The sequence below is a fragment of the Magnolia sinica genome, chromosome 4, assembly GCF_029962835.1.
Source record: "Magnolia sinica isolate HGM2019 chromosome 4, MsV1, whole genome shotgun sequence".
Taxonomy (NCBI): domain Eukaryota; kingdom Viridiplantae; phylum Streptophyta; class Magnoliopsida; order Magnoliales; family Magnoliaceae; genus Magnolia; species Magnolia sinica.
The window spans coordinates 1,718,382-1,788,575 of record NC_080576.1 but is presented as its reverse complement, the minus strand read 5'-3'; the positions used below and the strand labels follow the sequence as shown (position 1 = coordinate 1,788,575).

Genomic DNA, 70,194 nt, shown 5'->3' with positions numbered 1-70,194 from the left:
AGTAGGTTCCGATTCTGGGATCCTACAAGTGGGTTATCTATATCACAATTTCAATCTAACACGAGCATACCCAAGATCACAGCAAGTAAATCTCAGAAATAACAAAGGGGCACATTACAAAATCCACTATAAATTTGAACTTTATATATAGGGCTGAAAGGAAATACATAAGATAACAAAAGAAAGAAGGAAAGATCCACAACATTGGGGTTCTCGGCTTAACTCCTATCCAAGCTCTATTGCTAAGACCCCGACCTAGGATTTCCTACATGCATCAATTGTGCATAAGCTTATAAACAGCTTAGAGGGTGGTGAAAGTGTATAACAATGGTGCACAGAAGAGTAATAGAGGATGCAGAAGGGAAACATGAGCAATGTCAATATCACCAGCCTTACCAAGGCTGAGTTATGAATGTAGGAAGTCATACCAAGGCTATGCAATACAATAAGGCTTATACAGCCGACACCAATGCAATGCGAAGTAATGTCAATGCTCATAACCGGTCTACATATCCAATACAGTTCCATCATAAGGAATACCACCGGGGTCTAATGCACTCAGGATGATTGCTTCTCTCAAGACTGCACAGTCAAACGATGGTAAGAGACCACACTACCCGCCTGTGTACAGTCAATCACTAGCAAGGCTCGACGATAGCGGACCCACTCACGAGTTGGTTGGACTCAGCTTAATAATGCCCACTCACTCAGCCGGATAAGGCCACATCCCATTTCAATCGACTTCACGACAGTGGGAGATGCGGCCTAACGATGTAAGGCACTCGGGCGCTCATAATTTCCACTCGGTCACGGCATTGAGGCGTCCTCTAGGTACCTTGAAGGTTTAGGGGCTTTCACCCAGGGATATCTTGTGCGCCTCAAATGCTCAAATAATATTTCGGTTTTCCACATACAGCCATCTACGAATATACCTGTGGAGGCAAGACCCTGTCGAAATAAGGGCGATCATGTCTATGAGATGCGATGTTAAATGCATGAGTCATACATACTAATCATGCACTGGCTCCAAAGTACTTAATGTGCATGAGAGGGGAACTCCATCCCTCTATCATATCAACCCAATGATCATGCACAAATGAAATCCAAACACGCCATGATGCATATGGGTCATGAGGATGCATCATACGGCGATGATGACTCAGAACATACTCCTCCTTCTCAAGGATAAAATCAAATCTAGGTACTTAGACAATTAATCTAAGGAATAATCCTCTAGTGGGGGGCCTAATACTTTGGGATAGCCCACAAAACTAAGAAGAGCAATATATAAGCTTAAAGGAATAAACAGTCCTAACGAGGGCCTATGGTGGGCCTTAAACCACCCATAGCAACCCATGGGCCTACCTTAGGGCCACTAATAAGGACATCCAACCTCAACTGGGTCCCAAAAGGTAGTATGTCACTACTTGAATATGAAACAAGGCCCAAGGCCTAAGAAATCCATGGCCTAGTGAGGTATACACCAAGCCCAACACATAGGCAATACGGTGGGCCCTCAAGTAAGGTTTGGGCTCAACCATAAAGATATAAACCCACATATTGTGGTGGGCCTAAAGGGCAGCCCGTTAATCCAACAAGCGCAATCCTCATACTTATTTCAAGTGAGTCGGGCCTTACATCTTGGCCCAAGTACAAGGTTATTTTTGGTGGGGCAACCAAGGGCCTAACTACTTGCATATTATGGCCCATAAACCCATCACAATAAGTAGTAAATATAGGTCCAAAGGTCAAGGGACCTATCTAAAAAGTTTCAGGACAAATGGGCTTAGAAGATCCAACAATTAACTATGAACATTTATCCAACAGAAACCCAACTAGGGTGGGCCTCAAGTGTGCACTAATTAAGCCCAAAGCATGATAGAAAATAAAGCAAGATGTGTGTGCAAACATTCCCAAATCTGATGGGCCATGCTACCCTAAAACAAACACTTATGGGCAGCAAGTTTGGGCCCATTGCTGAAATTCTAGCCCACCCACTTTCTAGGCCTGCTGGGGTCCAGCAATAATTTATTTTATATAGTATTTGTGAGATCCGACCCAAGTTCTCATGAGTGCATATGTGTGTGTGTGAGTATGCATCTTGTTCATCATGGTCTCGTGGTCCTACCGGTCGAATCTCGACGACCCGCGACCCTCGGATAGTGTATGCGGTCATCCTTGAGTCCGGTCATGTAGACCCGACTTGGATCAACCCGAGACCTATGCCACCTTGTTCGCATCGTCGTTGCAGTTCCAACGACGTATCTTGTGCGTCCATCCGACTTATGGATCAAAAGTTATGAGCATTTCATAGTATGACCCTTGATTGTGTGGCCCACTTTTGTGCAAATGCATGAGGACCACCTCCATGGCACAAGTCCCCACACACACTACACAATTCTATGGAATGACACTACCCACTCAATTCACTACCCAGCCTACTCTAAAACCTACAACATAGTAATTTTCACCCATAGCCATCATTACTTTCTTACAAACTCATAATGGTTTTTCTCTCTCCTTATCTTTCCTTCCCTCTCATTTTCTTCTCATAGCTAGCAACTCCTCCCTCTCCAACGTCCATTTTTTTCTCTCTTCTCCAGCCCCCTTACCCCCATCGTACTCCCAATCCCTCCATTTGAACTAGATCTCCACCATTAAAATTCATTCCTTGCTCCAAGAGCTTCATGGAGTAGAAGGTTGGGAGTGAGGTTATAAGTGGGTAACTATGATCTTGCCGATCTAATTTTCTACCTTTAAATCTTCTTTATTTCTTTTATGTGGATCATATGGAGCCCACCAGTCTATGGTGGAGACCCCATTTGACCTCATGGATGTGGCCTTTTGGCCCATCCTACATGCATATTATGAAACATGATGGGGCCATTCTCCATAGACCCCATCATGATGTATTGATCATCCACCTTATTTTAAGGGCATCTAGACCCTAGAAGTTATGTTGGGATGGCATCTCAACCACCCATTCTAGTCATATATCATGCATGTATTAGTTTAATGTTGCATGTTCAAGTAACATTGTTGTATGGCTAAAATTGACTTTTAGGAGAGCCCATTAGTAGCGGGGCCTTACCCCCATGGTTGGATTACTTTTTTTTCTTCTCTTTTCTCTGATGTGTGGATGATGATGTGTATGTGACCCATTTATTGGGCCTAGGTTGTCCCAAAAAAGGAAAAAAAATCCAGCAAGGTGGGACACCCTTACCACCCAACTCCTTGATCCTTGGACACCTTAATCAATGCATGCAAGTGTCCTAGTCTTAGTCTGTGATTTGGACATATGTGGGGCCCACTAAGGAAGGCCACACACCCCTTTTAGGATTGAGATTATTGAGATATAGGCTGATGTGTCCAGCCATGTATTGCTGTCCAAAAATCTGGACTGTTGCATGGACTGTCATGTTCAATATTTAGCATGGATTTTTGGATCATGATTTTCATTATTTTCTTTATAATTATGGAGTGTAATGAGAAATTATGGACCCCACCTTGAGGTGTGGTGGGTCATACCTCAAATGGCCTATGAAATGGTACCCAAAAAGGGAGGCCCATAGGGGTGGGCAGTCCACCTTGTTGGGCTGTCCAGCCCACATGTATGGAGGGAAAACATACACCTCAGCTTGGTTTCTCTAAGGGTTGGGCTACTTTTGTGGACCCCACCTTACTGTATTTTATGAAAAAAAATACCAAATCTCCATTTTCCCCCTCCTGGATGAAGTTTGGGCCCACCTTATGGGGTAAACAATGCATGGACAGCAACATCTCTTCCTGGACAGATTGTAATTCTTAATTTAATTAAAATACTTATGAGTATCCAAAAATTATGAAATTTTATAGAGAGGTGGTCCACTCATGGTATGATCTACCTACAAAATTTTGGGGCCAATGGACACCTGTACACACCATGGTGGTGGCTGGACCGGCCCACTATAATATGGTGTCCAGATCAGTCCGATTTTCAAGACAGATTGATTTCTTTAAATGAATTAAAATACTTATAGATGTCTAAAAATTCTAAAATTTTGTAAAACTGTGGTCCACCCATGTTAAGACTCATTTACCAAATTTCAGGGCCAATGGACCCCTGTGCACACCGTAGCAAGGGCCGGACTGGCCCACTAAATTGGGATGTCCAGGTCAATCCGATTTTCTGGACAAATTGTTTTATTTAAATTAATTAAAATACTTAAGAATATCCAAATTTTCTGAAATTTTGTGAGGATGTGTCTCACCCATGGAAGTATCACCTTACAAAATTTCAGACCCAACGGACATTCGAACTGACTGTGGTGCAGCCTGGAGTAGCCCACCAGGCAGGGACACCCAGGTTGGGGCATCCAGCTTTGGCGGGCCATCTAGCCTGCTTTGTGGGCCCACCTAGACGTGTTGTATTCACTCCGTTCATCTGGTGGGGCCCACTGTAATATATGTGGGTCACCATGGGTCAGTAACCCGTTTAGATTAAATAAATTTCTGGACTCCAGCAGGCCCAGGAAATGGGTGGGCTGGAATTCCAGCAAGGGGCCCAAATTTTGCTGCATGGTTAAACTTTTTGGAGCTGATGTGGCCCACCAGATTTAAGGGAGTGTTGCATACACTCTTTGCCTTCTTTCTTTAAAAAATTTTGGGCTTAATTGGTGCCCCTTAAGGCTCACCTTTATGGTGATATTGTGGGCTAGACTTAACCAGATTTTTTTTTAGTAGTTTGTAGGCCCAATGGGCTGGAACCCTTTTAATAGGCCCAGTGGATCCTTGGGCTGTATTCTCTATGGTATTCTGTTGGGCTAGTGGGCTGGAATGTATAGGGGTTGGGCCCTTGGCTGCCCACCAAAATAACTAAATTCTTGGGCTAGGCTGTAAGGCCCAACTTGCTTATCTTGAATACGATTCTCACCCATGTGTTGGAGTATTGGGCTGCCCACTATACCCACCACAATGTATGAACTTGGTGACCCTTATGTTTGGGCTCTAACCTTCCTTATGGGCCCATATTATTGCATGTGGATTTGGCTGTATATTGCCCTTATTAGACCTATGAATTATATGTAGCTTTGAGCCACTTTATCGAGGCCCAACGTGTGATGTATCTATATATATATAGTTGCCCATCTCTTTCTTATGGTGATGCTCAGGCCACGGGCCTTAATCCTTGGCAGATTATTATTAGGCCGTCTTCAGGGGACAATAGTGGTTGAATGCCCACATTGATATGCCCCTCTAGGCCCTTATTAGGCCCATCCTTGCTTCTATGGGTGGTTAAAGGTCCATCATAGATCATTGTTAGGCCTATTCTTATTATTTAGGCCCATGCAATTATCTATCTAGTCTCGTGAGCTACCCCAGGCTATTCGGCCCCCACTAGAAGTTTTGTTCCTTTTGGAAAACTGTCTAAGTACCTAGACCCTACTGGTTAGGAGGGGAGAACATCTTCATCGCATTGGTATTTTGTTCACCTTCATGGCCCACTCTCATACTCATCATATGCATGCTTGGCTGAGATGTGAATTGGTCATGGTTATACCATTTGGCAAGATATTATGAGGGATTGAGTTTTCCCCTCTGAGCACATTAGATGTTTGGGTATGATGCATGGTTGTTTGTGTGATTCATGCATCTGACATTGCATAATATGATCGACATTCGTCCTCACTTCATCAGGGCCTTGCCTCCATAGGGATATTCGTGGGTGGCTAGACGTGTGGACACCGGAAATGATGTTTAAGCAAACCGGGTGTATAGGATGTCTATGGGTGAAATTTTCAAAATTTCTATGGTACTAAGGATCAGCTCCAACGCCGTGACCGAGTGGAAACATGAGCGCACGAAGGTCTTACACCTGTAAACCGCGACTCCCATTGTCGTGTAGTCAGTTGGATAGGGATGTGGCCTTATCCGCCTGTGAGGGAGGGCATTATTAGGCTGAGTCTAACCAGCTCGTGAAATGGGTCCGCTACCGTCAGGCCTTATTGGTGATTGGCTGTCCACAGGCAGGTAGTGAGGTCTCTTATGCTCGTTTGACTATGTGGGTCTGTAGAGCGACAGTCATTCAGCAGTGTGATGGACCCCGATGATTTCCTTATGATTGAAAATGTACTTGATATATGGTTTGGATATGAGCATTGCCATTACTTGCATCGCATTAGCATTGGCCGTATAAGCCATTCATGCATTGCCTTGGTATGGCGTTCGGTACTCATTGCATCGTATTCATGATAAGCCTTGATAAGGCTAGTGATATTTTCATTAAGTATGTTTTTTTTCCTTGTACCTCCTGCTATTCTTCTATACACCATTGACACACACTTTCACCACCCTCTAAGCTTCTATAAGCTTATGCATGATTGATGCGTGCAGGTGATCCTAAATAGGCGTCGTAGAGGCAGAGCATGAAGTAGAGTTGAGCTTGAGGACTCCAGTATTGCTGATTTCTCTCTCTTTTCCTATTATCTGATGTATGTCCTTTTGTGCCTGATGTAAACTTGTAAAAGTTCAAATTCTTAGTGGATTTTGTGATGTGTGCCCTTTGTTATTCTCAGATATACTTGCTGTGATCTTGGGTATGCTCATATTGGAATGATTATACTGTTATAAAAATCCTCCTTATAGGATCCTAGGATCGGAACCTGCCTCAGGAGCAGAAAATGGGGTACTACGAAGGCTGTCGCGGCTAGAACTGGCCATCAGGTTCCTTGTGAGTCCAGTTACCGAGTCTGGGGCGTGACAATATTCTTATTCCCTGATGACCCACACATGTCACAAAGGGTCCCACAAAGGAAGAGAGTGGATACAACACATATCAAGTGGGCCATGCTGCTAGACTGGACGTCTGGCGGCAGCCCAATAGGCTTGGGTGTCCTTGGGTGGACGGTCATGGGGGCTTGGATGGCAGCCCCCAAAACACATCAAAGTGGGTCCCATATGTGGACATCCCCTAGGGAAGTGGGCCACGTCCCATGTGGACCATAATCAAGATGAACGTCGTGGATACAAAACACATCAAGGTGGGCCTAACAGAGGGTGGATGGCCAACCTATGTTGGACGTCCTAGCCTTGGGCATCTAGCCTGGTGGGCCGGTCCAGCCCTTGCTGACAATTGCTCAGGTGTCGGTTGGCCCCGAAATTTGGCAGGTAGGTCCTATCATGGGTGGGCCACCCCCTAGTAAAATTTTAGATTTTTTTGAAATAGAGAAGTATTTATTTAAAATTAAAGAAAACTGTCTGCCTAAAAATCTGGTTAGTGCAGATTTTTAGCTGGCCCTGATCTGAGCTCCTAATGGGGTAGATTAAAGGCCTCCAAAAATTGGAGAAAAATAGTTTTTATGTCCCCTCATATGTATACCATAGGGTAGGGTCCACACAAGTGGCCCACCAATGCAAAAATTATTTTATAATTAAGGATTTTCAAACTATCATGTTGTTGAAATAGTGAAGAAAATCCAGACTATCCACCTCACTTAGGCCACACCTTTGGGACCTCAATTAAGGTTAGATGAGACTGAAATTTGGGAGACATCAAGATGGGATCCCCACCTTTTAGAAAAGTATATTTGATGGGTAAGAAAAGTCCCCCAAACAGTCCCAAAATCTGGTCCAAAATCAACCAGAAACCATCTAGAAAATTCTGGACAGCAACAAGTACTTGGATACAATTAATTATACAAGTTAAATAAAAAGGTAAATACTTCAAGAACTAGATGCTATGGCTCACCCTAGTAGGCCCCACAAATGTCCAAAATAAATCTCAAGGTTACCACACTTGCATGCATCAATAAAGGTTAGCAAATAGGACACCTAACCATAGTGTAGGTGAGTATGGGCGTCCCACCCTAGCTGGACTTTTCTGGACTATCCAGGCCCACCAAGTAGACCACACACATCATCAGCAATTATAAGAAAGGTGGAAGAAGAGGAAGAACATTCCGGCCATCGGGAGAAGGCTCCGTCACTATTGAGCCTTCCCCAACACAATCACACTCATACATTGCATTTACATCTATATTACATCATGGATCATCATCATGCATGATCTACATTTAAGATGAATGGCTGGGATGCCATCCCAACCATGATGCAAGGGTCTAGATGACCCATCATGTTATGGAATGAGAAGAACCCTCCATGATGGGGTCCATCAAGGAGAAATCCCATGCATGGACATGCATGCATGCATGCATAAGATGGGCCATTTGACCATATCCAAGGGATGGTGTAGAATCTCCACTATTGATTGGTGGGTCCGACACTTTCCAAAAGAAGAAGAGAGAAGATCTAAACTATGGAACAAAAAATATATACATTAGAAGAACACCCACCTAAAAGATCTTTACCAAACTTGGATCACCAAGCTCCAAATGCTCCAAGGAACCAAGATAGATGGATGAGATGGAATTTGGACGTATGGATCATGAGAGAGAGGAGAGGGAAGCGGCTGAAGTGTGTGAAAATGGTGGGACGTCCTAACCTCTTGCAATGGGAAAAAGAGGAAATGAAAAGGAGAGAAGGGAGAAATGAGAGAGAGAGAGAGAGAGAGAGAGAGAGAGAGAGAGAGGTTGTAGGAGTGTAATCATCACTCTCTCTCCTAGATAAGAGAAATATCATCATAGCCTATGGTGATATAAACTATATTGCTAGGTTAGGAGTAGGGGTGGGTGGTGTTTGGGTGGTGGGTAGTGTATGTTATGAAATTTTGGGTGGTGTTGGGTAGTGTGTGTTGGAAATTGCACAAGAGGGAGTAAGTCACCTTGAAAAATGTACTCTTCACACTAGGTAGGTCACATGATCAAGATCAAAGGCTAGAAATGAAATGTACACAACTTATGATCCTCACACCGAATGGACGCACAAGACGCAGCGTCAGAACCGCAACGATGATGCGAACAAGATGGCATAGGTTTCGGGTCGATTCGAGTCGGGTCTACATGATCGGACTTAAGGATGACCGCAAACACTATTCAGGGGTCGTGGGTCGCCGGGATTTGGCCGGTAAGACTGTGGAATCAAGAGAAATGAAATGCATACACATACACACATGCACTCGGGTTGGGTCCTACATGAACTGAGTTAGCTCGGTTAGCTCGCTTGACTTGACTCAAAAAAGCTCGATTCAACTCGATTCAAAATTGAGTTCGAGCCACGTCGAGCTGATTTTTTGAGCTTGAAAAAATTTTGAGCCGAGTTCGAGCTTGCCCGAGCTCGACTCAACTCGAATCGAACCCTAACTTGAATCGAACTAGTTCAGTGACTCGATTATTTTGATACTGATGTTGTTTTAGCAAGTGTTTGATGAAATGACTCAACGAAGTATTGACTGGTGGAGAGAAATGTATGGATATGAAACAAATACCTTTTATATTTCGATTTTTATGTTGTCTATTGAGTGTTTGATGAAATACCTGTAAAACGATGTCGATGCTTTACATTTCATGAGAAATTGAAGGTGTACTCAACGTGTTTAAGAAAATACCGCAGAGGCTCGAACTCAGCTCGAACTAGCCTGAGCTATTGATCGAACCAAGCCGAGCTGGCCAGTCAGGCTTAGGGATTGAGCTGAGTTGAGTTCAAGTAGGGGTCAGCTAGTGGCCAAGCCGAGTCAAGTTGTGCCAAGCTCAACTCGGTTCAACTCGTGTACACCCCTAACCACACATAGAGATTTTAGGAGCATATCCACATGTTCTCGGTGGTCTATCTTTGTCATCCCAGATCATCCACAAAGCAGGTAGCCGGACTTACAAATGTAGTTTAACAAGTGGTGACTCGTAACGGCTCATAGGTTCAGCTTATGTATGACTCCGTTCGCGCTTCCCCAACTATAATCTTTTTATAGGAGGCATCTGAGACGTTAGCCGTGCTCAGCTACCGCTGCTGCGCCAGACAGAGGGCCACTTGTCAAGTCACGGTCCACGATTCAAACAGCTGCCTATTTCAATCTGATTTCCTAGGCCTTGGCCCATTGACAGCCCTATACAGATGGACAGAAAATCAAGGTTTTGAATTGGTGTAGAGGACATCGAGCCGTTCATCGCCCCTATCACCTTGTATATCCCATGTATTGGGATGATCGGTGTATTGGGTATCAATCTTTTCATCACTGATACGATCCTGTATGTGGGGTCGGTTGTGAAATGGACGGTTAGAAACAAAACAACGAAGTGCCTTATATTTTACTTATGTTTGGAGCACGTATTTGAGTCGATAAGCCTGGATTCAAGGACTGGAAGTTTTACCATAGTTCTCCACCTGGTGCTTGCCCAGGATCTCTCACACGTATTCCACGGTTCCACGCGTGTCGCAACCCCTCTGCGCGAATCGCATTTTTCTTGTCACGTTAGAGGGGTATTTTGGACAATTGGCCCAATGAAATCTGTGTCTTCCTCGCGTTATGGTCGAACTTGAAGAAGCTCAGTTGTGTGTGTGGATAGAAAATCATTTCGTGCAGAGAAAGCTTTCCCAGCAGAAAAAAACCCTAACCTCTAGCTTCTCTCTCTCTCTCTCTCTCTCTCTCTCTCTCTCTCTCTCTCTCCGTGTGTGTGTGTGAGAAATCTCATTCTTCTTCCATCGGCATTTCATCCAATACAAATGCAAGTTCTTGCTTGCAATTCGCCTCTGCATTCCCACGGGTTCGCAGCTCCGAGGCGTTTCGGTCGGAGAGAGATCTTCTTCGATGGAGTTTCTTCCATCTATTCTCACAGAAAAGAAGAAATGGATTCGATTGGTGCCACCTCTTCTTCTCCTCCACAATCCATTCCCGTCCGAAGGTTCGTTTACTTTCTGAAGTCTAAATAATCGAATTTACTCAAAAGCACGAGAATTTGATCTGTTTCAGAGCGAAAATGCGGGAAATTTATCATATTCCTTGAAAATTTCCATGGATATCTTTTCTGATTATGGTTATTTTATCATGCATCTGATGCTTCTAGAGTGGTTGAAGACTGTTCCAAGGATATGCGTGAAATAATATGCAAAACCATTCCTTCCACCACACGTCGGGCGTTTGCAACTTCAATCATCTATTTATGTTCTCATCCTTCAAGGTACTTTTCAGGTTCGCACTGTTCAGCACCATTATTCCTTCAATCGTTAGCATTTCCCTCGAACTTAACTCATCGTGTCATGCCACTGTCAACCCTTTTTTCTTTTGTTACTCTTCTTGCTGTCTGTATCAGAACTTAATGAATGTAAGATATTCACTACTAAAAAAATGTTTAAATGGCTATTTATATTACCATTAATAAATAATTCTAGGAAGAAAGGTTGATTTTTGTCTGTGCTTTTGTACTTACGGAACATCTTTGCTTTGGTCTTTAGATTCACTGTTTTTTTTCCCCCTTCTAATTTGCCTTTGTTTGCTTCTTAGTGAACACACCGGATATATCACATAGAAGACGAAGAAATGATTTGATGGATTCCCTCTATTTTGGACAAAAGCACCAAATGGGAGTTGTGTTTTTTCTTTCTGAATTGTGATGATAAATATGTTCAAAAAAGAAAGGAGCCAAAGGGCCCACATAGCATAGTAGCTGAAAAAGATGATGAGGAATCATCTAGTAGAAAGAGGCGAAGCCATCCGGCAAGATACGTTGAGAGACTCCCTACCACAACTAATAAAAACCTTTAGACATGCTGCCCAATAGACAATTCATGTTTGCTGAAAAAGGATCTGGTATTTCTTTCATTCCATATTGACCAGAGGCCTACTAAGAAGCACATACTTCAAAGATTTTCTCTCTTTCTGCCCTTTCCACCTCCCTGCTAAGCTTGGAAGAAGGGATCAAATGCCATTTGGCATCACTCAGTCAACGTCAAAGAGGCTGAAGAAACTTCATCAAGTCTAGAAGGTGAAGCTACAGTGCATGAAATTGGGTTCAACTTTTTTCTTTTTGTTTTGTATCCCAACTTCAATCTTTTGGTTGTTGTAAAAGCTTGGATTCCATTCACCTTTTTGCAATGACTTGCACTTTCATTGCTGGCAGAAAATTGTTTGCATGTATTTGTAAAGCATTGGTGGATGCGCACACACACTCACACTCACACTCACTCACACACACACACATATTTGTCCCTACAATATACATGTATCATTATCATCATCACCTAAGCCTTCTCTGAACTAACCGGGTCGGCTACAGAAACCCTTTCCCACCATTCTAGTCTATCAAGGGCCATATCCTCAATTAAACCATAGGTCATCGAATCTTTTCTTACTACCCGCCGATGTAGGACATGAAAATTAAATATGATATGCAATATCTCAGGCTTTAGAACATACTAATTCAGAAACAATCACATCCAAAATTCTGCTGCAAAGAGAAAAACTGTTGCAATAAAGGACAGATTTGAAGCACGGATGGTGATAGGAGATGAAATTAGAGATGGTAGAGGATGGGGGACGAATTGGGATAGATGTGGCTTCGCACCACGGTAGTTAGCCCTTCGATGAAAGGAGGGCTTCGCACCCAGTTAGATTTCTACTACTCAAGAACTCAGAGCAGTAGGAAAACGCAGAATTTTTATTAAACTTCAATAGTCCAAAAAAGCTACAAGGGGTGTCTATTTGTAAGAAAACCTTATACTCCAAAACTCGCGCCATGTGCGCAACCTATTACTTGGCGATGAAGTAAACTAAATTAAAACTAATTAAAGAAATCTAAAATGTCTATGATATTCTGAATAACATTAATAAGCAAAGCCTAAAATATGACATTAATCAGACTAGTGGGCTACGATCATGAGATCTCATGATGGGCTTTACTTGACTATCGGGCCCACTCCAATAAACCAAACTCCGTCTTTTAGTTAGGACGCTCTCCTTGGATGTCGTCATCAATCCAGATCGACGGTGGGGTCCTCCTTCTCCTTGCGGACATGCGTAGGGGCGGCGGCGTGCATGTGCGCGTGCACGGGATGTCCCCATCACCCGCACCCACATTGTTCAGGCCTTCCCCGTACCCTTTCACAGCCTCCAAGTTGAACCAACTCACTCCTAACTAGTGCAATTCTTGGTCTCCGATATGCATGGCAAACATCCAAGTATACTTTCCCTGCAATATACACACATCTCTTCCTATTATTTTATATGTTTTTTTTTTATAAAATAATTTACAGCTCTTGCTTTGGGGGATCCGTCTGTGACAATTGAAGAGGTGACTCCTCCCATTTACCCCTCTGGGGTCCTCTTCCCTTCAGAGGTTTGTTTTGAATTACATCAGTTAATTTATCCACATTTTCTTGGTAAATGTTCTTTAGTGGGATCACCCCACTGTGTGCACTTGCATGTTTATTGTGTGACAGGTGTTTGATTCCTATCTACTTTGCAGGAAAGGATAGTCGATCTTTTTGAGAAGAACACTTATTCTGTTGTCAACATCTTTGATGTAACATTACGCCCTCAGCTTAATATAACCGGCGTTGTTGAGGTTTGTTTTCTATTTGTACTTCGCAATTTTCTCTATTAGCTTGTCTCATCTTGATCAAATGTATCTGCGAGCAACATTTCACATTAAACAGCTTTAAGCTGATTTTATACACATCGTCCTTTCTCCTCTCCCAGAATATGATGTTAGACATATTTGAAAAATGCAAAGGGTTCAGAATATTATATGAACTAGTTGGAGTTCTATCTTGCATGGTCAAGCCATCTCAAGTTTTCAATTCACCAGCCTCCATGTTTATACGGTGATAACACAGATTTCTTAACATGCATGAGCCAGGTTCCTGAAGGAAATGGTTCTGGAGTGGTGTGGGATGGACAAGGGCACATAGTGACGAATTATCATGGTAAGGATTACTGAATAGACCACTTTGCTATGTGTAAATCAAACGGAACTCATTATAAGCTCCAGTTTCTATTAATAGTGATTAAAAACAACACGACCAAGTTCCCCATTGGTATCTTTTATAGCCTTCTGTGAGAATTTATTCTTTATTTTTATTTTTGGGCTTACCGATGGGCAGTAGGTTGTGTTGTGTAATTTTATTTTGAGCCGAATATATTTCTGGGTTGGTTGTCAAAATAGGCAGTTCCTTAGAAGTTCACCTTTTCTTGAAGAAGCCTGGTTGCTATTGATGTTCTGTAATCTAACTATTCTTGATCCCCTTCGCGTCCAGTGGTTGGTAATGCTCTTTCTAGGAATCCAGGTACTGGCCAAGTTGTCGCACGGGTGAACATTCTTGCTTCTGAAGGGTGAGTTTTTCCGTCCTGGACTGATTGCTGAAAGTTCAGCTGTGATATTCAAATGGGTGATATATATTTTTTTCCTTTTCTTTTTCAGTTAGTCTGTAACTGTTGTTCTTATGCATGGTTATTGCTGTATCCTAATTCCTATATTTCTTATTATGTTTCTTTCTTGAAGGGTACTAAAAAATTTCGAGGGTAAATTGATAGGAGCAGACCGCGCTAAGGATCTGGCTGTCCTGAAGGTAGACATTTTCTCTTCAGTTTTTTGGCCCTTGAAATCTTTCTAACTTTTCTATGCTAATCTCTGAAGTTGGTTCTAAAAAGTAGCCTTTATGCTTCATTAGTATTTTGTTACCAAAACCTGCTTGAATTTTCTATAAGGAGTTAAGGACCTGAATACCTATATGTCAGCTTTTCCAAACAATTCAATGGAGCAAAGTCATTATGGGACCAAAATCATAATTTCTTTTGTTGGCCACTTCCCCACTTGCCTTCTCCATTTGCTTCTTACATAGGCAGTCCCAATTCTCAAATTTGTGTTCAGTTCAGGTGAATCACTTTTGCAAGAAATAGATCTGACAAGGCAAGGATAGTTCATTGTGGGTCCTCATCCTTGCTATGCTCCTGATACATGAATCTCTTGTTGATATCCCATGTTCAAACTTCAAACTCAACTGTTCTTTATTTGTTTAATCTACTAATTAGCTTTACCATTAATTGCATCATTTGCTTGCTCTATGTGCTGTTGGACAATTTCTGAAATGCTCTGTCCTCTAGCAAACCATTGTAGAAAGAATGAAGACATGTACCATCCTGGTATAAAAAAGATAGTTGTTTGATCAGTTTGGCAGGGTTCTTGCTATTCTTTAACACGCCCAGTCAATGGAACAACCAAGCTTAAGTAATTGCATGTGAATAATCAATAATGTGGCAACCAGGAGGGAAAAAATTATCTAATAATTGGTTTGCATAATGCAGTCATGTAACAAGGAACACCAATATAAAGGAGCATTTTGACATTTTTTCTTAAATATCCGACAGTTTGATAAATGGTGACTGGTTTGTTAAGATCTCTTGAGAATGAATTACTTGTTTCATATGGTTCTGAATGTACTATGCATGAGTTGTCTCTTCTGTAATGTGCTAGGTGGAAGCCTCTGATGACCTTTTGAGACCAATCAAGCTGGGGCAATCATCTGCTCTAAGAGTTGGCCAGCAGTGTCTAGCGATTGGAAACCCATTCGGTTTTGACCACACTTTAACTGTTGGAGTTATTAGTGGACTAAACAGAGAAATTTTTAGTCAAACTGGAGTTACAATTGCTGGCGGTATTCAGACAGATGCAGCCATCAATCCCGGAAACAGGTTTGTCTAGAAACTTCACTCTGATCTGTCATAATTTTGCTTCAAGGACATTGAGAATGAATGAAATGCAACACTGTATGTAAAACTAGAAAGGACTACTTTAATGGAAAATCACTACCAGTTCCCTTGACAAGGCCTTTTCTGCATACATGATTATAAGGAATTTATGGTAGCTATTACCTTTGCCAGTCCATGATACATTACTTGCTAGGAAGCTAGTTGGATGAAGTGAAGATTGGAATGTGCAGAACTTTTGACATAGACAACTCGTTACTTCTATGGGTCCTAGTTTAAGGTTGTTCCACGTTGTTCGGTTTGGATATTAGTTTAAGTCCCCTCGATGAGATCATGATGTGACTAATTTTGTGGCTGAATACTGTATTTTGTTAGTTTGATCTTTAAGTCTACAATAACATTATGGCAAAGTTTTGATTTCCGAATCTCTCTATAGATCACCTGTGGTCTCATCATAATAATAACGTGTTCTCTTTTCTATTGGGCTAAGAGAAGGTGCAGAACAAACAGCTTACAACTTCACCAGTTGACACTTCGAGAAAGAATCTTGAGATTCAGCAGTCATGACTGATATCGAGGAGAGTGCAATGCACATTGAAGCCACAATAATCGCACTTGCCAACTATAACAAAACAACAGCCCATGAAGATGAGCGGAGCCATGCTTAAACCATGAAGATGCGGTAGCAGGTTGATGAAGGATTAGATGCTCTTTAAGACCGAGCTTTCTTTGTCAAAAAATAAAAACATGAACGATTTAATCAGTATCTTATCATGACGACTTGAACTAGGAATCGATGAGGTCTCCCAAGTTCTTAGTCCTTGTCAACAGCTCGCCAAAAGGCTTTTTCCCTTCTTTGCATGGCTTGAGGCAAGGTGATCCTCTTTCCCCTCTCCTTTTTGTAGTGGTAGTTGAGGCTTTGAGCAAAATGTTAGAACGTGGGTAATGAAATGGCCTTTTCAGAGGTTTCTTTGTTAGCAAATCAAGCGCTCCGGTATCACACCTTCAATTTGTGGATGACACGCTTCTGTTTTGCGATGCTATTGTGGACATGGTAGAGAACTTGAGAATGATTATTATGTGAAGCGGTTTCGGGGCTGAAGGTGAATGTCTCCAAGAGTGTTATGCTTGGGGTCCGGGTGGCTGAGGAGGAGCTTGCATCTCTTGTAGATGTGTTTGGGTGTAAAATGAGGGAATTCCCAACTGCATATCTTGGCTTGCCTGTTTGTATTGGTAAACCGGTTAAACATTTGTGAGATGTGGTTATCGAAAGGGTAGAAAGAATGCTCGGCAAGTGGAGAGGAAAATACTTATCTTTGGGGGGTCATGTAACGATGATTAAAGCGGTACTCTCTAACCTCCTAGTGTACTTTATGTCATTATACTGATGCCTGCAATCAATGTTGGATAAGATTGATAGGTTGAGGAGAGATTTTTTGTGGCAAGGGACAAAGGGAGAAGAAAATTTCATTTATTTCAGTGGGATGGGCATTAAAAATTTAGGCACAATGAATTTTGGGTAAGTGGCTACGGAGATTTGCCACGGAGGAAGAGGCGTTTTGGAAGGACATAATTGTTAGTAAGTACGGGTCCGTTGATGGAGGATGGTTCATGAAAGCATCTTCCATGTATAGGGCGTCTCACTTGTGAAAAGGAGTTTTGGTAATGGAGTGCGCTTGCTCGGGAACGGTGAGAATATTTGCTATGAAGTGGAGGTGCATTTCCCGCGGCTTGCAAGATTATCTACGAACCGGGAGGTGTTTGTGGGTCGTTGCTATTTGTGCTTTGGGCACTGCATAATGTGGACCCCACCTTGCTGGCCCTCCCTATCGGATGAAGAAGTGGGGGAATTGATGTTGTTGTTGGATCTTATCAAATTTTGCTATCCATCCCTTGGCGAAAAGGACAAGATGTGCTGCCATTTGGACAAATCCAGTGTTTTCTCAATCCGATCTTTTCATAGCATGCTTCAGGATCATGGTCCTAGAGAGACATATACCTATGTGACTGCTACCAAGTTTATTTGGTGTTATGGTGCCCCTCCTAGAGTAGCAGGATTTGCGTGGCTGGTTGGTTCGGGTAGAGTTTTGATAGTTGATAACCTCCAGAAGCGGGGAATGGCTATCCCAAATGTTTGTTTGATGTGTATGGCAAATGCAGAATCCGTTGATCACCTTTTTTGGCATTGTTAGGCAGCGTCTTTTGTGTGGAATGGCATCCTTTCCACACTGTAAGTTTCTTGGGTCACTCCAGCTTCTGTTGACATTTTTTTTTTTTTTTTTGGGTCTTGGCATAGGGTGAATCTCAAAAAGGAGCTGCAAGCCTTATTGCGGCTGGTCTGTTGGCGGGTCTCTGGAATATTTGGGAAGAAAGAATGTAACGCCCCACCCAAGGACACAATATTGTCCGCTTTGCCCACAGGGCTCACGACTTTGTTCTCAGGGATGCCCCCAAAACGCGTTGTATCCTTAAGGTGAGAACCTTACATATAGCCAAGTCGATCGAGCACTCCCTTTCCGATGTGGACGAGCACGCTACCCCCGACCAACTGGAGTGTTATTTTCGAAGCTCGATCGATCCCACATATGGACCCGGATGACAACCCACGCTCGAACCACAGCCCGGCTGGGCAGGCACCCAACCCCCCCTCGGGAGACAGAGCGCCCTCGCTCTGATACCATTTGTAACGCCCCACTCAAGGACACAATATTGTCTACTTTGCCCATAGGGCTCACGACTTTGTTCTCGGGGTTGTGCCTGCCCAGCCGGGGTGTGGTCCAAGCGTGGGTTGTCATCTGGGTCCATGTGTGTGATCGATCGGGCTTCGAAAATAATGCTCCAGTTGGTCGGGGGCAGCGTGCTCATCCCACGTCGGAAAGGGAGTGCTCGATCGACCTGGCTATATGTGGGGTTCTCACCTTAAGGATACAACGCGTTTTAGTGGCAACCTCGAGAACAAAGCCCTGAGCCCTGTGGGCAAAACGGACAATATTGTGTCCTTGGGTGGGGTTTACAAAGAAATAGGAGGTGCTTAAGGAATTCTAGCCACCAGTTAGGATGGGTTGTTTTGAAGATTAGAAGTCAAGCTATTGAATGGGCTTTGGGTCTTGGGGAGGGAGTGGGGAATTGATTATTCTTTTATTGCAAATAGTTTGAGTGGTTCTTGCCATCTCTCCATGTAGTTTTGGCCTTTTGGAGCTTGTTTATAGTATATTTTTGTTACCTTTAAAAAAAAAAAAACATTTATTCAGCTCTTCCAAAAAAAGGAAAAAAAAAAAGGAACATTTCTAAGTGCTTTCCTTTTAACTTTTTAAAATTTTGTTAACCTAAAAGCAATTGTCAGATTATTTTCCTTTTTACTTATTTTTCTTTCCTACCCCCTCCGTACAGCTTTATCCTTTTCTTGCTCTTCACAAATGCCCCTCATGTCCCTCATGTTAACTTTGTTGTGGCGTTTAAGTCATTTTACTTGAATGACAATGCCATTTTATCATATTATTGATCTTGTTGTGTAGGGAGATTCATTTATTAGTTAGGCTAACTACTTTTGTCCTTATCTTGATATACTTCATCTTTTTCATGAACTAGTGAATTGTGCATCTGTATGCTTTTCATTCTATATTATGGATCTTCTCTTGCCAGCTTCAATCTGCGGATACTCTCACAATGGGACCGCCTTCTAGCTTAAGTTTTTTGGGTGATATTCATATGCTCATCTATTCAGGGTGTCCCATATTGGTTACGTATCGGCCGTTGGGTGATATTCATATGCTCATCTATTCAGGGTGTCCCATATCGGTTACGTATCGGCCGTAATGGCTGATACGTAACGGTAACGGTGGGCAAAGGAAATAGGAAAAAAAAAAAAGAAAAAAAAAACACATCTTTTTTTTTTTTCTTTTCTTTTCTTTCCTTCTTCTTCTTCTTCTCCTTCTCCTTCTTCTTCTTCTCGGGCTGCGGCTGCGGCCCCCCCTCTTGTTTTCTCCTTCTTCTTCTTCTCGGGCTGCGGCCCCCCCTCTTATTTTCTCCTTCTTCTTCTCGGGCCGCGGCTGCAGCTCTTATTTTCCCCTTCTCTCTCGTTTTCTCTTTCTTTTCCTCTCGTTTTCTTCTTCTCTTTGCATTTCCCTTTCTTTCCCTCTCATTTTTTCTTTTCCCCCCTCATTTCTCTCTCCCTCTCTCTCGGTCTCGGACGGGAAAAGAATGGAAGCGGATTGGCTGGTGTACCACACACTAGCTATATCGCTGCTGTAGGTACGTGTCGTGCGAAGACGAGCACTGACGCTCCTCGAGCTCCGAGTTGTACGAACGGTTTAAAGGAAATAAAAGTTACATGGGCCCCACAGTGATGTATTTATAATATCTACACCGTTCATCTATTTTTAGAGTTCATTTTAGAACATTAACCAAAAAATGAATCATATCCAAAGATCATCTGGACCACACCATAAATAGCAGCGGATTTAATGATTTTCACCGTTAAAAAAATTGTAGGGCCCACCATAACGTTTATTTTCCATCCACTCTGTTCATAAGGTGACAAAGACCTGAATGAAGATGAAATTTTTTTTATATATTGATCCAAAACTTCTATGACCCCAAAAAGGGTTTCAATGGGAGACGTGCAATCCCCCAGTGCTTCTTGCAGTGTGGTCCACTTGATAGTTATATCTGTCTTATTTTTCATATCAAGCCTTAAGAGGAGCTCGTCAAATGAATGGACGGTTTAGATATAACACATACCTAGAGCTGTACACGAGTCGAGTCGAGTATTGCCCTACTCGTACTCGGCTCTACTCGGCCAACGAGCATGGACTCCCTGCTCGTACTCTACTCGCACGAGTACGAGCCGAGTACGAGTAGTAAACGAAACGAGTCGAGTCGAATCTGAGTTTTCGAGGCGAGTTCGAGTACGAGCAGAAATCGAGTCGAGTCGAGTGCGAGTTTTCGAGGCGAGTTCGAGTCCGAGTCTGAATTTGAGCCCAATTCGAGCAGGGTTTTCAAGTAACGAGTTCGAGCTTTGAGTCGAGTTCGAGTTATAAATTGCGATTAATTTAAATTTTAATTCGGTTGTCAATTGGAATTCAAAGTTAAACGAAACAATAAAATATATAAAATGCACATAATTTATGATTAAAAAATTCGATAATTACATTAACATATTTACATGATTACATTACATTGTTCAAAATGACAATTTATAACTAAGAACCTCCATAAGAGGAGTGCCTTCCTGTATTGTCATCTGATCCATCGGAACTGCTATCTATTTTTTCATATACAAATTGGTTTACTTCCTCTGAGTCAGAAGGCGAAGAGATATTTCCTTCGTGCTCTTTTACACTTTGAACCAGATTTTTTAAACTTGTTTTATGTGAAGAATTGTATGTAATACCCAATGCCTTATAAAATTCACCGAGACGAGTCAGGAATTTGAATTTGTTACTCTTTTTCCTTTTCTTGTTTGTCGTACTCGAGTAACTCGACCCTGCTTCAATATTGTGTTGTCTTTGACTCGAATATCGCTGAAGTCTAGAAACATCTTATATACAGCGTTTTAAGGCGAGCTGGAATTGTTCTTCCTCCAAAGCTTTTAATCTGGCTTCCTCCTCTGCATCTTTTGTGGATGTCATTCGTGTACCAGATCCAGAAGTAGTAGAAGTTTTGGATGGAGTGGAAGGTTTTCTATTCGAATCTAACAAGGCTTGAAAAAGAATTCGGACATTCTTAGGGGCATTAGGGCCTGGTTTTGCATCACCACCTCGACATGACAAGTGTAAGCGAAAGCGATTAGTCTTGTTCACAAACTTTGCGTCACACAAACCACACTTAATCTTTGTTTTTCCAGACCTTGGTGGTGATTCAACTAGGGAAGCACAGTCCCAAATATTTGTCGATAGGTCCGATGACGACATATCTACACTCAATTTTTAATAAAAAAATCAGAATATTGATAAATAATTTGAACTTGATATAGGAACAAAAGAAAGCAATATAAATGTATCAAAATTCAAAAATAAAAGCAAATGAACAAGCATATGTAAATAAATATCAAAGATTCAAAGTCTTCCAAACCACGACTCCAAAAGGACCAACACTTTCATGTTTGCAGTTGCAGTGAAATAATATTACAGATCATTCAACATTTAACCAAAAAAGAATCGAAAAACTGAAAATAATTACTGATTTGTAGGTAGAGACTCGTCACGAATCTCATTCTCCTCTTCTTCATTATCATCATTCATATCTCCTCCCCATATCGAGCGCAACCAATCTTGCGTACAAATCAACGCTTCAACTGTGTTTGGCGAAAGTGAGCTTCGATACTTACTCGCAACGCTGCTCCCTGTGCTGAATGCGGATTCTGATGCCATTGTTGAAATTGGTATTGATAATATGTCCCGTGCCATCACAGATAATGTATGGTATCTTGATTCACTAACCCTCATCTTCCACTATTCCAACACATCAAAATTAGCTCGCACTACGATTGGCTCCTTGAGGTACATTTCTAACTCTGATTCCTTAGTATCAACTCCCATTTGTGCTTGTGCCAAGTATGATATGTATTCATTTAGCACATCCGGATTACCAGGTATAGAAATATCCGCATCTCTACTTTCTTCAACAACCGCTGCAGGTAATGTATTAATATATAATTTGTACAAATCTTCAAGGGCTTGACGAACCTTAGACGTCTCTGCTGCCTCTCTTTCAGTAGGATAAAGCTTCATGAAAATAAAGCTAACCAATCCCATATTACAACGGGGAACAAGAACAACTGCCAAGGACATCAACAGATGACATTCGTCCCAATATTTATCGAACTTTGTCTTCATACCAACTGTTATCTAGCGTATGAAATCTGGACCCGCACTGACATTTTTCTGTAGAGCATCCTTAATCTTCCAAAGAGACGGAAGAAACAGATTCGCGGTTGGATATTGATTCCCAGAAAAAATCTTCGTGCGATCGTAGAATACTGGAAAAATGTGTGAAGTTGTTGTGCTTTGGCCCAATCATCTGTGCTCGGCAACCAAGAATATGTTCTGTCATGCGCCGTGTATTCAGGAAATGCAAGCTGTAATTCCATTGCCGCATCTAACATTTCATAGGTCGAGTTTCAACGTATACTGACATCCAACTTCAACGTTTTTTTAGACGGCACATTCAAACGTTGGATGATGTCATTCCATACACTCAGTCTCAATGGCGACCCCCTTATATATTTCACACTTTCTCTTATGTTCTCTATAGTGTCGTCGATTGCTTTCAGCCCTTCTTGTACAATCAAATTTACAATATGGGCACAACATCTGACTTGGAATATTTTTCCTTCAAAAAATAAATTTCCTGTAGCCCTGAACTGATTACGTAAGCATGAAATGACACTGTCATTTGCTGAAGCATTGTCTAAAGTTATTGCTGAAATTTTCTTCTCAATACCCCAGCCTTCTAGACAACTATAGATGCAATTTGAAATAAGTAAACCAATATGTGGAGGAGGAAGGTTGCGGAAGTTCAAAATTCTCTTGCATAGTTTCCAATCCTTATCGACATAGTGAGCGGTTAATGAAATGTATTCTTTTCTTTGATTGGACGCAGTCCATAAATCAGAAGTCAAAGCTATTCTAGTCATTAAAGCCAAAACTTCTTTCAGTTTCATCTTCTCCTTAGCGTACATCTTCATGCACTCTCTCTGCACTGTGACGTGGGAGACATTCTCGGCCTGAGGGTTAAGGAATTGACAGAAAGCCCTAAACCCTTTACTTTCTATTATTCTGAAAGGTTTTTCTTCAAGAATCACTAATCTAGCATACCACTCATTCAACTTCTCTTTGTCAAACTTATGAGTGGATATTACGCCTTGGGAGTTGTCCCCTTCTGACTTCGTAAATGACAGCATTTGTTGGCCGGGAGGAGAGAGTCTTTCTTTCTTAGGACACGTCTTCAAATGTCTAATTAGATGTGTTGTAGATCATCCTGGAATCTTGCTGAATAACCCTTTGCAGTGATTACACTTTATCTTCTGTACATCGTTAACTGTCACATCTTCGAAATCATCCCACACTGCTGATCTCTTCTTCTTCCCTTTGCATGCAGTTGACGTGTATGTATGTGTATCTCCCTTTACGGTTAGAGGAGATGTGGTCGATGCACCCATTCCAGGCTTTCGTCTTGACTAGCCATCTATAAAATAAAGTTCTCGATATGTTATACGGCTATACTTAGGGTCCTAGACGGCTAGACCGCTAGACAGACATAATTACTTAACTATCTAAATCAGTCACCCATTCAAAGTTAGATGGATTGTAATGCTTCATTTTCCAATTTAAATGCTACGCCGAAATTCCGGCAGCATCTCCCCTTATCTCTCCAGAATATATTAATCTTGTATTTGATTCCCATGTCAATCATCAACACAAAGTGTAGACATTTGACGACGGAAATAAATACATGAAATATATCTAGAGAGAAAAAGGAGAGACGAAACCAGAACAAGCATATGCATTTAAATTGGAATAAATGAAGACATTACAATCTATCTAATCCTGAACTGTCCAAAAAGGGACAATTTGAGAATTTTTATGCATCCAAGAACACACTAAATCTATGTCTGGTAACATAGAAATCCTCAAATGGGTAACTGATTATCCTATACTACAAGTCTACAACTAGAACAATACAAATAATTCATATCTATGCAAACAAAGGAGCATGCTGAAATTGATATTCATCATCTAGCTAACTAATAATAAAATGTCAAATGAAAAATCAAAGGCATCTTAAAGTGGTAGCATTCAACACTAATAAAGTAACAAGTAAACTGTCATTTATAAAGTAAATTAAGAAAAATGGAAAACATAACTATTAGGGCATGAGACTTGAATAGTAGAGGATAATAATTAATATATTAATAATTTCTATATTAACATATTTCTATAGTAACATTAACATATTTCTATATTAACATATATTAACAATTTTAACATATTAACATATATTAACATATATAAACATATTAACATATGTCCAGGGTCGCCAGGCAATCCCCTTCGGGTAAACCATAGTGGATGTTTTCATGGTGGGTCCTTAATTATGCCTGGTGAATAGTGAATTGGTGATAGACCTATTTTGTTTTTCTACTCAAATCTTAACCATCCATTTCCCACGTTGTTTTGTCTATGATTAGATTATTATTTTTTTCACCATGGCTCGTTACCAGTTGTATGAATGAATGAACAGCTCATGACAATGATATAACATGCCATGTGTCACATTAAAGCATTGGGGACATTGCTAACGTCCTCGTGAAGGTGAGGATGTTGACAAAACCATATACATACATACATACATACATATAAATAGAAAATCTGATGGGAAAATCAATGGTTATTATCATACTTCTCATATTGATTTTTGGGCATGCTCCATCAACAATTGGGTGACTCGTTTGAACAGTCTAAATAGAAGTACATATGGGCCATGTGTATAGTTGAAGAGTCGCTGGTCGCCACCAATTTAAAAAGGTGATGAGACTATCACTAATGAAATGACAGCATACAATACCTTGCCTTCCCAAACTTGGAAGGAATAGAACTATGCAGTCCCTAGCCCCACCAAATGTAAAAGCTTGCTATTTTATTATTATTACTTAGAAGGAATAGAACTATGCAGTCCATATACGTGGGATTTGGGATTATTATTATTATTATTATTATGATTTTATTTTATTTTTTCTAGTTAGCCCATTAGACTAGTACACCCACACCCACTGTCAGCTCACACTTCACTGTTAGCCACCCCCTCTAGGGAATCCATAGCAAGACAAATATTTAGGGAAAACACAAATATCAGGTTAATCCCAAAACTATATTAAACAATTTCTATATTAACATATATTAAATAATTTCTAAACATAAAAAATAAAAAATCAAACCCACACATTACCGGGCGAGCTGGGCAGGAACGACCGGCAGCTGCGTGCAGGGCAGGGCGATGACGGACGAGTGGCAGCCTGGCAGGGACAAGCTGCGGCACCGGACGAGTGGCAGGGATGAGCTACGTCACCAGACAGGCCGTAGGGATGAGCGGCAGGGTCTAGCACCACCAGACGAGTGAGAGAGAGAGAGAGAGAGAGAGAGGGAAGAAGAGGGACGACCGGAGTCCGGACGGGCGCTGGGAGAGAGAGAGAGAGAGAGAGAGAGAGAGAGATGGGTTTTTTTTTTTTTTTTTTTTAAAACGGGCTAGGGAGGGAAGAAGGGTTTGGGTGCTCACTAGTTGAAAATGACGGGTGGGTGGGGTAGGGTTTTTTTTGGGTGCTCGGCTGCTCGCTGGTTGAAAATGAGGGGTGGGTGGGGTAGGGTTTTTTTTGGGCGGGCTTATATATACGGGTACGAGTCGAGTACGAGTTGAGCACCGAGTCGAGTACCTCTAGACTCGTACTCTAAACCCGCTCGTACTCGGCTTTAACTCAGACGAGTCGAGTATTCCGAGTCGAGTTGATCGAGTACCCGAGCTTAGCCTGCTCGTATACAGCTCTACACATTCCTCATGATCAGACCCACAAGACTTGCTGACATCAAGTGAATGGACTGCGTACGCGGCACGCTTTTATCGGACGGGTTAATAAAAGTACACGTGCCACATGGGCCCCACCATGATGTATGTATTTTATCCATGCCGTCCATCCATTTTGCCACATCATTTTAGGTCATGATCCAAAAAATTAGTAAGATCCAAATCTCAGGTGGACCACAGCATAGGAAACAGTGGTTATAGAATGCTCACCATTAAAAATTTCTTAGGGTCCACTGTAATGTTTATTTTCCATCTAACCTGTTAATTGGGTCACACCGATGTGGATGAAGGGAAAACACACATGTCAGCTTGATCAAAAACTTTTGTAGCCCCCAAATTTTTTTTAATGGTGGACATTTAATTATTGTTGTTTCTTATGGTGCGGTTCACCTGAGCTTTCGATCTGCCTCATTTTTGGGCTCATGCCCTAAAATTATTTGGCAAAATGGATGGACGGTGTGGATATAACACATTCATCATGGGTGGGACCCAAAAAACTTTGACACTCGTGTGCTACACTTCACAATCCAAGTCCCGCCTAATTCGAGGCCTTAAAAAATTGTACACGAGACATGTATTAACTTAAAATTTACCAATTAAATTATGGACTATAATTGCTAACTCACAATGCCAAAATCAAAGTGTTTGAATAGTTTTAATTGTTAATTTGTGGATGCTTATTTTTTAAAATAGGGCCTTTTGATTTTTTTCATGATTCACTATCCAATAAATGTCCACCAATTCATAAGTGGGATAATGCCAATAAATTGCATGAATTTGAGGTTGATTTGGGGCATGTATTGGTCCTCCAAGTCAGCCCCAAATTGGCAACGACATCTACCTAAATTTAATTTCATTTTTTTTAAAAACTATTGGGAGAAATGATATTAAATTGTTGAGTATATAAATTAGATATTTAGAAAATTAAATATATAAATTTTGTAGTCAAATTCAAGTTATCTGGTTCATAAATTCATCAGATAGTTCGATACAACTTCTCACCTAAGAGTGGACCGTTACACCACCATAAACATGTTCCAATTTATAAATGAATGCATATTTGGAATGCTTAGAATATTTCGGATTTAATCCATATTTTTTCATATTTTTTTGGCAAAAAAAAATATATATATATTTACCGTTACGGGCTGTTACGCCCCCGTATCGCCGTTACACTCCCGTATCCGTATCGGTATCGGAGGGCACCGTTACGCCAACCGATACCGATACGGGATACCTTGCATCTATTTAGTGGGCCTGTTTGTAGCCAGATGAGGACATCTGAGATGGCCTGTTCTGTTTGCAGACTCTGGGCATCTCAAAGGGTGTAATCTGGTGAATGTTCCATTGGCATGCTTTGTTTTGATTAAGTATAAATAATCAATTCCATATTTTAACCTTTTTATTGGTAGTATGTGCATCTTTCCAAGTTTGCAAGTTTTAATGTTTGAGGGATGTGCTGTTCAATTTTACTAAGTGTCAAGATTATGCAAATTATCGAAGTTTAGGACAACTCTTCCTTTGGCGCATGGGTTCATTGTTGCGTTAGGATTCACCTAAGGTCATCAAATTGGATAATTTTGAAGATGGAAGAATATTCTTATAAACACCGTGCCATGTTAAGCTATCTCACGTTCTTGATGTTTTTGCCATGTCTGCAAGGTTTTCTTACCTGATCAATTCTTATTTTGGTGTTTTTGGGCAGTGGTGGTCCTTTACTGGACTCCAAGGGGAATTTGATTGGTATCAACACGGCAATATTTACTCAGACAGGTAGAGTTTCAGATGATAATTTAATTCTGATATATATGTGTGCGTGCGTGCGTGCGTGTTTTTAAATTTGAAAGCTGAAACTCAACTAATTTAAAGTGATCTTTTAAATAATAATCCAAAGCTACATGTCACCGTTAATTATTACGGAGAATTGCATGGCTCAATGATCTTTTATGTATTTCTCCAGTAGTCATTCTAGGTATTATTGGTGAACCAGCCAATCCATTTGCAACTCCTTTGGAAATATTATTACCCGGATGGTACTTCTTTCCTGTATTTCAAATCCTTTGCACAGTACCCAATAAGTTATCAGGTGTTATTTTTATGGTTTCAGTACCAACAGGGTTATTAACTGTACCCTTCTTGGAGAACATTAATAAATTCCAAAATCCATTTCGTTGTTGAGTAGCTTCTAATCTTTTTGATTGGTACTGCAGCAGCTCTATGGTTAGACCTCTCAAAAAAAAATAAATAAAAATAAATAAATAAATCTCTTGTAATAAATTTTCAGTGTTCAGACAATTATAATAATAGTAATGCAAAGCTACATGCCGTTTTTTTTTTTGTTTGCAAATGCTCTTCAGTTAGTTTCAATTGTCTTTGCGGTTCGCATGTTTGGCCCTTCTTTTACATGTCTATCTTGTGTTTAAAAGTTGAATTCAACTGGCTGAGGGCTCGCAAAAAAGCATAGAAGTAAATGCATCTTTGTTGATATTCTTGCATTTGCTCTTTATTTGACACTGAATGGTCTATTATGTTTTATATGTAAAAGAAAAAAAAAGAGTCTAAGATTTACATATCTTATAATCTCCATGATCTAAAGTCAACGTGATCCTTTCTACTCAGAGGATTACCCCATCAATTTGCTAAGGATTGTTGCTGGTATGACAGGGACATCGGCAGGCGTGGGCTTTGCAATTCCATCGTCAACAGTAGTGAAGATAGTCCCTCAGCTGATCCAATTTGGCAAAGTGAGTTCTTCTAAAAAAATATTATGACTTGTTGTGAGAAAACAAAAAAGATATTAAGCATCTTATTGCATATGATTTCTGATTTGCCATGTCATCCATGAAACTAGTCACATGTCAGTTAGCAGCCACTGTAACATGTCAGTTGTCATAGCTCTAGTGCTCGTCAACCTAGACCTCAAGGAAAATTCAGAGCCTTCTCACTTTGTGCAGCCAGTGGTTCATAACAAACTGTAAAATTTTGATCTGGAAACCCTTGTCTTTTTGGATTTGGAACTGGTCAACCATTGTGTTTCCATAGTTCTTGGCCATTAAAAACCCTTGCACATCATTTGTGCGTGTGGGTGACAGCGCGCCATGGCTTAAAAAAAGCCCCTTATGTATATAAGGCCTAACAAGAGTCTGTCAGTTTGCTTCAAAACGCTTATGACTATAAATTCAGGCTTTAGCGTGCAATGGCTTTGACCCCACCAATCGACACTGCACCTCCTTCTAACAAGTGGCTGAGAGTAAGCAAGCTACCTTGGCCTCTTGGCAGGAGGTTTGCTGTCCCCTTCCTTTCCGGTCTGGCCGCAGTATGGTACCTGAACCCCTTCCCCGGATTCAGACAATTCAGGAGATAGTTTGGTTGCTCACAGGCTGCACTACGGCACCTGAACCCGAAGCTACAATTAGATCTGATTGGATCTGATCCGTTCAGATTCCACAGATTCAGCCGATTCCGTCTGGTCCTATCCGACCCAAACCCGGAACTTAGAATGGCTAAGTCAATAGCATTTGTATGATCTAAAGTCAAATTATTTGATATATGTATTGCATGTATCATAAGATTTTACAGAAATGAAGATCAGTGGTTCGGGCCACCGCCTTCAGTTGTGGATGGGAAGGATTCTTCTGAAGGTCTCGATACAGTTGGGTGAATCAAGCATCTCTCCTTCATGGTGCCTTAGCTACATTTTTGCTGAGGTTTTGATATCCTTTTTTACTTTCTTGAATATTGTATATGTCACATTCATGGGCAGTCGCAACTTGGAAGCCGACTTTCTCAATGTGCAGACGGTGAACTTGTCACCAGGGATGCCTTTGCTTGGTAGTTTCTCATTGGACCCCTCAGCTCATGTGTGCTTTCTTAAAGAAGAAAAGAAAAGAAAAGAAAAAGAAAAAAAGAAAAAAGAAAATTCACTCTGGTTTTCGAACATATCACACCATTCAGTTAAAATGTAAGAGTTGCAAAAGACCCCTTGTAAAATATGAGATGTTGGAACTTTGAACATTGAATCGCTAAGGCACATGAAAGACCATGCGAATATGTAAGCCATGGGAAACTAGCAATATCATGCCCTTTCCCTATTCAATGTGGACCTATTCTCAAATGCTCAGCAACAGGATTCCAGCAAATACCATCATCATGATCAAAGCCTTGTCCCAGCTTTTTGAGGTCTGCTTTATGAACTTTATTTCCTTTTGCTGCTTTATTATCAAAGCCTTGTCTAGCTTTTTGAGGTCTACTTTGTGAGCTTTAATTTCCTGTTGCTGCCTCATGATCAAAGCCTTGTCATAGCTTTCTGAGGTCTGTTTACGAGTCCTATTTTTCCAGTCAATCCTGTCTAAGGCTCTATCCTTGGTAAGTGAGCAATCTTTCATATCCTTTCTCACCATCTCAAATCAAGTCTTTTTAGGTACTCTCATCTTTCTTTCGGGCCCTACAACTGTTCAACCGCAATCAAGCCATTTCTGGTCTTTGTTTCACTTGACTAAACTATCTCAATCTCTCCAGAGTTCTCTCCTATTGGGGTTACTCCTAAGCCATTCCCGATTGTCTGATTCTTGATTTCATCCTTACTACTCTCCTCATACAGCCATCTCAACATCCTCATCTCTGAACACTCAATCTCTGCTCATTCTATAGCACAGCCGGTCGAATGGCCATTTTGTGAAAATTACCCTCAAGTTTTATAGGCATGCGACAATCACAGAACACCCTGAAGGCACATTTCCACTTCATCCACCCCACTCCAATTCTATTGGAAACATCTTCATTAATCTCCCAAACCTTTTGAATAATTGGCTGAAGTGGCAAAAGACAACACTGAGGAATCTCTCGATCATCAATTTTAACTAAAGCCTCGTCTCTATGACTGTTCTGACTAAATTGCATTCCAAATACTCTATCTTGGTTTTGCTAATTTTAAAGCCTCTAGGCTCTAGACCCTTCCTCCAGCCCTCCAATTTGGTATTTTCTCTGTCTATAGTCTCATCGGCCAACACCACGTCATCCACAAAAACTGACCTCTCATCATGGGCACTAGTGGTTAAGAGCTAAATGCTGACCCCTGATGAAAATCCACTGCTACTGGGAACTCATCAGTCTCACCACAAGATGTTCTCACTCTTGTAATGGACCCTTGTATGTCTTTAATGATGTCGATATATGTTTTGTGGAACCCCTTTCCTCCAGCAACATCATGCGCCCCCCCCCCCCCACCCAATTATTCTGATTGATGTGAAGCACAAGCAAAGCAAGAAAGTTTGCATCTAGACTCCATTTTTCTGAAACCATGTAGATGCAGGCCTAGGTACAACAGTACCCAAAGAATACATGCTTCACCACAAACATGATGCCTGGAGGGGCCATGAAATGCTGAAATCACAGGCAAAGCTATTATGATGAACGGCAGAACTGAAATGATATTTTAGTCCAAGATTTTGAGCTGATCTCTTGCAATGCAAACGTTAAGAGTCAATCAATGATTAGGGAAGTACTCACTTTTTTATCTGCTCGCTAACTCGCATAATTGCTGGCTGTTTTTTATATGATGGTTCTGTCCTTGCCTGTTGTAACTTTTGGCTTCATTTAGCATCTTAACTTCAGAGAGCTTAATTCAATTTCATCAAGATGTGTGGTTAAAGCAATAAGTATCTCCATGAGTCATTGCTATTCTTAATAAAGCTTGTGGTTATCTCTTCTTCTTTAAAAAAAGGGGGTGTTTTCATTGCCAGTTTCATGATTCATCCATGATAGGTTGTTCGTGCCGGTTTGAATCTGGAGATAGCTCCAGACCTGGTTGCAAATCAGTTGAATGTTCGAAATGGGGCTCTTGTTCTCCAGGTATACACAAATGTCGTCAAGTTCTCTGGGTCCTACTGAATCTAATAATTCTCTTGAAAATGTCAGTTTCCTGATATAATTCTGTATCATTAGCCCATGAGATAACTCTTCTACTCAGGAAACAAGCATCTGATTATGTCACCACTTTTTGTTTTCCCCTATATTGTTTGGCAGGTTCCTCGAAATAGTCTGGCAGCCAAGGCAGGATTAGTTCCAACCACGAGAGGTTTCGCAGGTAATATAGTCCTCGGGGACATCATCGTTGCGATTGATAACAAGCCAGTAAGTTCTTTTATCCACCTCAGTCGATATCCGTCTCTGCATTTGTCTGATGAGTTCTGCTATTTGTAAGGGAGGCATTATAGGGTCTTGAATCTGACCAAATGTACTCTGCTGAGGCCCTCAATTCCACACCTGTGCCCCTTGTTTTGTGATACAGACTGTTGATCTGATGGGCCCCACTGCAGTTGTCATCATCATCTAAGCCTTATCCCAACTAATTGGGGTTGGCTACATGAATCCTTTTCTGCCATTCCACTCTATCAAGGAACATAACTGACCCTGGACCCCACTGCAGATGTGGCTCGCCCCAATTCCAGTGGAGCCCATGGTCATTTACAAAGGCTGTAGATCTTGTAGCCCCAGTATGGATGGGAGATGACCCAAAAATACCCTCACCCACCTCACACGCACACGCTAGCATGCCCACAAACAATTTGAAAATCTTTTAAATATCCGATGGAAGGGGTAATTTCCTTAATAAAAATCTCATATTTATTTGGTTGGTCAGGTTAGAAGCAAAGCAGAGTTATCCAAGGTTTTGGATGACTACAATATTGGGGATAAAGTACTCCTAAAGATCCAGAGGGGCACTGAGAATCTGGAGCTGCCTATAGCTTTAGAGGAGACGATTTCATGAGACGGAATGTCCGGTGTCTCTTCTGCTTCTTTTGGCCCTATGTGTTTTTATTATTCTTTAACATTTTGTATAGATAACTTGCAAGTAAATAGCGCAAGAAAAATGGCAAATGTAAAATTTGTTGTTTCATTCTTGGTTTTGGTTGCTGAATATCATGTTGATCGAACAACTGATGAGGAACTGTTACAAAATTTAACACAGGTCGACTAGGGATTATCCATTTATCTTGCAAGATCTTGTAATATCTCGATGACTTTCATATAATTTCTGGATGTTATCTTCACAAGAATTTGATGAGATGTTGAAATTCAGATAATTTTTCACTCATGTGCTATAGTTCTTATTTGATGAGAAATGAGGGATATGTTGGCGGGCTGATGAGACTCGCTGATATGATTATGGTACCTGGTTGGGCTGCATGGTTTCGTTTTTTCTCCATCAGGATTTTTTTTTTGTAGCTTAGGTTTTTTTGGCTCAAGAAAAGATTTCAATTATTTTATTTTTTTTTTTGGCTCAAGAAAAAATTCCCAAGGGTAATTTGTATCAATATTTTATGATTGGTGCAGTTCAGCTGATTGCTTGACTACAAACTGGACGACGCATGGGCCCACAAACCTTTAAGAGGAAGCAATCTCAACCACCAATTGGAAGGATACTATTTCCTTTGTTGGATGTGGATTGTCCAACTGTGACTGAATGTTTTGATCATCCAATTGATGCCTTTCTTGTGCTGTAGCTGGTTGATGGTTGAAATTGTGGGTCCCAATAGAGATGTATCATGACCCAAAGATTAGGCTTATTTAGTTATCTCACTGTGGGATTGGTGGACACTTAGGGCCTGTTTGGCCGGACCGATCCCAAGGTATTAGGAGGGATGGGATCACGATATCCGGGGATATGCATGACGAGCCAAACGGACCGGGTGAACTTGTCCTGGTATAAATGTAATCCCATGGATCTTAAAACAATCCACTGACATCACCATCATTACCTTAAAATTGATCCCATCCCTTGGTTTGATGGATTGGAAGGTAAAATCCCGGGATATGCTGGGCGTGCCAAACAGATCAAGTGAACTTGTCTCGGGATATAGCAATCCCATGGATCTTAAACCAATCCACTGACACCACCATCATTACCTTAAAATTCATACTGCTAAAAAATGAAAAATACTCAATGGTCCTATTTCAGCAAATGAGTCTCCGAACCAGAGGTTATGATTTTTCAGCCACGTGTAGGATTTCTGAGTGCGTGTCAAACGTTATACTCTGTCAGAGTGTGAAATAACTCTCCCTTCTTTAATATGTTCTTGTGAGTGTCACTAATGATCAGGCGTCTCATACATTGGCCCAAGTGCTTCACAGATGAGGACCCGCCAACTACCAGGAGGGTGTGGGGTCTACCATATATGCATGTAACTCCATAGTTTGCTGCTGGCCCAGCAGCAGGATTCAGATCAGATGGTGGTGAGTGTTCATTCCTCCACACACCAGGATCTAGCGGAACCATTTTTCCAGGTGGACTAGGTTAGCTCCGGTCTCGCCCGGGCGAACCTGGTTTGTACTGGCCGAACCGGGGCCAGGACCAACCTCCCGTCGAGTTCCACCACCAGTTTTGGCGGGTAATTTGAAGACCTTTGGTTGGCGGTTTCCATCTCTTTTAAATTTGAACGAGAGAGAGAGAGAACTTTCAATGCTTCTGTCCCATGAATTCGGCCATTGAAACCCACAAAAGATTCCTCCGTCATCTCTTACACCACTGCCAGACCACTCTCCTGTCCCCCAATCATCTCTTCCAAATCCATACGCAACTCATCACTGCTGGCCACAACACCCACCAATCCCTTCTCTTCCCACTCCTCGACCTGTTCGCATCGAACCCTTCAACCGTTCGACACGCTGCTCTAATCTTCGACCGCATCCATCGCCCAGATGTTGCCACATGGCACGTCATGATTCGCCGGCATGCGTCCCTCAGCGACCCATGTCAGTCCCTTTCCTTCTTCAGAAGAATGCAGAAGGAAAGTGGAGATAACGACTGCCATCATCTTGATTACCCTTTTATATGTGCTTCTGTGGTCAAAGCTTGCGGTAGATTAATGGCAATCAGAGAAGGAAAATCAGTCCATTGCCATGCTCTTAGGCTTGGATTAGATTACAATCTCAATGTACAGAATACCCTCATTCACTTCTATCTTAATTCAGTGAATTCGATTTGCAGCGCTTGCAGTATGTTTGATAAAGTTACTCACAGAAACATTGTTACTGTTAACTGCATGATTTCTGGGATCATAAAGAACAAGCTTTTCAACATGGGTTTGAGTCTATTTAAGCAGGTTTTGGATGGGTCCATCGGTGCTGAGGGATTGAGAGGGAATGATGTTACTCTTCTGATTTTGGTTGCCGGGTGTGCAGAGTTTGGGGATTTGGGTGTTGGAAAATCTCTTCATGCCCATTGCTTCAAAGTGGCGACAATGGGGTTTTTGAGAAGTTCAGTCAGTAATGCACTTACCTATTTGTATGTGAAGTTTGAATGTATGGATGATGCAGCAAAGGTTTTTGAGGAGATGCCCCTTAGAGATTTGGTCTCTTGGAACACTATGATTGCAGGATATGGTAAGAACAGCGATTCTGATCGAGCAATAGCAATGTTCAAAGAAATGAGATGTCAAGGTTTAGAAGGTGACGAGCTGACTCTGGTTACCTTGATCTCAGCTTGTGCTCAGATTAGAGATCTTGATATGGGGAAGTGGGTTCATGCTCATTTGAAGAGAAGACAAATGGTTATAACCATTTCCATTGCAACCGCTCTGATTAGCATGTACTCTAAATGTGGGCTGATAAAGATTGCTAGAGAAGTCTTTGAGGAGATGTCGGATAGAAATATCATGACTTTTAATTCCATGATCTTGGGGTATGTTGACTGCGGATTCTATACCGAGGCATTGAGTCTCTTCAACACAATTCAATCTGAAAACCTGAAACCTGATGAGGTAACGATGCTGGGATTGATCTCAGCTTGCCGTAATTTTGGAGTAATGGATCATGGCCGGCAAATCCATTCATCCATAGAGCGCAATGGGCTGGATGACAGAATTGTTCTTTGCAATGCTCTCATAGACATGTATGCAAAATGTGGGAGCATGAGCAGAGCTAAGAGAGTATTTGATAAGATGACTGATAAAGATGTAATCTCATGGACCTCGATGATTGTAGGCTATGCCATCAATGGAGAAGGTGTGAAGGGCCTGGTTTCCTTTCAGCAAATGTGTTCTGCGAACATTGAGCCTAACAGCGTCACCTTCATAGGAGTTCTGTCTGCATGTGATCATGCTGGTTTGGTTGAAGATGGCTGGCACTTGTATGGAATCATGTGCAAGGAATATAGCATCGAGCCAAAGATTGAGCATTACGGATGCATGGTTGATATGCTTGCCCGTGCAGGATTGCTGGAGGAGGCGCATGAGTTTGTTAAGGGGATGAGAGTCGAGCCAAATGCAGTCATCTGGAGGATGTTGATAGGTGCTTGTAAAATTCATGGGGATGTTGATCTTGGGGCGAGTTTGGTAGACAGGCTCCTGGAGCTAAAGAAATTCAATGATCCAGAAGATTATGTTATTTCTTCCAACATGTTTGCGACAGCAGGAAAGTGGGATGATGCTTTGCGTGCAAGAAGGTTGATGTTGGCTCAGAAAATCCTCAAAACACCTGGTAGAAGCTTGATTGCCGGTGTAACAGAATAATTTTGGCTGTTGACAGTAGCCACTTCTCATTTTAGTTAATACTAAATTACACAACTGCAAGCATATCCATCAAATCCAACAGAAAAATAAATCATAATCCATACTTTCATTGAACAGTCTGGATCTTCACTTCTTTAAGCCTTACAATAGATCAATGAGTTAAGATACCTTGGCTCACGTTCTCACTCTTATCACTCTCCCTCATCTCATCAGCTCTGGCACATGCCATCTGCTAGGAGTACCGGATGGTCTGGGGTTGGTTCAGGCTTAGATTTTGAATATGTCCAACCGGTCTAACAGCTCAGGCTTATTCAAACTATTGATTTTTCCTGGCCATGCCCTGTCAATGGCACCTGGACCTGCAGGTTCCAGATGGACTGGGTCCAAATTAATGGGTCCAGGACCATCTTTTGGATCATTCACGAAATTGGGTCGGGTTCAGGTATAGCCTTTTGGACCCAGTTAAAAAATCCAGTGCAGTCAGGTTTTGGCCGGTTAAAGTTGGGTCAAGCTAGGTTTAATAGGGCCATGTCCACAATGTGACTTCCTGATAAACCTAAGATCAGTGAGCCCCTATTCTCCGTGTGGCATCTACTCCATCCATCCATTTTGCCAGCTCATTTTTTGAACGATCCCAAAAATAAGGCGGATCCACAACTCAAGTGGGCCACACCAAATGAAATGGTGAAAATTGAATGCCTATCGTTGAAACCTTCTTAGGGCTAGAGGATTTGTGTGTTTTCCTTTCATCCACGTTGGGGATCGCCTTATATGACCGGATTGCATGGACATATAATTATATAAACATAATTATGGCAGGCCCCAAGAAGTTCCAACGGTGGGCGTTTCTATCCAATTATTTCCGGTGTGATGGCCCATCGCTATTTCTCTTCGATCTCTCACGGTGTGATTGGGTAGTTTCCCCTCCCTAGACCTAGGAACGGACAGGGGTTCTGAGGGGCAACCGTGATGTATGGGTTTTATCCACACTGTCCATCCATTTTTCTGTATCATTTTAGGATACAAGCCTAAAACTCATGCAGTTCGAAGGCTCAAATGAACCACGCAGTGGGGATTAAACACTTACCGTTGAAAAGGTTTTTGGGGCCACAGAAGTTTTGGATCAAGCTGATATTTGTATTTTCCCTTGACCATGTCTATGTGACCTTATGAACATGTTGGATGGCAATTAACTGTTCACGGTGGGCCCTTGTAAGGTTTCAACAGTGGATGTCATTATAACTACAGCTTCCTGTGGTGTGGTCTACTTGAGTTCTGGATCTGCTTCATTTTTAGGTTTTGACTATAAAATAATATTTAAAAAATGAACGGACGGTGTGGATAAAACCCATGCATCACAGTGGCCCCTCAGAGCCTGTCTGTTCCTAGCTATTAGTAATCATCTGCGTCGGGTAGTCTCTCCCAAATGTACCTGGCGAGAGACGGACCCCACATTAATGTATATGTTTTATCCATGCCATCCGTCCATTTTGATAGATCATGTTGTGGCATCAACCCGTAAAAGGAGTCAGATCAAAGGCTTGAGTGGACCACACCATAGGAAGCAGTGATGACAGTGACGCCCACCGTTGAAACCTTCTTAGGGCCTATCCACCCTGTTTATAAGGTCACTAGACCTGTATGAAGGGAAAACATAAATATCAGCTTGATCGAAAACTTCTGTCGCCCCCGAGAAATTTTTAACAATAGGTGTTGGTGTGGTCCACTTGAGCCTCTGGTCTGCCTCCGCCTCCTTTTTTGGGACGCGGCTTTCGCAGGAAGTTCCAGCGCAAGGATGCTGGTGGGGCCCGTAGACATGTTTTTGATAAATCCCATCCGTCCATCCGTTTTTCGAGATCATTTAAGGAGTTGAGATCAAAAATTAGGTGTATATAGAACTAAAGTGGGACACACGAGTGGAAACAGTGATCATTCAGTGAGCACCGTTGAAGCATTTTTATGCCCAAAAATTATTGTATCAGTCTATATTTTTGGTTTTTTCACTTCATCCCATTGACAATGACCTTATAAACGGTTTAGATAACATATAAACATCAAGGTGGAGCCTGGGAAGACTTCAACGGTAGAAATTTCTTTCCCTAATTTTCCCTCTCGTGTGACCCACTTGAGTTTTTTATTCGCCTCATTTTTTGTGGCACGCCCTCGCAGGAACCTCCTGCGAAAGGCTTTCGCAGGAAATCCGCGTCCCCTTTTTTGGATCTTGTCCTAAAATGATATGCTTCGGATGAAACACATACATCAAGGTGGCCCACAGAACCCCTGCCAGGACCGTCCACCTCTAGCTAGGTACTGGTGGGGCAGTACCGAATCGGCGTCCCTCTAGTTCAAGTTTGAAGGATATCACCTGATGAATGGACTGGATATCGCACCCGTGCATCATACGTGTGCCGTTCGAAGCATCTCCATTTCAGAAGGGCGGGGCAATCCCTTCTGTTCCAACCAGGGATGGCGGAGACACCATGAAATCTCGGTGAGATCCGAAATCTACAAAAGAGAAGAAATCTCTCTCTCGATGGAGCTTTATTCGGGTTTCTCTGGTTACTGTAGCTACAGTATTTGAAATGGGTTTTATAGAACCTTTTTTCCCGTCATTATCACGACTCGATTAGTTCCTCAAGCCTCATTTTTTCTTAGATTGATTTATTGGGAAATGATGTTTTGCATTTATTCTCTATAGAAAATGTCTTCTTCTTTCATGGCTATGAGAATACGTGCGCTGGAATTGCAGGTTTCATCTGAAAGAAGCTTGGTAAGGGTTTGAGTGCATAGAGAAGTGGGGAAAAAAAGAAAGAAAATAAAAGAAAAGCTGTTTTTAATTCAAAAGATTTCCTGGGTTCTTTTGGATTCTAGTTATTCACCTTGTAATTCAATAAAATGGGCTTTTGTTTGTTTGTGTGAGTGATTTTGGAGAAGTTTTAAAGAAAATATGATGTATATATATTTTTAAATTCAATTGTTTTGATGGGTTCTTCTGGATTTTAGGATTTAGCTTGAAGTACAATAGAATGAGTTTTTTTTTTTTTCATGTCTGATTTTGGAGAAGGGTAAACAGAGAGAACTAAAAAGAACATCTCTCTTCTTCAATTAATTTGTTGGGCTTTGAGGGAACTTAGTTATTTAGCTATGAGTCTTGGAATGAGTCGTACGTTGCTCCCAAGACATGTAACTAGTGTCATAAAATGTCAGAAAGATCCTCTTAGAGCTCTAGAAATGTTCAATTCAGCTGCTAAGGAAGATGGGTTTAAGCATACATTGTTCACATACAAGTGCATGATCGAAAAACTCGGGTTTCATGGGGAGTTTGAGGCCATGGAGAATGTTTTAGCTGAGATGAGAATGAAGATTGAGAATGGTTTACTCGAAGGAGTTTACATCGGTGCAATGAGAAGTTATGGAAGGAACGGGAAGATCCAGGAGGCCGTGGATGTGTTTGAGAGGATGGATTTTTTCGACTGTGAGCCGTCCGTTAGATCCTACAATGCCATCATGAACATTTTGGTTGAGTTCAAGTACTTTGATCAAGCCCACAAAGTTTATTTGAGAATGCTGGATAAAGGGATTGTCCCTGATGTCTACACCTTCACAATTCGGATAAAGTCCTTTTGCAGAACGAACCGGCCAGATGCAGCACTCAGACTTCTTAAAAACATGCGCGATCAAGGACGTGAAGTCAATGCAGTTGTGTATTGTACAGTGCTTGGTGGCCTTTATAAACAGAACTATCGAGTCGATGCATGTGTTTTATTTGATGAGATGCTTGGGGAAGATGTATGTCCTGATATAGCTACTTTTAATAAGCTTATACACACCCTTTGTAAGAAAGGGGATGTTCGAGAAAGCAGTAAACTCCTCAACAAGATTCTCAAGAGGGGTGTGTCTCCAAATCTTTTTACGTTTAATATATTCATTCAAGGCCTTTGCAAAAAAACGAATCTGATGGAGGCTGTTTGTTTTTTGGATTGTATGGGTAGAAAGGGTTTAGCTCCTGATGTCGTCACATACAATACAATTATTTGTGGCTTGTGCAAAAGCTTTAAGGTTGTGGAGGCTGAGAACTATCTGCATAAAATGGCGAATGAAGGATGTGCTCCTGATGATTTCACCTATAACACGATTATTGATGGATATTGCAAGATGGGTCTGGTCCAAAATGCATGTAGGCTTCTGAATGATGCAATTTTCAAGGGGTTTGTACCTGATCATGTAACTTATTGCTCCCTAATAAACGGATTGTGCCTGGAAGGTGATATAGATAGGGCAATGGAGGTATTTAATGAGGCTGTTGGAAAAGGACTGAAGCCAGATGTTATTATCTACAATTCTCTAGTCAAAGGGTTGTCTCAGCAAGGCCTTATTTTGCAAGCATTGCGGCTGATGAACGATATGTCAGAGAATGGTTGCAGCCCAAACATATGGACCTACAATATAGTTATAAATGGGTTGTGCAAGATAGGCTATGTGTCCGACGCCAATAATCTCATGAATGACGCCATCACCAAAGGCTACCTGCCTGACATTTTTACCTTTAATACGCTGATCGATGGCTACTGTAAGCAGTTGAAGTTGGATAGTGCGATGAAGATTATTGAAAGGATGTGGACCCACAGTGTTACTCCCGATGTGATCACCTATAACTCCGTGTTGAATGGCCTATGCAAGGCTGGGAAGGCTGCTGATGTCCTGGAAATATTCAAAGAAATGGTGGCAAAGGGGCTTGTTCCCAATGTTATCACCTATAACATACTGATAGAGAGCCTGTGCAAAGCACACAGTGTAAAAGAAGCTTCCAATTTGCTAGTGAAGATGGCCAACGAGGGATTGACTCCGGATGTTGTTAGTTTCAGCACATTGATTCATGGCTTTTGCGAGAATGGTGATCTTGAGGGAGCCTACCAGCTTTTCAGAAAAATGGATCAAGTTACCTTCTCTCCCACAATCGATACATATAATATAATGATGAATGCATTTTTTGGGAAACTCAATGCTCGTATGGCGGAAGAAATTTTTCATGAGATGGGTAAGAAAGGTTGCTTGCCTGATGCTCTCACTTATCGCATCCTGGTTGATGGTTTCTGTAAGATAGGAAATATTGATCGGGCAAACAAATTCCTCATAGAAGCAGTTGATAAGGGATTCATTCCTTCTATGATGATTTTTGGGCGGGTGCTCAACTGCCTGTGTGTGAACAATAGAGTTAACGAGGCTGTTGGTATTGTTCACATCATGGTGAGCAAGGGCGTGGTCCCTGAGGTTGTGAATACCATCTTTAGTGCTGATAAGAAGGAGGTGGCTGCACCGAAGATACTTGTGGAGGAACTGTTAAAGAAGGGTCATATAATTTATGAGGCATACGAACTTCTTTATGATGGGATTAGAGATAAGAAGCTATTAAGAAAAAGGCATCGCATGAAGCATTCCTAAAACATACCTAGTTGGGCATGCGACACTGTCAGGTGTCGAAGCAGATGTGGCAGAAGCATGAGTTGGTGCAATCGATCCAAGGGAAGAAGTGGTACGCCAGGGGCAATCCATTTATGTTCTCATCCATCAAGGGGCTGTTCAGGTTAGCCTTGTTTAGCACCCTCTTTCCTTCAATCATATTATTTTCCTCAGACTTCTCATTGTGCTATGTTTTCTCCAATGCTATTTATGCTGTGTTACTCCCCTTTTGTATTAGAACTAGGTGAATGCGAGATCGTCATCACCATCATCGTCTTATCATTTTCACATAATTTGGGGTTTGCTTTTTACTGATAGATGAGCACAGGTTTTATAATCAACATCCTGCCAAACAGGCAGACATCAACCTTCCTCTTTTACCCAGACTCTGGAAACGGCCGCACTATAGGCATGCAAAGAATGCTAGATACCCACTGCTTAAAAGAAAATTTTTAATTGGTTATCAATAAAAAAATAGTTTATCTGGGCACTTGTTTTAGTAATATAGTACATAATTATAGGAAGAATCTAGATTTCTGCTGAAGAGGTGGGGGAATTGACCTCCCTGTTGGATCACATCAAATTTTGCTATCCAGCCTTTGGTGAAAAGGACAAGTTGTGTTGGCAGTTGGAGAAGTCGGGATGCTTCTTGGTCCATTTGAGGAAGTGGTGTTAACTCTAGCGCCACCATTTTTATTTGGTCTTACCGTGCTCCACTGAAAGCTGTGGCTTTTGCTTGGTTGGTTGGCTGAGGCTAGGTTTTGACAGTGGACAACCTTCGGAAGAAGGGAATGATCCTCCCAAATGTTTGCCTTATGTGTATGGCTGATTCAGAAACTGTTAGCCACCTCTTTATGCATTGCCCGGCAGCCTCCTTTTTGTGGAATATCATCCTATCCATGTTCCAGGTCATGTGGGTCTGCCCAAACTCCATGGATTTATTCCTATTGTCTTGGCACAGGGAGAAGCTCAAAGAGGACTTGAAAATCCTCTGGCGTCTATATCTCTTGTGGGGTATTGGGCCATCTAGGAAGAGAGAAATGGGAGATGCTTTAGGAACATGAGCCACTTCATGGGAAGTGTAATGTTGAAAGCTAAGGGCCTGGTTATTGCATGGGCCTCAAACTTTAAAGGGGAAATTGATTATTCTTTTTTTCATGTAATTAGTTGGGTGGCTGCCCATCTTATGTACAGTTTTTGCCTTTTGGCGTTTTGTCTATAACACACTTTTGTGACCTTTCAAAAAGAAGAAGAAGAAGAAGAAAACGGATGTGTAGCTGACCCCAATTAGTTGGGATAAGGCTTATTTGATGATGAAGACAATGAGCCGGACGAGGGGATTTAATGATTTTCCTATTGTTTGGATAAATGTGCCAAATAGGAGTTCACCCCTTTTTTGTAGTTTAATTATATAGTCTTTGTTGTTTTCAGTACTTGGGAGTCCTGTCACTTCGGGGGCATTTGGATCGTAAGTTACTTAAGATAAGCTACTTATGCCTCAGGTAGCTTATCTTCTACTTATTAAGCAGAGAAGTATGTTTGGTAAACAACATACTTATCAGCTTCTCCTCTCTTTTTTCTCTCCTGATGACTCTCTTCAACCACTTGTGAAAAGTAGAAAGGCTAAAAAAATTAACTGAAGTGATTAAGTAATTTTAAGTAAAAAAGTTACTTATAACTAATCATAAACCAAACTTATCTGAAATAAGTTATCTACTGCTGTAAGTAGAAAAAGTAACTTATTTGGTGGTATCCAAATGGGCCCTTACAATGAATTGCACTTCCATTGGAGGCAGAGTGCTGCTTATGTGTCTGAATAAGCGCCGTATAGATACATGCATTCATGTGCTCGTGCATCCCTTCAATATGCATATAGTGCCTCTAACTATGGTATAAGTTCCTTGATTTACAGTTCTTGCACTGGGGGATCTGACTATGACAATTGCAGAAGCAACGCCTCCCATTTATTCATCTGGGGTCATTTTTCCTTCCAAGGTTGGTTTCTAGTAATATCAGTCATTTCATCCATGTTTTCTACTGCCTGAACAATTCTTTTGTAGGATTCATTAACAGCTGCATGTGCATGTTTATTGCTCAACAGATGAATTTGATTCGTGTCTACTTGACAGGAGACGGTTGTCAGATGTTTTGAGAAGCGTGACTAGGCTTTCATCAATGTCTGTGATCTAACATTGTACCCTCAGCTTAATATGAAATGCCTTGTTGAGGTATACTCTCTAGCTGTACTTCATGGTTTTCTTTATTAACTTCTTTGTGCAAAAGAATGTTTTGTCTCTAACTAGACTTGAAAGGGACATGTGCCAAACTTCGAAGGTGCTGGCCTCATCATCTTCAACCGCCACTGAACATTAAATAGTCTGAAGGAAAAAATCAACCAAATTTCACAAGCCACCTTATACCTGACAAAGAGGCTTTCAAAAAGCGCTGCAAGGAACGACTAGGAAGAAAATTTGCCGTTTGTTGACTACTTCTTGATTTTTTTATTCAAATGGTTTTTGCACCAGGAACCTAAACATGCCCTAATATTATTACTTTCAAAGAATTTTCTTGTTTCCATCATAGTGTTGTATTATAACATAAACAGGTTTGTTAACTGACCAAGGATAGGGCCTTAGATAGGATTGACTGCCTAAATGTGATTTGTAAAGACAACCCAATTAGGTGGGTGTCTTGGTACAATGCTTTGATGATGGATGTTGTATTATATAGTTATGTTACATGGCTATTACAATCCAATGTTCTATTTTCAGGAGAACTAGGATTTCAAAAGGTTAAATGAGATGCTGGAGGACATTGGAAAGAAGCTTTCAAATAATGGGCCGTACGATTACGTTGGATATGAAGTGCTGTTGTTTTCATGTTTCTGTTTTTCCTAACCGTCCTTTTCTTTGTACACTTGTAACCATTCAATTACTTGAAAAGAAGTTGAGAATTTTCAGTGCATGGTTGCCACCGACAGTCAAATATATAATTTTCATCGAGATTGATTTCGTTGAACTGAAGAATTAAGTGATGAGGAAATGATTTTACTGGATTTTCTTTTTTCGTGACAGTCTATTTCTATATTTAAAGTGTAAGTCGAACTTGATGGCGGATTAAAAAACAAACAACATAAAAAGATTGTAACGATTACTTGAGTAGAAAATGATCTTCTTAGTATATTTCTTCATTGATTGGCTTCTCCAGGGTATTGAGGCCTCCGGATTTTCTCCACCTTTTTATCCCATCCTGGAATTTTCAAAGGTGATTCCATCAATGTAATAATCATATGGGCCTCCAAACAAACACATGAAACTGTAGATATTTGCTTTAATTTTTCATGATATCAGCAAAATAATAATAATATTCTTCTCATCATTTTGACAAGTTCTTCCTGATGACCAGAGGCGGCTGTTGCTTCTTTCACCTTTTGCTTGCAATCCTTTCTATTTTCTTTGTTTTTTATTTATTTATTTATTTTATATGCGGATTTGAAAACTTCAATACAAGAGTGGCAGAAGAGCGACAGTAGGGAGTGCAATTTATGTGATTTTTGAGAGGTGGCCCATGTAGAGTGGGCTATGGACTAGGGTACAACAAATTGCAGGTCTCTAGAGGAAATATATGATCCTCCACGCGAGTGTATAGACCTTAGCGGCGCCCAGCTCATAGTTTGGTGATCCGGACTGTTGATCTGATGAGTGCCATGTTGTATGAATCATGCCACAAAAACCTCCCTGGTAGAACCAATTTCATGCAAATTGGATTAGCAATGCATCAAGAACGGCATTGGGAACCAAATGGTACACCGTTCTAGTTCAATGAGGAAGAGAAAATTACAGCGAATGAACTGTATTTCTCTATTCCTTGTTGGACTAGAACTGTACCGTTTGGTTCCTGAATTGTTCTTGATGTGTTGCTAATCCAGTTTGCATGAAGCCAGCTGCTTTGCTAACCAACATGTGTGCATTGAGTAGCTTTTATACACGGCACATCATATGTGCCATAATCATACAAGATCGAATCCATCCATCAAGAGGGACACTGTGTTGATGTCCTGTCCAAAGAATCAGGTTGGACCACTGATTAGGTGGGCCATGACTTAGAAACAAGAGTATGGATGAAGTTTTCTAAGCTGTACACTTGTTTCTAACATAGTGGCCCATGTCGCGCGAAGGTCTGAATGGTCTAACACACCCGATGGACAGCTTTGATTTTGCACCCACCTGCACGTTAGAATATATGGTGGCATGACAATGGTATGCCTTGTATATTGGCTTAGCAAACCTCTCAAAGCTAACGATTTTGGATTTTGGAAAAGAGCCTTGCTAAGCCCACACGCTAATGTGCCGGCAATGGCACTTGGGCTTGAGATGAAAGCAGTCCAGTAGATGGTTCCAACGTTTTCATTCTCTGATGTAAAAATCAAGCCGGTCAACCCAACAGATGGAACATGAGTTACAAAGAAATGGAAGGATTAGAAGACATTGTGGCCCAGCTGAGAAAGATGCTAGCCAAGTGATCGAGATCCATGTGATGGACGCCTTGGATCTCATGATCATGAGCCATGCAGCACAGGCGGACGAGTGAAATAACATCTTAAAAAGCAAGGGATTTAGAGGTGAGAAAGTGAAGGGCATGTGACCATGATAGGATCCAGCATATGAACTGTCCTTGTTGCTGCTAATTAAAGGTTTTGTATCTTCTAATTTGGGGGAATCAGGGCATCGTCATCCACGTTGGACCCATGAAATCCACGGTTTGGATCATGGTCTCAAGATTAGGGCGAGTCTATGCGAACTCAGCCAAGTCCAGTGGTCTTGGTCGGACCTGTTCCGGTTCAATACTTGGAATCGGTCGAACTTCCACGAGAGAGATCTTTTTACCACATGATATGTGAAGGTCTCAAGTCGAAGCAGTTGGACTACAATCTACAGTCCAGCCAGCAATAACTTTAATTGTATCATGTGCTTGCAACATCCAACCCTTCTAATAGGTTGGGCCCACCATTAGGATAAACTTGTGCAAAAATCAGCCCCATACATTCATCTGGTGGGCCATACCATTGTAAACAATTTCTACCCATTGCCAAATAACAAATACAAATGTGGTCCCCAATAAGACTGGATAGGCTGATTTTTTTCACAAGGTGATCTTCATGACGCAGACAAGCCATTGGACTGTTTGGATGCCACACACACAAGAAAGGTTGGAACTTATTCACTGAGTCCATGGTTACTTGGGGTCCAGTTGGACTCAAGATTAGAACCTTCCAGTACACTCACCAGAGGAAATTTTCAGTTAAGATGCAGGAGAGAGAAATGCAAGTCACATGCAAAAGGCATTTTATTTCTTGTAACAAACAGGCAAGAAGTATTGTAAATAGCAGCAGACTCTTATGCAGCAGCAGAACGTAAGAGTGCTTGTGCCGAAAGTGAGAATTGTAGGAGACTAAACCAACACAGCGGAATTGTGTTGCCTGCTCAATGGTTTAGTTTCCTCCAATATCTCACATCCGACTTTTGCAATTAGAGGCCTTCTACATCTCTTCTACCAAAAGCTCTATCCTTCGCCCTCACATTTTTCATTACAGCTCTCAGAAAGAATGGGTGTTGAGGCCGGAAGTAAGTATTGTAGGATACTGAACCTTGGAACGTCACATTGCATGTGTCATACGGTTCAGTTTCCTCCAATATCTCATCTCCGACCTTCACTGATTTGGTCTTCACCATTCCTATCACTCAACTCTTAAAAAGAATGGTCATTGAGGCCATAAGTGAGTATTGCAGGAGACTGAACCTCAAATAGCGCAACTGCATCTGCAGTGTCAGTTACCTACAATGTCTCATCTTTGGTCTTCACTGCTCCATCATTCCACCCTTAGAAAGAGCGAGTGTAGGGGACGGAAGTGAATATTATAGGAGGCTGAACTTCAGATTGTGCCATTGCATCTGCAAAGGTTTACCTTTACTGATTTGGTCTTCACTGCTCCATCATTCAACTCTCAGAAAAGGAATGAGTGTAAGGACAGAAGTGAGTATTGTAGAAACTGAACCTCAGAAAGTGCCATTGCAGATGCAAATGTTCGGTTTTCTCCATTATCTCATCTCCGACCTTCACTGATTTGGTCTTCGCTGCCCCATCATCCGTGACTTTTGTTTTTCATTAATGTCTACAGAATAACTTCTAAGTTTTTCATTAATGTCTACATAATAACTTCTAAGTTGGAACAGCTGCCATAAATCTCAACTCAATTCTCTCAATGCATAGATATATAGATAGACAATGGTAATTGTTAGAGATCACGTGCGTGCGTGCGTGTGTGTGTGTGTGTGTGTGGAGAGTAGATAACACGTGTTTAAAATTTTTGAAGTCTAATTCCATATTCTGCTATATGAAAAGGAAAAAAAAGAAGGATAAATCTCATTCAATCCGTTACTTAACAAGGGATAGTTTCTAGAAGTAGCCCATAAAGGACCCTTCTTTTCTTTTTCTTTCTTTTTTTCTTTCCTTCTTCTTCTCCCAACAATTGGATTCGTTTTCTCCATCTGATACTATTTACAATTTCCTCTCAGTTTCAAAATAAGGACTATTTCTTATTCATATTCAACATAATTTTCCTTTCAGGGAAAAAAGAATGGAGTTGCATACATCAAGTTAAAACAAATACCATTCACATGTATATATATATAAAAGGCAAATATCCTAAGAAACTTTTCATTTCTCATGGAAAAGCCAAAACTCAAAACAGGACATTACCATGGTTTGCCTATGTTGAAGTGATAAAGTCCCTTGATATACATTGATACACCACACTCTGACAGCTTAAGCTTTTGGAGTAAATGGTTATTTGACATGGTATCAAAGCGAAAGATCATATGTTCGAATCTCGAGAGCAGCAAATATGCATCGCTAATATATTATTCTCCCATGGGGGGTCAGGAAAATCAGGTCCGGCCTAGGGATCGGGAAATCAAGCCCGGCCTATTTATAGTGTGAGCATCCCTCCACCCTTGTCAGTATGTTCCCGTGCGGAGTTCTCACCTCGCACGTGCAGGGGGGTGTTAAAGTGATAAAGTCCCTTGATATACATTGATACACCATACTCTAACAGCTTAAGCTTTTGGAGTGAATGGTTATTTGACAGCCTGCATGTACAAAACCAAGAAGATCATCAAAATTCTGTCTGAACCCAATGGTGTAGCCTAATTGTATTCGAGGGAGCACTCATAATCATCTTCAGTGGTGTATGCATTGCTCTTTACTGATGGGCTTTGCCAAGAACTTCCATGAGGCACCACATCCCGCTGCCCATTTGCCATGAAATGTTGTAGGTTGCAGTCATCGTGGTACACCCTCCCACTTATCTCCAAGCATATGCTGTTAAGTGGTCTCATGTTCTGTTTTCCTCTGTCTGGGTTCTTGACTGTCCCAGGGTCCACAGAAATGGGTTAGTTATTTAGTTAAACTATAAGATATTTAGATGGTAAAATTGCAAAAATTGCACGATAAATTCATGAGAAATTAAAAACTGACAAGATTTTGAAAATCTTGTGATATTCTCATGATAATATCATTTAATGAATTTCCCTCGAAAATATTGTGAGATTTTAAAAACTCAGCAACATTTGTCACATTGGTGTCGTACAAAGATATTTTAAGAGATCTGAAACATCTTTAGAAGTAACGAGTTGACTTGTGTATGTGTTTCATGTGATGCAGGACATGAAATTCCAATATGATATGCAAGATCTCAGGCTTAAGATCACGTTAGTTCAGAAACAATTACACAAATTCCATATCTCACACAAAAGTCCAAACATTCAATTAAGGAGAATTTATGCGGGTCCAGGCCTACACATGATAGGGCTGGATCAATAAAATTTATGAACTAAACGATGCTCAAAGATAAGAAATAATCATTCACACAGGCATAGTAATCAACCCCTAATCTAAGGGATTTACCAATTTCAATTCAGGGAATCCTAGGGTAAGAATAAGGATAGAATTTGGAGATTTAGGACCATCTAGAGTTAGGGTTTATGAAAAACAAATATGAGAAAGTAAAGGAGAGGGAAACCTGAACTAGAAGACGGTTGTCACGTGCGGACCATGAGTGAGGCCTGACGCACGTGTGCTCGTGTTCGTCCGCACGTGTGTGGGGCCCACGTACCCAAAATCGTCTCTTTGGGGTTGGTTGGACAAGCTTGGGCTTTAAAACTCCCAAATTTCACGTCGATCTGAGCTACAGTTTGGGCGTGGTACTCCATCGAAGTTTCAGCCCTCCTGCAGGGCCAGATTCAGAAAATCCGTTGAAGAAAGGGAATTTGATGTAATAAGGGATAGATTTGTAGCGCAAATGATTATGGGAGATGAGAAAGGTGGATGGTATAAGACGGGTGATAGAGATGACGATGGATGGAGGTGAATCGGGATAGATGTGGCTTCGCACTATGGTAGTTAACCCTTCTAAGAAAGGAGGGCTTCGCACCTAATTAGGCTTCACAACTCAGAGAGTAGGAAAACACATAAATTTTTTTTAATCTTCAATGAATCAAAAGAATTACAAGGGGTGCATATTTATAGGAAAACCCTATACCCCAAAACTTGCGCCATGTGCGCAACCTATTACTTGACGATGAAGTAAACTAAAATAAAAATCAAACAAAAAAATCTAAAGCGTTCATGATGTTGTAAATAATAACAATAAGCAAAACCTAAAATATGAAATCAATCTGACTAGTGGGCTATGACTATGAGATCCTATGGTGGGCTTTTCTTGATTGTCGGGCCGACTCTTTTGAATCAAAACTTCGTCTCCTAACTAGGAGGTCCTCCCTGGACGTCGTCATTGATCTATATCGACGGTGGGGTCCTCCTTCTGGCGTATGTGCATAGGGGGCGGCGTGCGTGCACATGTGCGCGTGATGTCCCCATCACCATGATTGAAGTTTGAGACAATGCAATGAGAAATGATAGTAAGAGATGAGTTTTTAGTGGTGGAAGGTATTTTGGCTATGTAGTTTATTGACCATCATTTCCAAGTTTAGTGACCATAGCTTGCTTCTTAGTGAGCATACTAAATATTTCCTATATAACAGGATAAAAGGATGCGTAGTGGACCCCAATTAGTTGGGATGAGGCTTAGATGATGATGATGATAAACTGGACGAAAGGATGTGATGATTTTCCTATTGTTTGGATAAAAGTTCCAAATAGGATTCCACCCTTTCTCTTTTTTTCTTTTTTATTATTATTATTATTATTATTATTATTTAGTTTAATTATATAGTCCTTGTTATTTTCAGAACTTGGGAGTTCCGTCACTTACAATTCATTGCAATTCCATTGAAGGCCGTGTTGCTTATGTATATGTATGTATTTGAATAAGCACTTTATATATACATGCATTTATGTGTGCTTGTGCATCCCTTCAGTATGCATATATTGCTCCTAACTATGTTATAAATTCTGTAATTTATATTTCTTACATTGTGGCAATTGAAGAAGCAACACATCCCATTTATTCATTTGGGGTCATTTTCCCTTCCAAGGTCAGTTTGTAATATCAGTCATTTTCATCCATGTTTTCTACTGCATAAACTATTCTTCCTTAGGAATCATTAACTGCTAGACGTGCATGTTTATTACTCAACAGTAGACCGGAGACGGCATTCAGATGTTTTGAGAAGCACAACTATGCCTTCATCAATGTCTATGATCTAACATTACACCCTCTGCTTACCATGAAATGCATTGTTGAGGTATGCTTTCTAGCTGCACTTCATGGTTTAACTTCTTTGTCCAAAAGAATGTTTTGCCTCTATACTTGAAAGGGCCCACGTGCCAACCTTCGAAGATGCCAGCCTCATCATCTTCAACCACTAGTGAACATCAAATAATCTGGAAAAAAAAATTGACCGAATTTCACAAGCTGCCCTATACCCGATAAAGAGGTTATTGAAAGCGCTGAAAGGAACAACAATTAAGAAAAAAATTCTCCATATGTCAACTACTTCCAATTTATTGATTTTTAGCTTCATACAGTTTTCGTGCCAGGAATATAAACATGCCCTAATATTATTTACTTCAAAGAGTTTTCTTGTTTTTATCATAGTGTTGCAATATAACATAAACAGGCTTGTTAACTTACTAAGGATATGGCCTTAGTATTGACTGCGGAAATGTGATTTGTAAAGCAGACCCCAATTAGTTGGGTTTCCTGGGACAATGCTTTGATGATGGTGATGATTAATGTTGTATTATATAGTTTTGTTACATGGCTATTACAATCCAATTTTCTATTTTCAGGAGAACTAGGAGTTTGAAAAGTAATATGAGATGCCGGTGGACACTGCAAATATGATTTCAAATACTGGTTGCAAGATTACATTGAATATGAAGTGTTGTTATTTTCATTTTTTTGTTTTTCCAAACCGTCCATTTTTTTTGTACACTTATAACCACAATTATTTGAAGTAGAGAATTTTTAGTGTGTGGTTGTTGCCGACAGTCAAATCTATAATGTTCATCGAGATTGATTTCATTGAACTGAAGAATTAAGTGGTGGGGAAATGATTTTACTGCATTTTCTTTGTTCTATCTCCCTTTTTTTTTTTGGTGGCAGTTCATTTCTATATGAGTGTAAGGGCTTGTTTGTTTTGCCAATTACCCCGGCAATGTAAAAGAATAGTGTTATCATTATGATTTTACCACCGTCAAACCAAACACAAGAATCGTCAGTCAAATGCAGATGCTTTCAGGAGATGTGTAAATGAATTTGTAATCATTACACCCTTTCATCGTATTCCGTGAAAATTTTGAATTCAAACTGTGACATCAGTATATAAATGTGATGATTTGACATTAAAACAATGAAAAAAATGCCATCATTGTGATTTTTTCAACAATAAACCAAACACGGGAATCAACAGTCAAATGTAGATGTTGTTGTCAGGAGACGGGGAATTTGTAATCATTGTACATTTCCTTTACATTACCATGATAATTGGTGAAGCAAACAGGCCCTAAGTTGACGGCGTATTAAAAAGCAAACAATATAAAAAGATTGTAAGGATTACTTGAGAAGAAAACCATCTTCTTAATAATTTATTTCGTCATTGATTAGTTTCTTCAGGCTATTAGCAGTGATAGCTCTTCATCAAGGCCTCCTGATTTTCACTTTTAAAAAATCTCATCTGGAATTTTCAAAGGTGATTCCATCAATGTAATAATCATATGGGCGTCCAAGCAAACCCATGAAGCAGTAGATATGTTCTTTTATTAAGGAAATCAGAAAAATATCATCTTGTTATCATTTTGACGAGTTCTCCCCGAAGACCAGGGGTGGCTATCGTTTCTTTAGCCTTTTGCTTGCAATTCTTTCCATTTTTTCTTTCTTTCTTTCTTTCGTTCTTTTACCCTTTTGATATGTAGATTGAAAACTTCAATACAAGAATGGCAGAAGAGCACCATTGATGGGACAGTTGGGATCGTCCAATTGATGCGATTTTTGAGAGGTGGTCCATCCAGAGTGGGCTGCACAAAATGAACAATTTGGAGAAATGATTTGATTATGGCAACTAGTTCAATGTAGGCTATAGACTATGGTGCAACGAATTGCAGGTCAGAGGAATTATATGATCCTCCACGCAAGTGTCCTTAGGCCCTTGTTCGGTCAAGTGGAGCCCAGCCCATGGTTCGATGATCTGACAAGCAGCATGTTGGATGAATCATGCCACAAAAACCTCCATGGTGGAACCAATGTCTTGCAAATTGTATTAGCAACGTATCAAGAACATTGGGAACTGAATGGTACTGTTCTAGTTCCATGAGATAGAGAAAATTACAGCAAATGGAACTGCAAGTAGGTTGATTGAACTAACTTGCAGTTGAGGGTGGCATCTAGCGATTCAGGAAACTAAGATCCAGGTCGTTAAGCCACCGCACATCGAATCTGGTAACCTGAATCTCTAGAACTACTCTCAGTTGCGATTTAGGCCACTCGATCTAAATTGCAGTTCAATTCATTGTATTTCTCTATTCCTCGACGGACTAGAACTGTACCGTTTGGTTTCCAAATTGTTCTTGATGCGTTGCTAATCTAGTTTGCATGAAGCCAGCAGGATTGCTAAGCCCACATGTGTGCATTAAGAAGCTTTTGTAGACGGTGCCTCACATGCCATAATGATGGATAGATGCAAGATCAAATCCATCCATCAAGAGGGACCCACTGTGTTGGTGTCCTGTCCAAAGAATCAGGTTGGTCCACTGATTAGGTGGGCCATGCCCAAGAAGCAAAAGTATGGCCTGTGCCACGAAAACGTTTGAATGGTCTAACACATCCTATGGACAGCTCACCCGTCTGCAAGCTGGAATATATGGTGGTATGTCAATGGCATGCCTTGTACATGGGCTTAGCAAACCTCTAAAAGCTAACGATTTTGTCTACATGTCAATGTTTTTGGATTTTGGAAAAGAGCCTTGCGAAGCCCATGCTAGTATAAGTCAGTTTCTATGTAAAAGCCACCACATGTGCCAGCAATGGCACGTGGGCTTGAGATCAAAGCAGTCAATTAAGGGTTCGTTTGGATGCCTATAAAGTTTTAAGTTGTACACACTTTATACCTAAAAAGAATTTCAAGTGTAAATTGTTTATATGCTATTTTGTTTGGCTTTTAAGTGGTTATCTATTTACCGGTGAAAGAATATGTTAGGCCAACTTATAATGTGTTTATAATGTATAAAGTAGATTTCATACCACATAGAGCTTGGGGCAATAAATCCTATCAAAATAAAGTACATAAAATGGACTTGGTTTTTTAGAGCCCTATGAGAGCATAAAATTATGCATGCACTAGATGGATTGGATGTCCTCTAGCTATCACAGTGGACCCCAAAGGCAATTTGGAAGCTTTTAATGGTGGACATCCCATCTTTCATCTTTGTGTGGTCCATTTGATGATTAATTAGGCTTTAAAAAAAAAATTAAAATTAAAAATACCATGGGAGAACATTAAGAGAAGCACATGATGGACAAATTGGATATAATGTAACATCATAGTAAGCCCCACACTTCACAGATGTGTATCAACCATGTTGTTTTACTATGTATAATGTCTTTTTAGCTGTAAAGGCTTTTTCTGTAATTTGAAACTTGACTTTTTGCCATGCTTCAAATTACAAAATATAAAGACTTTATGGGCAAATGTAGGTATCCGAACAGCTCTTGTAATTCGATTACGATAATCCTTTTACAACTAAAGAATTTTACAGGCATCCAAAAGACAACTTAGGTGGGTTCCAACGTTTCCATGCTCTGATGTAGAAGTCAAGCCGCCAGTCAGCTCATCAGATGGGGCATAATTTACAAAGAAAACAGATGGATTAAAAGATATTGTGGCCCAGCTGATAAAGATGCTAGCCAAGTGATCTAGACCCATGCGATGGATGCCTTAGCTTTCAGGATCATGAGCCATGCAGGCACATGCAGACGAGTGAAACAACATACTAAAAGCAAGGGATGTAAAGGTGAGAAAGTGAAAGGCGTGTGGACAGTCCTGGCTGCTAATTGACATATGAGCTGAGAAGGCTCTACCAAATTCCAATGCAACCATACCAATTAAATTGAACGGTTTGGATCATGGTATCAAGATTAGGGCGAGTCTATGCGAAATCACCCAAAACCACTCGACTTCGTTGGACCTGCTCCGGTTCAATACCATTAGTCACCGTTGGAATCGGTCGAACCTGTACGAGAGAGGGATCTTTTTTACCACACGATATGGTGAAGGATTGAAGTGAAACGGGTTGGACCACAATTTACAGTCCAGCCAGCAATAACTTTAATTGTATCATGTGCGTGCGACATCCAACCCTTCCAATAGGTTGGGCCCACCATTAGGATAAACTTGTGCAAAAATCAGCCCCATCCACTCATCTGGTGGACCATACCCTTGTAAACAATTTCTACCTATTGCCAAATAACAAATACAAATGTGGTCCCCTCATTGAGTGGATACAGCCAATTTGACTCACGAGGCGATCTTCATGATGCAGACAAACTATTGAATGGGTTGGATGCCACACGCACATGACAGGATTGAACTTATTTGCTGGGTCCATGGTTACTTATGGTCCAGTTGGACTTGAGATTAGAACCTTCGAGGACACTTGCAAGAGGAATATTACAGTTAAGGTGCGGGAGAGAAACATGCAAGTTACAAGCAAAAAGGCATTTTCTTTTTTGTAACAAACAGCCAAGAAGTACTATAAATAGTAGCAGACTCTTCCACAGCAGCAGAACCAAAGGATGTTTGAGCCGAAAGTGAGAATTGTAGGAGACTAAACCAACACAGCAGAATTCTGTTGCCCGCTTAATGGTTTAGTTTTCTCCAATATCTCACATTCGACTTTTGCAATTAGAAGCCTTCTACACCTACCAAAACCTCTATCTTTCATCTTCCGATCTTCATTACAACTCTTGAAAGATTGGGCATTGGGGCCGGAAGTGACTATTGTAGGATACTGAACCTTAGAATGTGCCATTGCATATGCTGCAAGGTTCAGTTTCCTCCAATATCTCATCTCCGACCTTCACTGATTTGATCTTCACTAGCCCTATCACTTACCTCTTAGAAAGAATGACCTGCAAAGGTTCAGTTACACACAATGTCTCATCTCTGACCTTCATTGATTTGGTCTTCACTGACCCATCATTCAACTCCTAGAAAGAGCAGGTGTTGAGAATGGAAGTGAGATTGACCCTCATAAAGTGCCTTTGCATCTGCAAAGGTTCAGTTTCCTCCAATGTCTAATCTCCAATCTTCACTGATTTGGTTTTCACTGCCTCACAATTCAACTATCAAGAAAAGAATGAGCAACAAGGCCAGAAGTGAGTACTGTAGGAGACCGAACCTCAGAAAGTTCCATTGTGGGTACAAAGGTTCGGTTTTCTCCAATATATCATCTCCGACCTTACTGATTTGGTCTTCTGCCCCATCATCCATGACTTCTGTTCCTTGTTAATGTCCGCAGAATGACTGCTAAGCTGGAACAGCTGCCATACATCTCAACTCAATTCTCTCGATGCATGGACATATGGATAGATAATGCTAATTATTAGAGATCACATGGGGTGTGTGTGTGTGGGGGGGGGGGGGGGGTGTATAGATAACATGTGTTTTAAATTGTTTCAAGTCTAATAAATTAAAAAATAAATCTCATTCAATCCATAACTTATGGGGACAGATTCTCAAAGTAGCCCATAATGGACCCTTTTTTTTTCTTTCCTTCTTCTTCCCACAATTGGATTCATTTTCTCCATCAGATACTATTTACAGTTTCCTCTCAGTTTCAAAATAAGGACTATTTTCTATTCATATTTAACATAATTTTCCTTTCAAGGAAAAAAATGTAGAGTTGCACACATCAAGTTAAAACAGACACCATTCACACGTATATAAAAGGCAAATATCCTGAGAAACTTTTCATTTCTCACCGAAAAGGCAAAACTCAAAACAAGACCTTACCATGGTTTGTCGACATGAACAGAACCATGAAGAAAATCAAAATTCTGCCTGAATCCAATGGCGTAGCCTAATTGTAGTCGAGGGAACACTCATAATCATCTTCCGTTGTGTATGCATCGCTCTTTACTGATGGGCTTTGCAAGGAACTCCCGTGGGACACCACTCCCCGCCGCCCGTCTGCCATGAAATGTTGTAGGTCGCGGTCATCGTGCTGCACCCTCCCGCTTATCTCTAAGCAAATGTTTATGGGTGATCTCATGTTCTGTCTTCCTCTGTCTGGATTCTTTGCTGTCCCAGGGTCCACAAAGACGGGTTGTACCCTGATAGTTGGATTCGGTTTTATTCGGTTCATTTCTCTTTCTTCCAGGGGCCGTAATATTCTGTAATCCGATTCCAATTGTGAGGCTTCATCTTCATTCATCACTACCTGTGAGAAACTCAGCCCATGAATTGGTTAGCAAATCCAACTATGGAGCCAAACAAAATGTGTGCAACAATCAAGTTAATTGCACAAGGTTAAAGAGATGGTATTAAATAGTCCGGATTATTGTGTTCCAGTTGGTACAGAGGAGGCTTTACAAATAGCTACACCCATCCATTCATGGAGTGTGGGAATCTCTATGCACATTCGAAGTGGGAGTCAATACATAATCTCCTGGCAACCAATTGGAAAACACAACCTTTTCTGTTGTTAAAATTTTGGGATGAAATCCTTTCGAAATGTCATGCATGGTAACAAATCTCGTTCTTGGCAATTTCTAGGCATGGAATTTCTCAGGAGATTTTCAGATTTTGACACTTTTCTCGCAATAATATTGGGAAAATCTCACTGCAAATAAAATATTTAAAGATGTTTATCATAAATTAATAAATGATTTTAAATTTTAGATTTTGGGTAAAATTGAATTTTGCTAAACTTTTAGATGTTTGGATGGTAAAATTGCAATAATTTCGCAAAAAAAAAAAAAAAAAATCACGAGAAATTAAAAACTGACGAGATTTTGAAGTATCTTGTGATATTCTCATGATAATATCATTTAATGATTTCCTGTGAAAATATTATGAGATTCTCAAAATCTCGGTGATATTTTTCACACTGGTGCTATGCAAAGACATTTAAAGAGATCTAAAACATCTTTAGAACATTGGATATGAGTAATGAATTGACTTCCATATGAGCAATGAGAAATGATAGTAAGAGATGAATTTTCAGTGGTGGAAGGTATTTTGGCAATGCAGTTTGGACACAGCCCAGCATGTTGGTGTTGAACAAATACATGGGTCGCATATTGCAAATTCATAAAGCCAGAAACAGTAACACATGATGCATCTATACTATGCATATGAAGAAAATTGCAATAACTAGAAAATTCTAAGGATGCCAATTTTGCCTCACAGTAAGGACAAACACACATAGAGCAATGCCATTCCTGTCAATTCATAATGACAAGGATAGACCCTCTTTGGATAGTTTTCTTGGAAAGAAAAAATAAAATAAAATCGCCCGAGAGCAAGCCAAGTAAAAAAGGTGCCTGAAGTTCCAAATAACAAAGAGAGGTGCTAATCTCCCATTTTCAAGAGAATAAGTGTCTACACACACTTTGATTGGTGGGCAGTCGACCCAAGTATAAAAGCACAACCTACTGCCACCGACAACATGGACCAATCAAAGTGCACATTGGCAGCTCTCTCTCATTTGCATGCAAGATTAGCATTTTCCATAACAAGAACCACTTGCCAAATTGCTGACAGCCATGATTTCACTCAATACTTGAAATCCTAAGCAAACCAAGCACTATAAACTCCAGTTAAGACTCATATGTGCATGTGGTCAAAGAAGGGTCCTGGACTACAACCTTGCGGCCAACCAAGTCAAACGTCATGACCACTTTACTTCGGCGAGCATGTTCAGCTTCTTCAATTTCTTGTCGTTTCTTCATTAGGAGTTCCTTTTCCTGAAAGGCAAGCAGCAGCATATTAATCAGAATCACCACCTTCAAACTCAGAAGCAATCAAATTGGAAGCAGGAACATCCTGGTAAATGCAGATGAGCATAATACAGCAATAGCTAAAGTTGTTTGGTTTTTTTTTTTTTTTTAATTAAGATTTTTATTATATGGTATAGCTGTGTAGAAACTTTAGACTTCTATACTCCTAGAAATCATGATACTTAATTTGATAACAATTTCTTATTTCAGGAACATAATAACTACCTATTATTTACCTCTGCTGATAGCCAGCTATTTCCCTCAATTTCATAATAGTCACTTTGGTCGTCGATGACTGTAGTGCGTGCCGCAGAGTTCTTGTCATAGTCTACAAGTCTTTTAGCATAGGCTTCAGCTGCTGCTTCCGCATCAGATAGGGGAACTGCAATCTCATCTAGACCAGCATATGTGCTACCTTCCCTCAGCACAAGAGCGCCACAAAAACTGCAAGGGCCTTCACCTTCCTGCTCACAAATTATCTTGCCACAAGATAAACAGTTGCTCACGAGTTTGTGCCGACGGGCTTGGCACGAGCACGGTTTCCCCTGTTGGAAAACAATTGATCCTTTTGCAGCCTCTGCGAGTGAAATAGATTTGCCAGCTTTTTTCTTTTTAGAAGCACTTGGATTTCCTTTATTGGTGCTTTTGGGCTCCACGGCATCCGTTGGATTTTTCAGGCCCCGATTGCTGGATACATTTCCCTCTTTGGGAGTCTTTGCTGGCTTCTTTGGTCCACTAATAAGACCATTATCTGAAGGTGGCTTCATATAGGCCTGAAATTTGGAATTTTGCACATTTGGGGTGCTACTGCTGAGCCCAGTATAACCTCTCTTTCGCAGGTATTCCTCAATGACACTCTGACCAGCTTCCTCGCCAATAATATTCTGTAGAGAAATACGCCAATCAATGTTAAGAAAGTCAAAAGCAATCCAAACATGCTAAATTGAGATGATTATTAGAACCCAAACAGCCAGAAACCTAAGTAATGAGGGCACTCACACTTTTCTGAAAAATAGCCATGCCCAACACCCAAAAACCCACACTAACAGCCAGAAACCCAGGTAGAAAGGGCACTCACACTCTGTTTACTGAAAAATAGCCATGCCCAACACCCAGAAACTCACACTAACAGCCAGAACCTAAGTAGAAAGGGCACTTACAATCCGTTTTCTGAAAAATAGCCATGTCGAACACTCATGTATATTGCACTTGTAGATACATCGATAACAAGAAAAGGAAGAAGCCTTAATTTATCTTCCATCTTGTATTTTAGCACTCTTGTACACTAGTTTTATTGTTCTAATGCATGCTTAGTTATGTAGAAAATTTTTAGGGCATGTTTGGGTGATGCATACAAATCATTTTAGTGAATGCTTGTCCAACAGGCACAACAGGTGGTGTTAGCTCCCATCGGAATTTCTACCAATGGTTCCGATTTGGTCCGCCTGTTTATCTGTTTCACCTGATTTCTAGGTGGAGGCCCTTTCACGTGACCAGTGCTTCCTAAAGAAGTGGAACCAGCACGCGTGTGCGCACCACCTCCCCTAATGATTTTTGTGCAACATTAAAATGGGTGGCATCTTACATGTCTATGCATTTATGAGCTAAAATTTACACAATAATACATTTTTCCAATATAACTACATATTCATGCAGATATAATGCCATGCTGGATTTTCCATGGTCCCTTGTGATCCCATTCCTCATGACTTGGTCCAAATTACATAGTTGGGAACACATATAACATGAATAAATCTTTAAAAGGGAAAAGAAGAACCTTTTTTTGTTGTTGTTGTCGAGAGATGAAAAAGAAGAAGAACAATTAGCCACAGAAAATAAAGAATGATCCTTTTTATGAACTTTAAAAACCTTTAAATTTTCTAGAAACTTTACCTAATGGATGTCTTATAGGAAACAATGCACCCAATATCAAGATACTGCCCCAAACTGGATGTTCATGTTGTCGAACTGAAACAATCCAACTACAAACCAGTCACAAGGCAGAAAACGAATAGTGCATTGAGCTACAAGCACCTCAAGCTGAACAGGGATTTCTATCAATGAGCCCTAGTAGAGGACTGGTTCGACAAAGTTTTACTTCACAAAACTACTAGAAATTGTAAATAAGAGCACCTTGAAAGAAAGAGATGTAACCATGCCAGACACTACAGAGAATCTTAGGAAAACATAGGAAGAGCCCAAAAGCAACAGTTTCTGGTAACTTCACCGATCATTTCTAAAAAGACAGGTGAAAGCAAGGGAAGCCATCAAAGAGTCAACAAACCAAACTTGTAACATCAACAAAACAATGTATCGTAATCCATTTCATCGACTACACAGATCCAATTCCCCTATTGTCATATTTGAATGAAAAGGTAAAATCAAGACAACCCATCAAAGGAGAGACAATCACAAAATTGCCCTCCCCAATGATACTTAAAAAGAAACTTCAAACATAGTATCTATCTCATTGAGGTAAAAGCAAGAAAACCCATCAAAGATTAAACAAACCTGAGATCTCTCCCTTACCAATAGCAATCAAGACAACAACATAAACACTTCCAGTCAGTCTCATCATTCATAATAAATGGGTAAAATCAAGACAACCCATCAAACGAAAAAGAAAAAAATATATATACAGACAAAAACTCTCCCAACACGAAAATGCAACCAATCGAAAGCAATCGCATGACCAGAATCTGAATAAACAGGTAGATGTAAGAATTCTCTAAGTTCGACCTTATTGATCAACGTTCTGGATCAACCTAAGGATTGGATAGTATGATCGGGAATACCAGTGGACCCCACTCAGTTGTGATTCATCTAAAATCGTGTAAGGGGTGGTGCGCTACAACTGTGTCACAGGCAGTGTTCTAGTCTTCTAGTTGGAATAGGATTGTCAAATTCGTGTGGAGCCTAAGGGAGAAGAGTTTTGATGGGTTTAAACTCTTCGACCCTCTAAACTATATAAACAGGACACATGACTGAAGCTTTTAGCTTTTATTCCCATTTTGGTGCTTCTCTTATTCCCATTTTGGCGTGCACTAATTTTAGTTAAGATTATTACTCGATCCCCATCGTAATTACTCGATCCCCATCTCCGTTGAGATTATTACTCGATCCCCGTCGAAATTCCGCAATATAGAATTAACAGTAGAATCAAGAAAGGCCATAAAAAAAGGAATGAAACAAAAATATCACAAACTGCAGTATCAATAAGGGGGGCTTCAAACACAAGAACCTAACCAATTCCAATCGATCTTCACAATAAACAGACAAAATCAAGACAACGCATCAAAGAAAAGACAGACACAAACGCCTCTCTTTCATATAAAATCATAATAGAACTTCTAAAACAGTAATCTGATAAACATATCAGGCAATGAATGAAAGAGAGATTGTTGAAGATTAGAGAGAGAGAGTACATTGAGATATTCCTGAGCATCTTGAGGAGAACCGGCTTCGCAGTAGGAGACGAGGCCAGAGATGACATCTGCGTCTAAATCCAAACCCGTCTCTATACTGCTGCAGAGATCCAACAGCGCCTTCTCCAACCACTCTCCCGACGACGCCATTCTCTATCTTTCTCTCTCTCTCCCTCTCTCTCTCTCGGAAAGATATCCGCGAAAGAAGAGGCTTTGCACGGTGTACGCGGGTTTTTCTTTCTGACACGTGGGGCCCGTCGTTCGATAATCCGGACCATTGATCCGTTGCGTCCCACCGTCAATAGATCATTCCACGAAAATCTCCGAAATTGGAGGGTTTTGTCCACCGATGTTGAGACTTTTCAGTCCAATGTGGACCATTTGCATGCTGGGAACTAAAGGCTAAGATTGTCCAGGAGTTTTTTTTTTTTTTTTTGTCGGGGGGATGGTCTGATTTAGGGGCAGGAATGGCCGAGAGGAACAAACAATCTGGACCATTGATCCGTTGCGTCCCACCGTCGATAGACCATTCCACGAAAATCTCCGAAATTGGAGGATTTCGTCGACCGATGTTGAGACTTTTCAGTCCAATGTGGACCATTTGCATGCTAGGAACTAAAGGCTAAGATTGTCCTAGAGTTTTTTTTTTCCTGGGCAGGCGGGAATGACCGAGAAGACCTAACCAATCCCGACCATTGATCCAATGCGTCCCACTGTCGAGAAACCAAAACACAAAAATTTCCTAAATTGGAGGACTCGTTAGTTTTTCCCCTATCCTTTTGGCATGGTCTTATTTAGGGGCGAGAATGGCCAAGGACTAAGGTCTAACCTGATTCGATCCAGTTTTGAAAAATACCTAACCTGAACTCGATAACGAGTCTAGCATGCCTGACTCGATCTGAGTCGACCTGGTCAGAAATACCGAGTCGGATCGAGTTGGCACCGATTCGATTCGGATCAAGTCATCGTGCTGGACGGAGGGATAAAATGGATGAACGGAGGGGATAAAATACATAAATCATGGTGGACCTCATAGAGTTTACTTAGTACGCAACTTGCTTCCTTCCATCTCCACTGTTTCCTGTGTGCTCCATCCTCTTAACATAAAAATAAAAATAATAATAAAATAAAAAAATTTTAAAAATAAAAGCAAACACACACCTAATGGGCCGCTGGCTACCAACTGACAGACGAGAGAGGAGAGGAGAGGAGAGGAGAGGAGAGAGAGAGAGAGAGAGGAGGAGGAGGAGGAGGAAGGTCGGAGGGTTGTGCCAATGTGCGCTGGACGGGAATGGGTTGGGTTTTTCGGATTAGGGCGTGTGACAGGTAAGGTAGAAATGATTAAAAATTAAGTTTATATATATATATATCATACTTGAAAACACAAGTTGAGTCGGGTTTTAGATTGGGTCGAGTCTAACAGATTGAGTTTTTGATCAAGTTACTGGGTAACCTGAACTCGGCTCGATTTGAGTTTGAATTGCGCAAAGGCTACTAGGTTTGAACCGACTCACCATTCGGTTGAGATCGAGTCGGACGAGTCAAATTATCCGAGTCGAGTCAGTTCATGCCTAGCTCTAGCATTACTTGAGATTGGGCCCAGCTTGGCCTGAAGGCTGGACCCAAGTTGAAGTATAGGCTCGGTGCTCAGAGAAGCCGGCCTTGGTCAGTAATGTACAACCCACCAAATTCTTCAGTCATCGACTTGACCATCATCACCTAAATACAATTGATTAAGGGAAAAAATAGTAATAATTACCCTATAAAATACTCATGTTAACTCATGCTTTGTTGTTCCAACAATATAAGAAGTTACATCATGAAAACCTTTTAATTTGTTTTCTTTTTTGAAAACCAAATAAAAAATGAGCTTTCAATTTCCAGGTGACTTAAAAAGCCTTTTGGCATGTGATTAATTTTGAAATAACTTTTCAAAAGAAAAAAAAAATGCTACTCTGACATCTCTCCCTGAAAACCGTACTCTAAAGGATGCAAACCTACACCGCATGATGTAGATTTTATAAGGGCCTGTTTGGTTTTCGCAATACCAGCAATTGGCGGTAAAGAAAGCATTAATTACAATTTACATGTAATAGCAATGATTGGGTAAATTTCAATTGACTGCTATCCCACGCTTGATTTCTTGATATGTAACAGTGTAGGAGGCAGACTTTCTCTAATCTTGTGTTTGGGTGTGCGATGTTATAATCCTGCCATCACAAATGAATGGTATGGTGTCCAGCAGTTCAGCTCTACAATGACTGCATACCAGTGTTTGATTTCCACAGCGGTATGCACCATGGATGCATACTGTATTTTGCAGCCATTTTCAAACTTTAGATGGACAGCGGTCTAGGATGAATCCAAGTACCACGCAATGATGGGGTACATGTGGGGCTCATATGAATGTCTTTACTTTTGTGCCCACGCGAGATATACTTACGTACATACGTATTTATCAATTTTTCGATATAATTAAACAATTCTTCACGGACCAATTACTGGTCAATCACCTAAGCGTGGATAAACGAACTATAACCAAATATCAGCTTCAATGCCGGTATGTTCTCTGACCGCGTATCAGTCAATTACCGTCATCTTCATCTTCCTACCGTCTGATCCACCTGATATTTGAATCTACCTCATTTCAAAGACGAAACTGATCCGGAAAAAGACATGAACGTGAAAGATGCATATTATGACATATAGGCCACAGTAGCTCAGACAAGTCCGTCACCTCACCTAATCCCTATAACGAATCGAAAATACACCGGCACATCTACGTACCCAATTACCTCACTGTAGGTAAGGTCAAAAACCCATGCTATTCTAAACATTGCAAAATAGAAATGAAGAAGACATAACATACAGACAAACATTAGGATGTACTATCAACGTCCTAAGCAATATCCAAAATAGTCGATCTTAAGCAATTTCCCGACAAAAGAAAAAACAAAAACAGGAATTTAAAATATCCACCTACGCTCCAAAGACTCGCAATATGATGTCCACTGAAAGAAAGCCTCAGACGTCGATTTGTATTCCCAGAAGTGGGCCATTGAATAGCCATCGACATTCACCCAGCACTCTTCCCATGTGTAGTAGATGCCTGATCGCTGTCCATTAAAAACCACATATATCTTCTTACCCATCTGTATCTATGTAACATTCCGTCCAATCGGTACAGTGTCCTGAGGCGTCCACGTAGGATTTTACCGCAGGACCGAACGTTTGAAACGTTCGTGGCAAGGATGCCATGAGCTAATTAATCTAGGATTAGTCCATTTGCCTGTACCGTATCCGACCATCGGATCTCTTCCATATTTACCAGGGTGGTCAAGTGAATTTTTCTACACCTACCCACCAACTCTAGGACCCGATCGTGGATCGGTCACCGTCGATCATAAATCGGACCCATGCGGTCAAACCCCTGGTCCGATCGTCCCCAAATTTTGCGTGGCCCCTCATCAGGCCATTAAGCACCCATCCTAGAAATTTTATAGCCTGAGGACCACCAGAATTACTTAAATCACTAAAATAGACCCCACAGGGCCGTTTAAATATCAAAGCCTTTGACTCAAACCCTACTTTCGTCTATCCGTTCATTCCCAAATTTTACACGGGACCTAGGCGGGCCATAAGGCACCTACCCACCGAATTTGGTGGCCGAAGGAGCGTTAGGGCCACGCCAACCCCAAAAATGTCCCTTGTAGGCTATTTTGGGAATATGAGGGAACTTAAGGCCAAAGGGGCCTAGTCTAGGAGATAAACCCAATCCCTCATAACTCCCTCTCCCATTTGCTACAACTACCAAGAGTGAAAGAGAGTAAAGGAGAGTAAAGAGGAAGAGAGAGAGAGGAGGAGGAGATCCAAGGTGGACCTTAGATCGAGGTGGGCCCCAAGAAAGCCAACCCTTCCATCTCTTTACCACTCTTACAAGGAGGAAACTCCTTTTCTTAGCCTCAACAAGCATCCGTGGGTTGCTTAGGTGAGCTTTTCCCCCATCCTTCTTGAAGTTCAAGTAGTATTATGGATTTTGGTTGGAACTCTAACATGAAATAACTTGATTTAGGGATTCCGACCGTTCTACCCAAAAGCCCTCACTCCTAGGGCGTTTTCCGAGCCTCCATCGAGCCATATGTGCGGACTATTACTCCTAGGTGGCCTAACACCAATTACAATATGAGTTTATTGATTTTGATTGTTGGGATGTGCATTTAGAGAGTGTAGAGAAAACCTAGGGATGCATGCCTATTTTAATCGTATGAAATCATGTGTTTGTTTGAATTCCTCACACGATGTTGTTCGTGTTTCTCACATGACTTGTTGGAATTAATGACTGCTTGTTGATTACTTGTTTGATTGCTCATAAGATTGATGCCCTGTTATGCATGCCCTATTTACCACATGTGGAATTTGTTTCCATGAGTTATAGGAAGTGAGCAACTTCCCACCAACACACCCAACACACATGCACCATTGCTTGTAAATTGTTAGTTGGCTTATTTGGAGAATCCGGACTATATGATTGAGGTATGAGAACATGATAATCTTGCATGCTGATACACATGCCCGTTGACATGTTGTGGACCACCATTCAAACCTTGCGGTTGGCCAAGAAATCAAGGAAAGCTAAGGTGGTCTCGTTGGTAGGACCACCTTGAGGCTAAACCCTCGGATTTGGGCGAACGTGTGTGGGCGGCTGTAGTTAGACTACGTGGGTTGCTTGCACCCGATTCAAACCTTGCGGTTGGCCAAGAAATCAAGGAAAGCTAAGGTGGTCTCGTTGGTAGGACCACCTTGAGGCTAAACCCTCGGATTTGGGCGAACGTGTGTGGGCGGCTGTAGTTAGACTACGTGGGTTGCTTGCACCCGATGTCGTTCCGCCACACGCTTGCCTGGACTCATGCGGTCTAGCCTACTGCCTGGCCAACCATGATTGTTAACCCTGTATGCTCACATTTGTATGGAACCTGGGACTCCCCACAACCAGAGCATGGTGGAATGGGACACTGTGTTCGAGCTGTCGGCCTACGCTGGGGTACCACGCCTCCCCGTAGTGACCGCGAGCGATCCCTTTTCTCTTGGCACTCCTCATGTGCTTGAAGTCGGGGATGAGGAACCCGACGGGATCATGGACCGCGGGGCCTCGGCCTCACGCAGTGCATTTCTACGCTCCAAAGACTGTTGGGCTAGGGCATACATCATATCATCCTGCATTCATGCGCATTCACAAGACGATCAAGATGGTGATGAGTGATCGCTTTTCATTAAATTCTTATTACAATTGATGCTTGTTGCAACTTATGGCTAATAGCACCCACTGAGATGATCACTCACTCCCACGCTGGGACGGTGTTTCATTTCAGCAGACTTGTGCGTTCATGTTTCATGTTCAGGGAACTTCAGACTGCGCAACTCAAACAGATTAAATGCGCATTTATGATCATCTGCTTATGGTGACTCTCGGGAACTCGGGAGTCGAGCGGATGCGCGACCCCCGATTTCCAGGGTGTTACAATCTATAACAAATTTATCATAAACAACATCAAACAGATGGTTTTAGTACTGTAACATAGTAATATGAACAATTGAAATTTCAATATAACTATATAAGCAATTCTTCAATATATATCTTCTTACCCATCTGCACCTATAACAAAATTATCATAAACAGCATCAAATCTATGGTTTTAGTACTGTAACATAGTAATATGAACAATTGAAATTTCAATGTAACTATATAAGCAATTCTTCAATTTATGTAAAGATGATTCAATACCTGAAAAACGGAGTGAAACTGAAATTGACATACCTGTGTCTATATCTGTATCGTTGTGTACATATAACCATCATAGTCAACAACATGACATCAAACATGCAATTAATATGAAAGAGATTTTAAGCAGGTTGACAGACATTCATATGATTAAGCAGTGATCGAACATGAATATCCCCCGAAAAAAAACACAGAAAACCCCCATATAATCCAAAAATTACAACATCTGAAGAGCTAGTATGCTTCACTAGCAGCAGAAAACCATAAACTACTGTCCAAAAAACACATTGGTTGTCCAGCCATATCAACCATGTTGCGAACAGAAGAGGGCAGGGAATCTGTGATTAATCAGAAGACTGATCTGGTGCAAGCAGCATCAGCACAAAGTCCAGCCTCCTGGGCTCAGGAAGAGAAAGGAATGAGGTAGATTGTTGTTCATCTTTCAATAGGATCCTTGTTGCGCGTAGGATCTCGTTACTTGTGAGGCCTTCAATCTGCTCCAGTGCAGGTACAATCTGCTCCATACGTATCATGTCCTTCCCTTTATGTATAGTTATAGCTAGTGACTTGACAGCTTCTGCAACATCACTCATCCTTTTGCCAATGACGTCGCAAGGACGTTCCAATCTGACTCTCTTCCTGGAACTGTTTGTGTTGCCTGTGTTCACGGATGTGTTGCCATTGAGATTCGAACTACGATTTGCAACATGAGTACCGTCATGACTTTGAAATGACCACTGGATGTTATGCCCACTGTCTCTCATCTCCTCATTGGATAAAACAAGTGTATCATCATTCAGATTAACCGATCCCGTTGGTGTATCATCGTCATCGCGAGACTTCCTCGAACGCATCTTACATCCCATATTTGCCGTCGAAGCACGCAATCCAGTAGCTCGGTCATTTCCAAATAAGTACGTGAGGTCATCATACCTTCGCACAGGTTTACCACGGACATGTTGCGCATAGGGATGCGACTATTGCAAAGGACATAGAAAAATTGAAGAATTGTTAACACCATTCGAGAATAAAGTGGACAATATAAATGAATAATTTACCAATCTCACCCGTATGTAATCATCCCACATATCATTTGCCGCGATTACTACCTTCTTATCATCGTCTCAACCAAACCCACTGGCATTCAGGGTGTCTCGAACCTCAAAATACAATCTCTTCAATGGCCTCAAACAATTACCAACATGCTTCTCTTGAACCGATATCCCTAGTGCACTATTTGCTGTTTCAATGACTATTTTATACGTCTCCTTTTTAAATCCGTTTTCACTCTTCCGGCCGTTTGCAACCACATCCATCAACGTATCGATAAGACAATCATCCATTTCATCTGT

At 41.0% G+C, this 70,194-nt stretch overlaps 3 protein-coding genes across 17 annotated transcripts; 2 read left to right on the top strand and 1 right to left on the bottom strand.

The window, feature by feature from the left end:
- The first annotated feature begins 10,330 nt into the window (after positions 1-10,330).
- Positions 10,331-33,207, top strand: LOC131242108 (protease Do-like 8, chloroplastic). 3 transcript variants are annotated; one of them, XM_058240527.1, is made up of 13 exons: positions 10,408-10,772; positions 10,935-11,059; positions 13,120-13,202; positions 13,332-13,430; positions 13,725-13,791; positions 14,122-14,197; positions 14,367-14,433; positions 15,339-15,556; positions 27,855-27,922; positions 28,814-28,893; positions 31,913-31,999; positions 32,174-32,281; positions 32,790-33,207. In XM_058240527.1, the coding sequence occupies exons 1-13, from the start codon at positions 10,594-10,596 to the stop codon at positions 32,916-32,918; spliced, it is 1,386 nt and encodes a 461-aa protein (XP_058096510.1). In that variant the 5' UTR covers positions 10,408-10,593; the 3' UTR covers positions 32,919-33,207. The 3 variants fall into 3 exon arrangements, with proteins under 3 accessions (XP_058096511.1, XP_058096512.1, XP_058096510.1); XM_058240529.1 differs by lacking the exons at positions 15,339-15,556; positions 31,913-31,999; positions 32,174-32,281; positions 32,790-33,207 and adding exons at positions 29,720-29,856; positions 29,947-31,906 and having other exon boundaries at positions 10,333-10,772; XM_058240528.1 differs by lacking the exons at positions 15,339-15,556; positions 31,913-31,999; positions 32,174-32,281; positions 32,790-33,207 and adding an exon at positions 29,720-31,906 and having other exon boundaries at positions 10,331-10,772.
- Positions 33,208-34,229: 1,022 nt separating this feature from the next.
- LOC131242107 (putative pentatricopeptide repeat-containing protein At1g74580) lies at positions 34,230-52,632 on the top strand. Of its 12 annotated transcripts, none has more exons than XM_058240520.1 (5): positions 34,231-36,628; positions 44,033-44,115; positions 44,222-44,348; positions 51,738-51,884; positions 52,432-52,632. In XM_058240520.1, the coding sequence occupies exons 1-3, from the start codon at positions 34,624-34,626 to the stop codon at positions 44,270-44,272; spliced, it is 2,139 nt and encodes a 712-aa protein (XP_058096503.1). In that variant the 5' UTR covers positions 34,231-34,623; the 3' UTR covers positions 44,273-44,348; positions 51,738-51,884; positions 52,432-52,632. The 12 variants fall into 12 exon arrangements, with proteins under 12 accessions (XP_058096504.1, XP_058096503.1, XP_058096508.1 ...); XM_058240524.1 differs by having other exon boundaries at positions 34,232-36,628; positions 44,250-44,348; XM_058240521.1 differs by lacking the exons at positions 51,738-51,884; positions 52,432-52,632 and adding an exon at positions 44,892-45,122 and having other exon boundaries at positions 34,230-36,628; positions 44,222-44,297.
- A 4,736-nt stretch (positions 52,633-57,368) lies between these two features.
- Positions 57,369-63,340, bottom strand: LOC131242106 (uncharacterized). Of its 2 annotated transcripts, none has more exons than XM_058240511.1 (4): positions 63,064-63,340; positions 59,875-60,522; positions 59,507-59,605; positions 57,369-58,077 (listed from the first exon to the last, which is right to left on the bottom strand). In XM_058240511.1, the coding sequence occupies exons 1-4, from the start codon at positions 63,211-63,213 to the stop codon at positions 57,718-57,720; spliced, it is 1,257 nt and encodes a 418-aa protein (XP_058096494.1). In that variant the 5' UTR covers positions 63,214-63,340; the 3' UTR covers positions 57,369-57,717. The 2 variants fall into 2 exon arrangements, with proteins under 2 accessions (XP_058096494.1, XP_058096496.1); XM_058240513.1 differs by lacking the exon at positions 63,064-63,340 and adding an exon at positions 60,638-60,673.
- Between the last annotated feature and the right edge of the window lie 6,854 nt (positions 63,341-70,194).

Bases quoted from the DNA above. Each gene is read 5' to 3' on its own strand.
- LOC131242108 (XM_058240527.1), top strand. From the start codon at position 10,594: ATGCAAGTTCTTGCTTGCAATTCGCCTCTGCATTCCCACGGGTTCGCA. The intron at 14,198-14,366 runs GTGAGTTTTTCC...TCTTTCTTGAAG, and splicing joins AACATTCTTGCTTCTGAAGG to GGTACTAAAAAATTTCGAGG. The intron at 15,557-27,854 runs GTTTGTCTAGAA...GTTTTTGGGCAG, and splicing joins GCCATCAATCCCGGAAACAG to TGGTGGTCCTTTACTGGACT.
- LOC131242107 (XM_058240518.1), top strand. From the start codon at position 39,805: ATGAGTCTTGGAATGAGTCGTACGTTGCTCCCAAGACATGTAACTAGT.
- LOC131242106 (XM_058240511.1), bottom strand. From the start codon at position 63,213: ATGGCGTCGTCGGGAGAGTGGTTGGAGAAGGCGCTGTTGGATCTCTGC. The intron at 60,523-63,063 runs GTACTCTCTCTC...ATTTCTCTACAG, and splicing joins ATGCTCAGGAATATCTCAAT to AATATTATTGGCGAGGAAGC. The intron at 58,078-59,506 runs GTTGTAGTCCAG...AGTTTCTCACAG, and splicing joins TTGACTTGGTTGGCCGCAAG to GTAGTGATGAATGAAGATGA.